Source organism: Eublepharis macularius, chromosome 4, assembly GCF_028583425.1.
Source record: "Eublepharis macularius isolate TG4126 chromosome 4, MPM_Emac_v1.0, whole genome shotgun sequence".
In the NCBI taxonomy this organism is placed as follows: Eukaryota; Metazoa; Chordata; class Lepidosauria; order Squamata; family Eublepharidae; genus Eublepharis; species Eublepharis macularius.
The window spans coordinates 51,812,284-51,884,372 of NC_072793.1; positions in this window are offsets into that span (position 1 = coordinate 51,812,284).

The following is a 72,089-nucleotide window of genomic DNA, read 5'->3' on the forward strand; positions in this document are numbered from 1 at the left end:
GGGAAGTTTCCCCTCCATGCACACAATGTCTCCCCCTTCCCTGTCCATGACACACCACATCCAGCAGGTGGGTCATGCCCATGGCCTCCACTCCTCTGCATGAGGGATGGCATGATGCTGCTGCACTAGTGCACTGCTTTTCCAGGTCCATCATTGCCCCAGCCCCTTATTTTGTGCCGCCTGTCTAGCCAGGGGAAGTTTCCCCTCTATGCACACGATGTCTCCCCCTTCCCTGACCATGACCCGTAGGGCCATATGGGTGGGCACAGGGGGGTGCTGCCAGGGGGTAGCCAGACCCCCTGCCCCAAGTTGGGAGGCAGCTGGATGCCTCCCTGCCCAAGCCTGCCCGTGAGGAGGGGGCAGCCACAGACATGACCCACAGCACCAGATGTCCGCTGGGTGCCATCACGTGGTGGCCAGACCCCCTGCCCTGAGTTAGGAGGTGGCTGTACACCTCCCCATCCAAGCCTACCTGCGAGGAGGGGGCAGCCAGTGACATGACCCATACGTCACACATCCGGTTGCCCCTAGGTCAATGTGGGTGGGCACGGGGGTGCTGCCAGGGGGCAGCCAAACCCCCTGCACTGAGTTGGGAGGCAGCCGGAAGCCTCCCCACCCAGGCCTGCCCATGATGAGGAGGAGGCCACCGACATTACCCACACAGCAGACATGCGTTTGCCCCTAGGGCTGTGCGGGCAGGCACAGGGGGGTGCCACCGGGTGGCAGCCAGACCCCACGCCTCGAGTTGAGAGGCGGCAGGACACCTCCCTGAACCCACCCATGAGGAGGGGGTGGCCACAGACATGACCCTCATCTGGGGGTCCGTCACCTCAAATGGAGGCATAAGGCAATTGCCATTGATGGCTCCATTTCTATGGGACTTTCCTGGGGGCACCAGCTTTGGGGCTCTATAACTCGGAGATCCGTATTGCAATCTTCATGAAACTTGGAGGGTAGTGGAGGAGAGCCTACTGAAAACTCCGTGCGAGTTTGGGCTCTCTGAGCATGAAGAGGGCCATCCTGCCCCCCCCCCCCCTAACCTCAAACCGGTTTGGAAATTGGGTGAATTCATTAAGTTTGTGTTCCATGGAAATTGAAGAACCATGAACTGAGTGGTTCTTTTTTTCATTCCTTGCCCATCTCTAATGGGCATATAATGTGCACAGGGCAGTTTAGCAGTGTAGCAAAAGGAAGAGAAAAGGATGCACAAAAACACTAGTGGATCAAAAAGAATGCAAAGGCCAAAAGAAAGTAAGAAGTACTGGTTAGAATCCATATGATAAGCTGGAAAAGAGGCCAAAAACATAATCCCCCCCAGTACAAAGCACAGGGTGAAAAGAATGCCAAAAAAGAGGTAAGAACACCTATTGTAATCATCTCTTTATACTCTGGGTCACCTATACACAATGCCAATGAAATTAATTAATATGAACACATGGAATGTGTCTATTCCAAGTGGGCAATCTGGATTAATTTGGTCTAGGATTAGAAGTTGGGGTACTTGACTGTGCAGCAGAAAAACAAGGGGTAAGTAAGACTGATTGATCATATGAGCTGAAAGTCAACAGAAGTCTGGATACCCAGGTGTTATTGCCAGCAGATTCCCTTAACGTGAACGTTTGATGGAAAATGGCAATGTTTTGTTCAAACACTGTGTTTGGTATGTAGTTCAGAGTGAATTCTAAGGAAAGAAGTACTGCCTTTGTGGCTTTGTTACACAAAATGGATCTAAGTACAAGGAACTTTAATCTTTATCAGATTTGCATTTCCACCCCCTACTCTAATCAAATTATTTCACATTGTACCTCCACACTCTATATTACTTCTTTGCAACATCCCTCCCACGTTCTGACTGGGATAAAAAGACTCAGATCTCCTTTCCTATTCATATCTGGCAAAGGGAGCTTGGCTCTCAAAAGCTTCAATCCTGGAAACTCTTGTTGGTCTTTAAGGTGCTGCTGGACTCAAACCTTGCTCATCCTATTTATGTGACTTAAAAGTTATTTGACTAATTATCAGAACAGCAAATATCTTGTGTTCATATATTGGGGAGGGAGAATACCAGAATCCCTCTAATTCCCTCTAATTCCCAAGCTTGGGTGCTTTTCCTTGCCTGGAGGACAGGAAACCCCAACCCATGGTTACACAGCACTGAATTTCTCTGTGGTCCAACAGTTCTGATGTCTTGGGTCCATGGACTCCAGGTGCTCTTAACCCTTGAGGTTAGGTGGCACAGTGGACTAGGTACCCCACTAAACCCATGGCATTAAGAGAAGAAGTTGCCATTAGGGTATCAGCTTCTCTGTGGCAAAATGTTTGTTCCAGGTGGTGATACTTTAATTCAAGGACTTGGTATATTTCATCAAGATAGATGCTGTGCCATCACATAATTAGATACCTATGCTGCAAACCTGAAATTTTACCTTTTCCTAGGTTCTTACCAGACATATCATGAAGCTATTTTTGAAGAAACTGCAGAGGTCTCTACTTCTGACAACTTCTGAGAAATTTTGAGGGAAGGGTTTTAACACGGAAATAGCTCAACTAATTCACACACTATCCCATCTAAAGGCTTTTAGTGCTTTTAAGTGAAGAACCTATCAAAGCTTTCTCTGTTTCCTCTCATTTTGTATAAAGTATGCAGAAGCCAGATGTTACGGGGCAGAATTCTTGTAGCGTGCTCTCCTCAAATACTTTTAATCCACCCCTCTTGACTGGCTCCTTGTGGCAAAGGGAGATATTCAGAGAAGACTTTTCATTTGCTTGAGTTTTCTTCAAAAGTCTTCATCTTGCTGCTTGGTTACAAAGATGTTGCCCCAGTGGAGTTCATATGGTATTCATGTCAATGCTGGATTTATCATTGCATTACAGGTACTTAACTTTAGGAAAACTGTCTCCTTTAAAAGTAGAATGACTAGCAAGCCCTATTATATTAAAATATCACCTATAAATCCAGCAACGCTATATGTTTTTCTAAGATAAGTGGAAATGATACAATGAATAGATAGAAGTGATGACGGGTTCTTTGGTTCAGCTTTCACAAATTATTTCAAAGAGTGTCACAAAGTAATGAAGAAAATGCTTAGAGACAGGTTTTGCAAAGTATTGTGCTTTGGCAACTGTGGGGTAGCTGACTTTACACACAAGGTGATTCAGAGATGCTGGATAAAAATGTATTCTAAAAAAGATACATGGTTCCTTGTCAGAATTGTCTTCATCTACAGCTTGCTTATCAGGAGCTAAATGGAGGAGGCGTATGACTCCCATTCTGCAGTCACTCCATTGGCTACCCATCAGCCACAGATACAATTCAAGGTTTTGGCTATCACATACAAAGCCCTTCAGGGCCTTGGTCCCACATAACTGCATGGCCGCCTCTTCCTCTATGCTTAGCCACATCAGCTTCCTCCATCTGACAAGGACCTTCTGCAGGTACCACCTTGCAAATGGGCAAAATCAACAACTACCGCCCTCCCACACATTCTCTGTTGTGGTCCTTACCTTGTAGAATGGTCTTCCTGGCTTTCAGCAAACTTTGCAAAATGAATTATTCAGGACAGTTTTTTTTCATGCGTGTAGGAGGGCTGTACCGTACCAAAGTGGTTTAGATCCAGAGGGGTTAGCTGTGTTAGTCTATAGTTGCAAAATAGTAAAGGGTCCAGTAGCACCTTTAAGACTAACCAACTTATTTGTAGCATAAGCTTTCGAGAACCCAGCTCTCTTCGTCAGATGCATGGAGCATTTTCAGAGTGGTTTAGAGAGATGCTTTGGAAAAGGGATAGGGACTGCAGACTATAATACTGCTAGAGATGGGCTTGAACCAAAATACGAACCAAAATTCAGCATGAACCAGGCCGGTTTGTGGCTTGCGAACCAGCAGTTCGTCAGAGCCCTTTTCTGACAAACCACCACGAACTTTAGGCTGGTTTGTTTGGTTCATTTTTTGGTTCATCACTGCAGACACCCTGGCGCTGATCAATCAGTTTCCTAGGCAACAGGGGATGGACTTCCTGCAGACCTTCTGCTGGCCCGGAAGTGACTGTCTGCTGACCTGGAAGTGATTTGCTGGTCTGGAAGTCACATTTTCATGAACCAAAATGAACCAATTCACGAACTGGGGCAGATTCATGAAAGTTCATGGTTCGTGAAATGTGACGAACCACAAACCGCACGCTTCAGGTTTTTTTCTGGTTTGTGCCCATCTCTAAATACTACATACTAGAGATGTGAACCAAAAAAGTTTCCATTTCATTTTCAGTTCCGAGGGGTTCCAGAATCATTCCATTCCATTGCTAGTTTGTTCCAAGTCAGCTGGTGCCAGCTTGGGAACTAATCCATTTGGAGTTTTTTTATTTCAGTCTGCTGAATGCATGTGGAATGCACATGCACAATCACATGCTATTCTTTTCAAGAGGTGGGTGGGGAAACAAGTCTCTGGGGCAGCTGTTTTTGTGCTTAGCCCAAAACAACATCAAACATTAGTCCCCTGCCTATCTACACCACTGATTTACTGAGCTTTTCCTCAAGCACAATAACACACACACATACACATACAACAATGGACCCTTAGAAAGCGAGTAGAAGAACAATATCTAGTGCAGTCCAGCAACATTAAAAACAAGCCTGCTCCATGTTAACTTTTTTCTTTTTCTGTGGTACCAATAACTTATTACCTTTGCATTTTTGCTGTTGTCTGTTGGTTTCATATTTTCTTGTGCTTTGCTCACTCAGTGAGGGGCAAATCCATATCCCTCCTTGTGATGCTCAGCATTTCACTGCAAAATGGGGCATTCTCCCAATTTTCTCCATCACCCAAGAGCAGGCAGGCAGAGTGATTGGTTGAATCCTCCCCCTGGCCCAGCTCAAACAGACCTTTTGCTGTGGGGGCAGGCAGGATTGTTTTTGGAAGGGAGGGTAGGTAGATGTTTTGCACTTGATTCAGAAAAAAAGAGAGCCCTGAAAGACTCTGGAAGCAATCCTAAACAGGTCTACTCAGATGTAAGTCCCTCCCAGGGAAGTGTCTTTCGAATTGCAGCCTATGATTGAAGTCTTCTATCCAAATATTTCCAAAATTGATAGGAGGGGGGTGGTCTCCCCTTGCAAGGACTGGATTGGCAGGGAGGCAGAAAATGCCATTTCCCAGGTAGCTACAGGATGGGGGATGGGGAGATGCACTCGCACTATGCACATTGTTCTCATTCCCCTTTCCTGCCAACAGAGTTAATAACATAAGGTCTCTCTACCCTTTGGAACTGATTGACACTGTTCAGGAAAGAAAGCTGCCTGCCTGCTGCTGGAAGGTACAAAACAAAACACACAGTTTTTGGCGAGAGGGACTTGTTACAATTTAGTGTTCTATAAATTATTCTGTGTTCTGAAAGCTGCTTTAATGAGCTGAACCAGTGAGTTCTGTGTGTAATTTTGGCTTGTTTTTTTCCATTATGCAAACCCCTACTGTGTATGACTGTTGCTGTAACCCATTGCGTTATTTATGGGATGTTCCAGGTGTAGCTCATATTAACTTACGCTATGTAATCTGCCTTGAGTCTTACTGAGAAAGGCCAATTATACATAATGTAATAATGTACACACACACACACACACACACCTCTTATCCTAGCAGTAAAGATTTATTTATTTATTTACTATATATTTACTATACTATATTTACTATATTTGTTTACTTGCTCTCTCTCTATATATACACACATATACACACACACTGGCAGTAAAGATTTATTTATTTATTTATTCTCTCTCTCTTTCTCTTTCTCTCTCCCTTCCCTAAATAAATAAATCTGTACTGCTAGGCTAAAACTTCAGTGGTTGCCATAGTAAATTGCTTTGATTTTGCATTAACTCCTTCTTAATAGAATTGATTTCCCTCCGGTAAAAAAAGAGGTAAAGGTAGTCCCCCTGTGCAAGCACCAAGTCATTACTGACCCATGGGGGGACGTCACATCACAACATTTTCTTGGCAGACTTTTTACAGGGTGGTTTGCCATTGCCTTCCCCAGTCATCTACACTTTATCCCCAGGAAACTGGGTAGTCATTTTACCAACCTCAGAATGGATTTCCCTCAGTGGAAAAGGATTTCCTTATTTTCCCCTCTTGTTGCAGCCCGAATGCCCCACCCCAATGGTACCCTCAGGAATGGGTTGGGGGGAGTTGGAGGTCTACAGTGGGAACAGGAAATTGGTAGAAATTACACCTCCCCCCCCTTCCCACACACATTCAAGGAAATCATCTCTGGGATTCAATCCAATGTGATGAAGAGGCACCTAAAAGGCTAAAAAAAAATTGCAAAAATAAATTCAGATCTATCAAAAATAAATTTATCTGTGAAAATAGTGGTTTTTTAAAAAAGTTTACAAGTTCATTTTAGGTCATTCTAGTTGTTATTCAAAATGTATTTAACCATGAAAGCCACACTGTATGTGTTGTTTTTTAGTTTTTTAAAAGTACTTTTCTTGTGTTTTTTTAAAGTATGCTGTTTTTCTTGATTTGTTTCTTTTTAAGTAGGGGTTCCTGTGGAAGTAAATATGATGATCAGTTTATTTACTGTACACATTTGTTTCTGTACTGTTTTACAAAATGATTAGGAGAATATCAAAGAAGAGGATGTATTAATTTAGGTTGGGTCTATTGCATGCAAATTTGTGCAATGATTGATATTATTTGGATTATGGTTTTAGATGTGATGTATTCATACGTACAAAAACACAAGCATACACAAACAAACATGCCAATTCAATGATGAAAGCATTCAGATACTGGAGGAAAACTGTTGTTTAGTCATTGAGAGTCTTTGGAACCAAACCATTGTTTCTGCAGTCTATAGAAGCCAAGAACTTACATTAAAATTAAGTCTGCTTTAGAGAGAATGCTGCTTTACAGAGCCCTGAGCTGACATTTAAAAGACTTGCTTGCACAAACGACACTGTTCATATTACTCAGAATTAATTACCCTGATCTCACACTCTTTTATGTATTATAATTCATGGATTACTGAAATTCATAATTGAATAATGTGTAGAAGTCACCTAGAGGTACTAAAGCAATTCTCTCTTGTAATTGCCTGACTAAATAAGAATGACACTAACTTTAGTGTTTTCTTTCTGATTAGGACTGCTATAGGCTTGTAGTCAACTCAATGTAATATAAATCAATAAAGAATAATTTTCCAGGTGGTAAATCAATTGTCAGTTCACAGACCCTAATACCTCTGTGCTGGATTTATTGAAAAAATGAATGGCAGCCTTGTTAGCAGAGGTACAGCATGCTTTATGGGGGCATAATGGTGTAAAACTCAAACAATTACATTCACTGCAGTATCTGTGATCAAATACATTAACCCTTCTTTTGTCATTTAAAAGCTTGATGCTATGAACCGCTGCACCAGCAGTACTGTGAAAGATCAATGCCTGATTTGCAGCTTGAGGTGCTGTTTGAGCCAGGAATGTGAGCTGACCCAGTTTCTTCTGCTGGAACAGCAGCAGGGGTCAATACTGCTGAACCAAATGCTGCTGTCACCAGTGCAGCAGGATGGAGGTGCTGAAAGCTGTTACATGAAGCAAAATGGGCAGAGATAAGCTTGTGTTTTTTAAAAAAGATTCACCTGTATACCATGTGACAGCAGTCCACCCTGCACAGCCATAAGTATGCCATTACAAATGAACTGCAGCTAACGGTAATATACTTGCACAGGCTTGCAGGCTATAGGAAGTTGCTGAAGTGGTATTGAATCCATAGCATAGGGATTCAAACCTCCACTCAGTCATGAAGTCGACTTGGTAACCTTGTGCTCCACTTGAATTTAAATGATCCCACGGGGTTTACTGTGAAAAGAAAATGGGGGAGAACCAAGTAAGGCCCCTGAAATCTTTGGAGGAGAGGTTGGATTTAAAAAAAAAAGATGATAAATACTGGACCAGTGTGAAGCTAACACTGTTCCAGAAGCAATGCTATTTCAGCAGTGACATCTGTGTCTAGGAACTCCCCTCACAAAAGGCTCAGCAGAGAGGCACAACTATGTCCCCTCTGGCGTACTCAAAGATGCATAGATATAGACCAGGCAGGCGGGGAGGTGGTGCTACTGTACTTTATTGGAATTCTGTCCCCCTGGCTTGATGCCCTGTCTAGGACTCTGCTGATTTTGAGAATGTGTCTCTAATGTTGGGAGTGTGAGACAGAATTGGGATACTGTTGGTGTACCTACTGCCATGTTGCCTAACTGTATCCCTGCCTGAGCTGTTGGAGGTGGTGTTGAAGACTCTTAGACTTCAACATCCATGCTGAGGTTAACTTGTTGGAAGCTGCTCAAGATTTCATGGTCTCAATGACAACAGTGGGCCTGCCTCAGGTAATTACAAGCTCCACACACTGTGAAGATGTGGCGGTGCTATTTGATCTGGTGTTTTGCTCTGGACAGGAAGAAAGTGATCTGAGGGAGGGGGGAATTAAAGATTGTCCCCTTGTCATGGACAGACCACTACTTGCCAGGATTTAAACTCCCAGGGATACAAAAGGCTCCGCAAGGGTGGGGATTGATTAAGATGATACTGATGTGGTGCTTGCAAAGGGGACTATCTTTACCTTACCTTTACGCCCAGAGCCCAATGGATCCAACTGGTTTTCAGATGGCGTTAGGGGACTTTGCTGTTGATATAGTCAGCTCTTCTGTTGATGCCCTGGTTGATAGCTGCAATGAGATAACAACCCAGACAATTGACCCCATCACACCTAGGTGCCCCCTCTCAGGTCTCAGAGCCTGATGAAAGGACAAGAAAGATAGCTAGAATAACAGTGGAGAACAACTTATGACAAATCCAACAAGGTACAAGCTAAAGCTTATTTTAAAGCTTACTCTGTGGCAGTGATGGTGGAAATAAACATTTCTCTATCACCATTGCATCTACACAGTGTAGACCTGTACTACTCTTCTGGGTAGTCAGGGGCCTTTTGGATTCCAGCCTAGAGGGGGCAGTGGACTGCTCTGTAGCCTACTATGATCATTTTTGCTAAGTTCTTTGCAGATGAGATATCTAGCATCCATTGTAATTTGGATTCTACATTAGCAGTGACAGGATCAGATGGTCCCAGGGTGATGATTTGTCCAGTTGTGTCACATTCCTTTCAGCTTGTCCAGTCTAAGAATATGAGCAAGATTCTTGGGAGTTTGGGACCTACCACCTGCTTGTATGATCCTTGCCTCTTCGGGCTGCCTAAATCTGCTGGGGTGGGGTGGGTACTGGTGGACTGGGTTCATGAAACACTAAATGCCTTCTCCCTGAGAAAAGACAGTAAATGCCTCCCTGAGACAAAGCAGTGGTGCATCCAGTCCTAAAGAAACCTAGTCTGGACCCAGGAGAGCTGAAAATCCTTCTATTGTTATCTTCTGCCAGTGGGTGAAATGTCTTAATGTTTGCCTATTTGGGTGCAAAGGTGGCATAGAAATATTTTTGAATGAATGAATGAATGAATGAATGAGTCAGTCAGTCAGTCATATTAGGTATCTGAATGCTGTGGTCAAGCAGATCAAGGTGAACAGACTACAATTGAATCCAGGCAAAGGAGGGAGGTGATAATGACTGGGAAAGCTGATGTTTTGGATGGTATTGATTGTCTGCTTTAGGTGAGAAATGGCTAGTTTTTAGCTAATCAGGTGAAGAGTTTTGGAGTGCTCTGGAACAGCCTTGCTGATGAGAAAGAGATTGGAGCTGTTTCCAGGAGTTCCCAGGAGTTCCCAGGAGCTGTTCCCAGGATTTTCTTTGACTTTAACCTTATTCATAAATTATCATCCCTTTGAGAATCAACTAACCACATTAATCCATGCTTCTGTAATCTCTAGACTGGATTACTGCCCTTGAAGACAACTCAGAAGCTTCAATTAGCTCACAATGTAGTGACCCACCTGTGGACAGGAATTAAAATTGCTATGTAGGATGTCCACATGTTTCTGGTCTCAATTCAAGGCACTTGTTCTCCTCATTAAAACCTGGGACACACAAACTTGAAAGTCTGCCTATCCTTGTATGAACTTGTGCACCAACTCCTCTCAGCACAATGGTTCCTTCTTGCAGTGCCCTTTTGGCAGCCTCATGGCTCCTCTGCCTCTCACTCAAGCAAGTTTTTTTCCCTATTGCTGCTTCCTCTAGAATAAACTTTCAGAGACTGTTGGAAAGCCAGACTTTTGGAATTTCTGACAGCTGAGATTATGAAACTGACTTGTTTTACTGAAAGCTCTATATGATACTTTGTGTTTCAGACGTTGTGGGTGGTAATGGAACAGCTACAGGTATACCTGGATGATGCCTCTATCATGAATTCATTCCAGTGGGCTGGTCGCAAACCAAGAGTTGGGTTCCGGACATTACATCAGCCCTCAGGTTTTGGTGGTCTGAATGTCCCAGACCTGTCTTTATATCATGCTGCCTCTTCTTTGGCTCCATTGATTCAGGCTTTAAGACTGAACCCAGCAGAAGCCTGGATCTCTATAGAAAGTTTCTTTTCTTCACCACTTTCCTTACCAGTAACCATCTGGTCCTCAGCGAAAAACAGGCCAGTTATGACTTCTTCCAACTCCCTATTAGATAACATGCTGAAAACTGGGATATAGGAAAATCTTAGCTCCAGGTATCTCTCCCCTAACATCTTTCATTAACCAAGAGTGGTTCCCTCCAGGAAAGGATTTAAGTGAGTTTAGGGAATGGAAAGATTCTGGGATATTGTTGATTACTAACTGGATTGAAAACGGGACAATTCTGGAAAAATCTATAGTAGAAGAAAGGTTCAGAATTGGGATATCTTGGTTTAGATATCTTCAGCTGAAACATCTGTTCACCAGGCTGATCAGGTCCAAGGATTTGCTTCGGCCCCTAACTCCTTTTGAGGAAATGATTTCGAACGGGGAAGATGGTAAACAGGGTAGGATTTCAACTTTTTACAAATTATTATTAAGGGTGTTACATAAAGACCGTCTGCCGTACCAAAAAAAATGGTCTGATTCTTTAAAACGGGTTATCTCGGAATCTGATTGGAAACATATATGGAATTCCCCTTCCAACAAATCTAGTTGTTGGAATATTAAACTCCAATTTTACAAGCTACTGTCCAATTGGTATTTAACACCACATAAATTGAATCAGATGAACAGGTTGTTGAGCCCTCTGTGTTGGAGATCTTGCAAGCAGGAAGGCACGACCCTACATATGTGGTGGGAATGCCACTATGTTCAGGAATTTTGGAGAGTGGTTCACAAAGAGATATTCAACATGATGGGTCTTTCATTGCCATACTCCCCAGAATTTCTTCTATTGGATTTTTGGCTCAACTCTGTGTTAGATACGAATACCAGAACTCTTGTCTCGATATTAGTTGCCTCTTCTCATCTGGTCATTGCTGGGAATTGGAAATCCCTCAAAGGCCCATTGCTAAAAAAATGGTATCAGAAAATTTGGGAGCAATATCTGATGGGTAGGATTATGCATAATCCATTTTTTGGGAACTTGCATATGGCAGTCCCTTTATTTGAATACGATGAGATCTGGAAACCAATTTTAGATGTTTTAAATGCCAAAGAAGTAATTCCTCCCATGCAACAAAGTTAAAATGCTCATTTATTGTAATTCTTGGGTTTTTAACAATTTGCCAAGAGTGGTTTTGATAATGTCTTTTATGGCTTAGTTTTAATCCCTTTCTTGTTTGTACAGTACAGTTTTATCATTTCTTGTATTAAATTTGGATAAATTTTTTTTAAAAAATGAATTCATTCCAGTCTGACTTCAGGTCCGACCATGGTGCAGAGATGGTGTTGGTCGCCCTCACGAATAATCTGAGGTGACACTTGGATTGGGGCAGGTTGGCACTGCTGATATTTTTAGATCTTACAGCAGTGTTAGACATGGTTGATCACAATCTTCTGACCCACCACCTTGCTGATGTGGGGATTTGTGGGACAGCCCTGCAATAGCTGAACTCCTTCCTTCATGATTGGGGACAGAGGATGGCATTCGGGGAACAGATGACTGCTCACCATTCTTTGGTATGCAGTGTCCCTCAGAGGGCAATTCTTTTCTCAATGCTATTTAACATCTATATGTGCCCACTGCCCAGGTAGTTGACAGCATTGGGCTGGGTTTTCACCAATACATGGATGACACACAACTCTATTTGCTGATGGATGGCCAGTCTGATCTTGATCCAGATTCCTGGGCCAAGGGTCTGACTCTTGAGGCCGTGACGGCATGGTTACATCAGCGTCACCTGAAATTGAATCCCCTGAAGACGGAGGTTCTGTGTCTGGGTGTGGGGCAATGGAGCTGGGGACCTAGCTCCTAACCCTCAATGGGGTACAACTGAAACCTTCATTGACGGTGAGGTGCCTGGGCATGACCTTGGATGCCATGCTTTCAATGGAGGCCCAGGTCACGATTGTTGCCAGGTCTGCCTTTTTTCACCTTCGACAGGCCAGGCAACTAGCACCCTATCTTTCGTCCCAGGACATGGCTACAGTAATCCATGCAATGGTCACCTCCAGGCTAGACTACTGCAACTGACTGTATGCTGGGCTGCCCACTTGACCCAGAAGTTACAGCTGGTCCAGAACACCTGCAGAGTGTTACGCTCTGCAGACAAGCAACTCTTGGTGGTCCCCGTCCCGAAGGACATCCGTCTGGCCACGACCTCGACCAGGGCCAGAGCTTTTTCTGCCATGGCCCCGGCCTGGTGGAACGCTCTCCCGTTCAAGATCCGGACCTTGCAGGACTTGTTACAGTTCTTCAGGTCTTGTAAAATGGAGATGTTCCACCGGGCCTTTGGCTGAGGACCAGCGGGTGTCCCCCCTCTTCCACCTAAGACTACCACTTTTTCTGGGACTGCCCTCGGCCATGTGCTATGCCCATATGTATGCCTATATATGGACTCCTGACTGTTTATTTAAGTAGCTTATGGATAAGGCGCATGGACTATTTTAATGACTGTTTTAAGATTGTTACTGATTTTATAGTTTTATGATTAATGTACTGTATGTTATGGATGTGTGAGCCGCCCTGAAACCATTCATGGGGAGGGCAGGGTATAAATCAAATCAAATCAAATCAAATCAAATCAAATCAAATCAAATCAAATCAAATCAAATCAAATCAAATCAAATCAAATCAAATCAAATCAAATCAAATCAAATCAAATCAAATCAAATCAATAAATAATGTTTTTCATCTCTTATGGTAGTGTTTCTTATTTGTTGATAAATAGAATTTTAGTGTGACATTTATTGTGTAATGTTGTAAATTCCCATGAGTTTTAATCAGGAATGCTTTATGGCATTCAGAAGGCATGCAAAGGTTTTATTTTGTGGAAGACATTTGGGAATTATGCTGATTCTTTGCATGTATTTTACTTAGCTAATATTTTTATATTTGTTATAATTGTTAAAGTTTCTTACATTGGTTCTTCTTATTGTTGTAAGTGGCCCTCACAACATATTTGGTATCAATTTAATGTATCTAATTGAATATTGATAGTAATAATTGATAATAGCTAGATAATAGTTTTGTAATAGCTAGAAAGTGGTTACTACTAGATATGAATAAGAGGAGTGTGGCTGATATGCCCTGTATCATCCTCATAATTTGGGATATTTAGACGTCTCCAGAAAAAATTCACTTGTCTTTTCAAAACTTTTTTTTTAATTATTATTTCTCAAAATTCCTTTGGAGTTAAATCCAAACAAGAATTTGGAAATTCTGATCTATGCAAAATTCTCTGGACACATTCATGAGAATATATGCAGTTTTTTGTCCTTTGAAGAATTCCATTTAAGAAAGAGAATATGCACAGTCCTCCCATTTCATTAGCATGATAATAGAGAAAGGGAACTAGAAAAGTTGTCAATCAACTGATCTCTTCTTTGCCATGTTACTCATAAACACCTCCTCCCCACCTCTCACACACTTATGGCTGTACTGTCATCCAGCATTGACATTAATATATATTGGAGCCACAGTCCTTAAGCTTACTCCTCAATCCCATAAATTGATTGCCTTCTTAAACACTTCATTGTTTAGACCACAAGGTCATTTTTTAAAAATTCAGCCTACAAAATAGAACAGCCAAGTAATAAAATGTTACCAGTTTGCTTTATATCCTGATTCAGTGGTCTGAGAAGTAAGTGTCACTACGTTAATAGGACTTACTTTCAGTCAAGTATGCAGTGATCAAAGAATGAGAGCATAATACTAAAGCTAGCAGAAACTGCTTAAGATGGCAACTAAGCATCAGGATCATGTAAAATGGAGATATGCAAACATTACTTAAAGACAGTTAAATGAGTTTTTTTGGGATCCAGAAAGGAAAGCAGGAGTAGTGCAGGATTTGTACCACTGCGCTTTCTAAGGGGGCTTCTTATCCTAAGTGACCTGTGGACATATCTAGGTGATATGGCTTGAGGGGTCATGCTTCAGTCCCCAGTTGTCTGCCTATCACAAGGGTGTGTATCTGCAAGAAGACAGAAGATCCCCCATCTGCAGATCTCCCCAGTGTTCTTACTGAGCATTCCACTGTATACGGTGTTCTTACTGAGCATTCCACTGTATCCACACTAGACATGGGCACGAACCACAAAAAAACCAAACCATGCAGTTCATGGGTTCCCACGAACCAAGAACCACGAATTGGGGCAAGTTCCCGAACCAGTTCATGGTTCATGGGGCTTAAATGCTACTTTCCGGCTGCTTAGAAGCAGGGAAAGGGGCATTTAATCATTTAAAGGGGCCTTTCTTGCCACTTGCAAGTGACAGCCATTTGAGGTGTGGGAAGGCCATTTTTGGTCTCTTTCGCCACCCTGCAGGCCCGCATGGTGGCAGAGGAGAATGAAAACGGCCTTCCCACCCCTCGTGGGAGGAGAGGGAGGAGGCCACGGCCATGGAGAAGGTAAGGTAAGTGTGGGGCTGGGGGTGGGGGATTGAGGCTGGGATTTGTGTGATTTGGGCATTTAAAGGGACCTGCCTCTTGCAAGTGGCAGGAAAAGTTTAAATGGCCATTTCCCTAGGAAAATGGCCATTTAAACTGACCTTTAATACGAACCAAATGAACCAGTAGACTAGTTCATGGAAGTTCATGGAAACGAGCTTCCACGAGCCACTGGTTTGTGAACCATGAACCGGGCTGGTTCGTGGATTTTTTTGGTTCGTATTCAGGTTCGTGCCCATCTCTAATCCACACAACAGATTATTCTGTGTTTCTTTTTTCCTTCTATTATTCCTTATGTGGGCTGGAGGGTGGGATGGAATCAGGGAGGTGTGCCATTTTTGCTGTACATTGGTTAACGTCTTCCATAACTAGCTGACATGGGTGGGGTCATCATTGGCATGCTGCTCCATGATTGGTGGATGTGGTCAATTTCACTATGGAAAGTATATTTTCTCTCACTTCCTTGGAGTAGCCCTTCTTTTGGCCTGTATCCGTACGTTCTCATATACATAACCTGTATCCAAAACATTCTCATATGTGTAAAGAAATGGCATAAAATCTTTACACATATGAGAACGTTTTGGATACTGGCTACATATGCTAGAATTTAGGGCTTAAGGCTGACCTGCCAAAGGGTTACGCACCAGAAATAAGTCCTTGGTTTACTAAAACGTATATACTTCAAAGGGTAGCATTGACCAAAGTTGCCTAGAGCTAAAGGGCTCTGCGTTTGACATGTTACTGAAGCATCTTAATTTTTATTGCCACTGCTCTTCCTCCTCTACCACATCTAATCACTATTGTTTAAACAGTAAGCTAGCTATTACATGTCTAGAGCTGACAAAACTGAAGAGAGGAGAGCATTCCGTCAAAACTTGCTGTCATGATGACTGCATGGGGTGTGAAATTGGGGTAATAACTGGAATATCCACAGCATCGATTCAAAGGTTTTGGACAATTTTGGCCAGCCAGAATCCTCCCCAGCTCCAGCTGAGTGACAGCATTTAATATCGGTCAAACATTTTTGTCTTTCATCTGCACATATGATATAGTGTCAAATGCCTGTACGTTGAAGGGAAAAAGCTTTCAAATTATGGGGGAGGATTTAAAGTTGACAGTTCAGTCAAAGAAGGGTTGTCAGAGATAATAGTAGCTGGATATGGGAGCAAACATGGTTGACAGGAAGCTTAACTTGGGTTGTTTGTTACACAAAAGGTGCCAGGAAGATAAAAGAGGGATTGTTTGAATGCAAAGAGGCTGATGAGCTCAGCAGCAAGTTACATGCTAATAAGAGTAGTCATATATCATCATTGTTAATTAACACACTGCTCACAGCAGTGGATATTGTTTGCTAGAAGCCTTGGGGTTGTATTCTGCTTGTGAGGTCATTGCCATGTGGTAGGCATCCTACAGAGGGAATGGTATTACTGATTTGAAGATGTAGAGATACAGAACAGAAAGAACAGATTGGATTGCCAAGGCTTTCCCAGAAGTACAAATGAATAAGCTTCCTCAGATATTCATCCTTCTTCTTGTTCCAGATACACACATATAGGTCATCAGTAATTGTTAATTCTTTGTCTGGTTAGGAAGCATTTGTAATTGATAGTGCCATCATGGTATAAATCACCTTGGGTTCTTGGATTTATTTTCAGTAGTTTCCCATTCATTTCCATAGTTAATGTTTTCCCCTATATGAATATATATCCAGACATTATCACTGAATGCCAGCATTTCTTCTTCTATTCAAGAATAATTCTATTGGGAAATCATCAGTAGTTTGGAAGCATATGTAACAAGACTTATAGCGCTGACATGTGTAAACTAGTATATACTAACACAGTTTCTGATTATTTCAACTTGTAGTACAAAAGTTGCTTTTAAAATTCTATTTTATGGATTGCCATGAGGAAAACTCAAACTCAAGACTGAGTCATTAACCATTTTAATAGATGTGATTAGAGATGGACACAAACAGAAAACAAACAAACATGATATTCATTGTTCGTTGCCATCCACTAACAGGGACTCACGAATAACCATGAACATGGCCCTGTTCGTGAACATGTTTGTGGTTGGCTGTTCGTGGGGCCAGCAGGCTCTCCTCCAGCTATCATCCAAGTTTAGTCAAGATCCCTACTGCACCACTCCCAGAAACCTGACCTGAGCAGGCAGCAGGAAAGGTACCAATAATAAATAATAGCTTGGCCTCAGAGACTGGCAGCAGCCCTGGAACTTGAAGGGGTATATCCCTATCCCACCACACACAAAGAAAATTCAAGCTCCAATGCACTCTCTCTATCAAAATGCCAACAGCAACTCTCTCTCTCCACTGTCTACAAAGTCAGAGCTGAGAGCCCCCCCTCCCCCCTGGTCTTTGCTCCATTGCTGTAACAAATTTGGAGCTCCACACTTGAAATGAAGACCTGCCTATCAAGCTAAATTGGGCTTAGATTGGGATTTCCAGGGCAACAGCAGGAGTTCAGACAGAGTTCAGACAATCCCTACCTAAGTTGCCAAGGGAATTGATTGCAGGTGCCAGACTCTCTGGCTTGATGAACAGCAATACGAACAGCAATGAACAAGGCTTGCAAACAACCACCTGTTCATTTAGAATGGGGCCTCACAAACAGCTTGTTCGCGAACAGCAGATTGGGCTGTTCATGGTTTTTTTTGTTCGTATTGCTGTTCGTTCCCATCTCTAGTTGTGATCCCTATAAACATTCTCACCCACGTTAAACTGTCCTTCACAGGTTTGGAGCTTCATAGGAAGTTAAGGGCAGTCACAACTGTGGCAGAATTCAGGAAATAATCCAATCTATGCTTTGGAATTTGCTTTGCAGCAGCCTGAGACTTCCTATTTAAATCTGCTGGCCACAGTCCTTTCCTTGCGCTTTGCGTAAAAGTGCACAGAAAGGGAGGGCTAGATGTTGGTTTTTCTTCCACAGGAAGAGGACTAAAACCATTATCCCAGAGTTGAATGAAAAGGAAAAAGGAGAAATCACAGGAGGATAATCAGGAATAAAAATCTGACCAGATTGGTCCTTCCATGAGGAATACTGATCTGGAAAGACTTGGGGAATCATGCGTGTGTAAGTATGCAGTACACACCTGCTACCTCCCTGTCATTTAATGCTGGGTTAACAGTTTTAATCAGAAAAGCCCCAAAAGCTTGCCAGAAGGCTTTCTGAGCAAGATTAAATTCCTCCTGCTGCCCCTTTATCCACTATCTTTGGAGGACTGGGGCACCATGGCAGCAAAGCAAAGGTCAACAGCAGCAGAAGGCCAGTGAATGGGCATGAACCAGCTCCACATGCCTGGATCCTCCCAGCTCTCCTTTAATAATTACTTTTTCTTTCTAATTTTCATGCCAATGTGCATAACACGAGCCATTGCAGCAGCCAGAGGCTCAGAGGAGACCCCTCCCTCCTCAAGCTCATGTGTGCATGTTTGCATAGTACTTGCTGGGCTGGCCTTTCCTTGCATTGTGCATAAAAGTGCATAGAAAGGGATGACGATGGCGATTCTGGCACTGATGGCCCCATGCTATCTGCTGCTCTCCTCCCTTTGATCCCTATGAGCCACTCAATGTTAATGCTATTGCGCAAGAAGTGCTGGAAAAAATGTACTCTTGCACTACGTGCACATCCCCTTCACTCCAACGGAGTTAATGCTAAGGTCACAGTCTCTTCCCTTTGGAGTCAATTGGTTGCATGTGGAGACAGACTTGCCATTAATTTAATTTAATTTATTAGATTTATACTCTGCCCTCCCTACATCAGCGGGCTCAGGAAAACAAGATGCTGCCCAACACCCATGACTGCCTGTCCTGCCTATGTAGCCTCTGAGTGGTAAGTACCAAAATAAAATGCACAAACTTTTCAATGGGGAGGGAGTCATTACAGACTTGTTTCCTGGATTTGGTTCAGCATTCTAGAAACTGCTCTAAGGAATTGAACCAGAGTTCAGTATGTCATTTCAGTTTGTTTTTTTCCGTTATGCACACCTCTAGTCAAAACATTCTACCTGCGTAATCAGGCAGCGAGCTCTGACCCAAATCCACACCAGGTCCCTTCTCTCCTCTTCCCAGAGTTCCATCAGCCAAGCAGCCAGCTCCCTATATTTACTTCCCCTCACCCAGCTACTGCCTAGGGCTATTGGGAAAAGGGAACTTTATTTTTTTTTATATGCAGCCACTGTAATGAAATTTGCCCCATTTGTTATGGCTAGAGTTTTTGAGGGTTTATGTGTGTGTTATTTTTCTTCAGCCAACAACTTCAAGACAGCCAGGGTTAACCAGGAACATTAACTTTTATTTACAACATGGAACACTGGATTGAATAATTTTAAAACAAATAGCAACATTGAGGTTCAACAATAGTTAAAATATATCAGAACAGATGTTACCATCTATCTCTGCTGCTGCTTCTCAGCAGATTCCCCCAAACTTTCTTTTCTCTCTCTCTTACTCCCTTAATGGATTCCAGCTGTCACCATCTCCATTATTCCATTAGTTTTCATTGGCTGGTCCCCCAGCTGGAACTAGCCCTGTCCATCACAACAGTGTACTTAGCTTGTTTGTTAGCTAAGTGACCATTTCTAGGTCCACATATGTTACTTTCCCCTGTTAGCAGTCAATACTGACTCTCATGCTAATAGCGGAGCTTATAAATATGGCCATACCTTAAGCCCCTCTCCTCATGTGTTTTAAACACAGAAACACTGTCTGGCAAGGGAGAAAATGGTTGCCAACTCCTGGCTGGGAGTTGGAAAATTACTGCCATGGGAGTCATAGGCAAGACTGGCTATCAGACCCACACCCCTGGAGATGTACAAAGATCTTAAGACAAAGGATCATCCAGGAGTTCCTGAATTAATCACATCCACACCCTGCCAATCTTCCCTTATCCACTGTCCCAATCTGGGCTATTCAGGAATCTGATAAGATCCACCTGTCCAGCCATCATGGGTTATCAATCACCTTTTTTTACCTTTAGTTCCCCCCAGGAAGGTTTAATCAAACCTTTCTCATTTTATTGTGTCACCTCCGGAGACAGCCATTAAGCTATTGTTTTTGGACAGAAGATGCCATCTTGCCTCAAGGTGCACTCCACAATATAATTGGGCTACCCTTCACCATAGTTGAGGGTGCATGTTCTTGGATCCGACACCCACCCTCAGACGCATATCTGAGCCTTTCTCTTCCTGCCACGAAGTGCTGGTCTCTCAAGCTGCTATCTGATAGATGCCCCCTATCTTCTCAACATGTAAATATCACCCGATCTTGCTCTCCTCTCCATTTTCCTCTCCGTTAGCTCTGTGTGTATGTTGTGTGCAATTTTCTGTGTTTGCTTTTGCTACTCTTTCAATGAAAACTATTCTTGTTTAACATTCACCTGTTTTTATTAAGAGTTCTCTAGAGGAACGATTATCATATACACTGGTGGAGATATCTTGCTTAGTTAGTTATCCCCTCTCACGGCTTCTCCTTGTATGCTCATTTCCCCAACTCACGAGACCACCTACGTGGGTAACACCCCTGTCCCAACTTAGTTTCCCTGCAGGGTTGTTTATTGGAGAATAAATCGTGTTTTTGTATGATTAGTTAAAATATATAAACCATGATGATAAAAAGAGAAAATAATAAACTAATCTAATATCTGTGTTATCATAAGAACCTTCTACACAGAATGCTTTCATAAGAACCTTCTATACAGGTGTAGAAGGTTCATAAGATGGTTCTAAGTCCTCTTTTTCAGCATTCTGTGTAGAAAGTTCTTATGACTTCAGTGGACACAGGGTGTGACTATATTGAGTTGTACCCTTGGTGTGCATCCACTATTGTTTAGTACATTTTTCCTTTGCTCTTGTTTGTTTTAGGGATCTGTGTGTTCCATCTGGCATCACAGACACAGCTGAACAATAATATCAGTTTATGGAATTCAAGTTAGTCTGATTTCATCTCCCACCTCTTGCTGCAAGAAATCCAAGGTCTCTTGGTTCAAAGGTTTTTTATTGAAAGATTATATTCAAAGTACAGGTGTTCACAAGTAATCCAAAGGCATGAAAGCTTCTGGCTGACAGCGAAGCTTTGTTGAGAATGACGTGTTAGTTACATAAAGCAATATATCAAAACCTCCCTCTATTCCCCCCCCCCATTGTCCGGCTACAGTCGATGCCTGGGAAGGTGAGGGATGCTCCTCCAAGGTCAATGTCTAGTCCTAGTAGATAAGGCCTTCCTGCCTCCCTGGGAACACAGCTGTGAACCTGTGAACAGAAAACACTGGAAAACTACAACATGAGAAAGCATCTGAAAACAATATGGAGTTACTGTGGATAGCAGGCCTGACAAATACTGGTTGTAGTGTGTTCAATTAGATGGCTTCCATTTTTGCTTCTTAATCCCAGCCTGTCAAGGGTACAACATAATGCAGCCTGTGCCCAACTGAAGTCACAAAGCATTCTACAAGCAGGCCTTAGACCACAGCCTGAGAGATCCCTCCCCCATTTCATCACCAGCCTGAAAGCTTGCTTACTATGACATGGCTTTGGGGAAGGGGGGGTGGATTTTGCTGTGATTAACATTGCTGCCTACTTTTTGTATATATAGGCTTTAAATTATTCTTCAGAAAAACAGCACACCTTACGCTCAAGGGAAATAGAACAAGACATTCTCCTGTTTTGTATGTGTGTGTGTTTTCTCCTTTTTCAAATAATTTGTCAGGGGTTTTTTTTCCCTGAGAAAACAAACTTTTTCATGTTGAAATGATTGCTTCTTGCCTCACAGCTATTTTGGGGTATCAGGAAGGGATCTAGCTGATTCGACTGACACCTTGCTGACAGACATATCAAAAAGCCTGGCAAGGATGTCATAATCTTTGGTTATGCAAATCTCTGGATCAAGATTGCTCCCAGGCAGACTGCAGAGCAGATGATAATGCAGCCCCCCAACCCACCCCGCAGTACATCAGCAATTGTTTTGACAGATGAATTGGAATATTTCAAGAATAACAAGACAGAGAGGGAAACAGAGGTGAATTTATATATTGCTGGATGTTCATGATCAAAATACATCTTAATATTAATAAAAAATGATTTGTCCCTGTTTCTGTTAATGATGAAAAGAGGAAGAAGTATAACTTGCTGGTCTACCATTTTCTCCTCTTTTGTTGTTCCCCAGAAGAACATAACCGATACAATACAAACATTTGGAGTGTGTATTTTTTTTGTGTGTTTCTTATTTTCAGTTATATGTTCTGATTCAACAAAAGGGTATGCAGAGGCAAACACAAGATTCTACATCTGGATACCACACTAGAGAAGTAATTGTACATGTAAGCACATGCTGTGCATGCAGAGCCTCCCTCAGTCCAGCTTCTGGAATTACATTTGCCAAGCCGTTTGGAACAGCAGTGATGGTGGCTGACATCAGTGGACTTTAACAGTGGAGTATAACTGTTTACATTGCAGAAATAAAACATATGACCTGTCCTGAAGACCTAAGGTCCACAATGGAAAGTTGCCAAAAATAGCTCCAAAATGGTAGACACATGGGATCATGTCTAGCTGCCCTCATAAGCCAAAAAGGTGCCTGGTGTATGGGCACTTACAATGCACAATGCAGTTTAGGACCATAGTAAAAAAATGTGTAAACAAGCACAGCTGGGTCAAAGTGAAAGAAAGAAAGAAAGAAAGAAAGAAAGAAAGAAAGAAAGAAAGAAAGAAAGAAAGAAAGAAAGAAAGAAAGAAAGAAAGAAAGAAAGAAAGAAAGAAAGAACCATTGGGATGCTTAAGGAAAGCTGGGGAAAGGTCCAAAAACACCAGCTAGGATGCTATTTTTTATACTCTGGGTAACCTATACACAATGAAAATGAGGTTAATTAATATGAACACTTGGTTCATGTCCAAGTCCTATTTGGGCAATTTGGATTAATTTGGGATAGGACTGGAAGTTGGGTTTTTTGAGTATGTAGCAGGAAAACAAGGGGTGAGTGGCTGATTGATTGTAAGGACTGAAAGGAGACAGAAATCTAGATGCCTGAGGGTCAGGGCTGGCAGATCCCCTTACAGTGACAGAGCAAGAAAAAAAAAACAGGCTTCCAATGCGGCTCATGATGACCCCCACATTTGGGGCTCAGGCTGTTCTACTTCCGCAAAGTGGAGAACTCACTATGGATAAATTATTTCAGTGACCTCCTTGTGATGAATGTAATAGATAGACTTGAATTGTTGAGTTTAGTCTTTTCCTGTTTTACCTGATTATCAGTCACTGGGACATAGTAGGGCAGGTATTCTGATATTGAAGAAATGGGCTGTGTCCTACTGGGGAAATAACCATTTTCCCGTGAGTCAAATTGTATGTGCTTAATATCTTCCAGTTTTTTTTTTTTTAAAAAAAAATAGCAATCTCCATTGAAGAGGAGAGAAATCATGCTTGGGGAAGGGTATTTAATCCCTTGCTGTTTCCCTGATCTAAATTGTCCCCTCTGGAGCTGCCATTAGCTCCATGGGAGAGAAAAATATCCAGATGTCTCTCTCCTTCCCACCTTTGTGGAACTAATTGCAGCTTTGGGGAGGTAATTTAGATTGGGGAAGCAACATGAGAGGAAAAGATTCTCTCCCAGTTCTACTTCCCTCATCTAAAGAATAGCTAGTAGCTTTAAATAAATAAATGGATAAATAAGAGAAAAGCTGGAGAAAGTTATCCATGGATTTCTCACATCATTTCTAGTTTGATCCTGAGGGCCAAATCAAAAATGAAACTTGGAGATCCATGAAAGGATCTTGCCAACGCTTTGAAGCTGTGCAGCCACTTTCAGATCAGAGCTATAGTAAAAGTGAAGTTTCAAGCCTCTTGCATATGTACTGCTTTGCTGATCAAAACTGATCGTACTCTAGAAAAAATGACTTATGTTTCCTCTTCTAGATGTACTAGCAGCATGTGTGTGTGGGGGGGGAGGGGATGCCAATTTGAATCCACTGCTCAGAGGAAGAATTAATTCTTTCAGAGGCACAGAAGGTTGCTATTTGCCTTTAAAATGCAATTCATGGATCTCCAAGTATGAGATCTTTGTTTGGTTAACTTTATCAGCAATCAGCTTAGAACAATTTTTTTTAAAAAAATTGGTGAGCTTTAAGCATTTCAGAAAGTGCCATAGATTGTGCTGGCTCATATTTGATTGTCTCCAGAGTTCATGGTGGAATGGTTAATCCATTCCTCTCATCCAAGTTACTAAAGAGCGCGTTTCTGGGGCGGGGTCACAAAGGTGCATGAACGATGACTGTAGAGAATAAAGCTCCAGGTGCTGAAAATGGCGATAGGATTCAGTGTAGTGATTCAGAGTCGTATCTTCACGATGTGTCATTTATCTGTCCCTGCTGCAAAGCAGCTTCCTTCTGAATGTGCCCCTGGGCTCTCTTCATATGTGTGCAGTCACCCCCCTCAACCCGAGTATTACTTTCCAAGTGAAATTTCATCAGTTGTGCTGCCACGGGGACTCTCTGTCATTGTGAGAGCACGGGAAACGTTAACCTTTAACTCAATTGCCCTTGTCACTTACAGAATGTCATTTGCAAGAGGCTCCAGGAATTTCTCTTGTCATGAACATCTGATGCAACCATTAGGCCGTGCTGAGAAAGACTGCAAATAGCCATTTGTTCTGGCACATTTCTGCCAGTAGCACTAATACCTCCTTTTAACATTCTTGCTGGTTGAAAACCCTAGAGCCAGTGAGCAAAGGGGAGACTCTGTGAGCAATAGAATCAGTTACTCTGGTAATGCTTTCCCGATGGAAAAAGAGGTGATGGCTCTTTACCCCTTAAAGCTGAAATCCTCTCAAATGCAAAATAAAAAACAAACAATTGCTGATTATTTTAAATGAAGTACTAAAAGGCCCAGCTTTGCTGAGAGGCAAAGAAAAAATAATAATAAAAAATAAAAAATAAAGTGTCTTCCTTGGAAATTTTATGTCTGCCATCACGATGCCCTGCTGTACAGATCCTGATAAATGACTGCCATTTACAAATGAATGAATGCTTACCTGTTTGTACGACAAGTCACCTTGGATGCCATCTGTCATTCTCACGGGGTGCCTGCTTTCTATTCCTTACAGCAATTGAACAATGTACCTGAGAGAACTCTTTAAAATCATATCAGTAAAGATGTTTTGTGGGAATCTATAACACATCTTGGAGGTTGCTTCCCTATTATTATTATCTCCTGCCATTTTAGCTCTCTTTGAGTCATCTTGAGAAACAACAAATATGCGTAGTCAAGCAAACACAGTACATCCCTTAACCAAGATTTTTTTCCTAGTTTTAATTATGCTTCACAATTTTATTAGCATGTTTGAGAGAGATTCCTGTATCAGATGAGGTGGACAATAAGCAGATTAATTGCATAGACAGTTCAACAATCTCAGTTGGTGTCTACAGGGATCAACCCAGCTAACTATAATATTGTAATTCTCTAATTGGGATATATGGATGTATTTTTTGGTAAACTGGTATTATTTATGGTGGAACTGCCAAGTCAGCCAAGAGAATGGAATACTGTATCGTGACAGTTTTCTCAGTGTGTTTCTAGAAAGCCATCAAGCTTAACATAGGGTTTTCTTTCAGAAAAGGTGCTAAAGTATACCAATGAGTGCCTGAAATGCAGAACTGAGAACAGTGTTAAGTGCATTCTCCCTCTGCCATAATGTTTGCTTACTTGTCAACCTGAGTAAACAACCAGAATCCTTTGCATGCCCAAGGATTCTGTGCCAGTTGTATGTGGGGAAAGATAAATCATTGTGGAAAAGGTTTATTGAAAGTTTACACAAGTATCCACATTTGGCTATCATCATGTAGACAGGTGGCCTCATTACTATTCTTTTAACATTAAATTTTAATTTTATTACCTTTTAATTTTATTTAAAAACACACAAGTATCTGAGGGCAAGAGATCAGTCAGATCTGGAGTATCGTATTCATTAATCTGTTTGACTTGTGGCTGGAGATCTCTGATGGGGTGTTTGAATTATGTTGGGGAGAATCTTTCCTTTCAACATGTGACATAGTTTGTGAGTAACAAATGTCTGATGAAGTAGAATGAAACTGCTCCCCTTTTTTCTGATGTTCTACATGCTAAGTGACTGAATATTTTCCAATAAGATCTGAAATTGCTTTTGTGCTATCTACACTATTTTTTCTTTGTTATTCTTTCTGATCTTCTGTGCCTTGCCAGTAAGTAGCTACCCAGGCAGAACCTATGCTGCAACTGCAGAGATGCTTATAGCTATGAATGTTCTGGATCACAACACAGATATTTTCACCGAGATGGAACTTTGACATGCTATATAAGGAAATGAAAGAGCCCAGTGAGAACAGGTCAGTGGTAGCAGCTTACTTTTTTGTCTTGTTCAAGTAACACGTTCTTTGTGGCTCAATCTGCCTGTGCATTTTCATTTGCTATTTCAAGAAACAGAATGGAGCATTCACTTCCCAGCAATGTGATAAGGCATGTGATGTCGCTGCTCATAAACAGCAGATGCTAATGACGGGGAAAGAATGTAGCAGTACTTGGAGAAATCAAAGGATTCCAACAGAGGCAGCAATGGAGATAATTCTTCCCATTTATCCCTTCTTAGATTTTATGCAGTAGTGGGTAGAAGCTAAGGGCAAAAGTAGATGATACAGGTATCCCCAGAGACATGCCCCCCTCAGCTCGGAACTCCTGTAAACTGCATTGCAGATGTCTGGTTCCAGTTGGGACCACCATGGTGTTGAGGAAAAAGGTTTCCTGCCTCCCCCCACCATCATTTTTTCTGACCAAAAATGGCACTGGGGGGGATTACTTCACTGTTTGCTCTCTCAGTGCCATTTTGGGTTGGAAAAAATGGCAGGGGGGAAGGCAGGGAATCGAGCTGTAGCTTGTGTCTCTGACCACTCCAGCTGCCTCTGCCCACTGTAAGGCATGTAGGATGGCTAGGCATGTACAGAAGGAGCAATAAAAGGATTGCATTTTTACACATTTCTTTTGGGATCCCCTGCCCAGTTTTTCATAAATGCTTTTTTAATTCTTAAATGCTGGTAGCTATTCTCTGTACCACATAGACTTCCATTGCTCAGTCATGTTATCTAAAACAGATGCCATGGAAGGCAATTTGTTGGCAATTTGCTGATCCCCCAATGGTGCAGAAGTCCAGCAAGCAGTCCCTGTGGCAACTAGGTACTGGGTGGTAGGAGACTGGGCACAAGGCAGAGCTCAGAGTGGCAAGCCTGCAAAGGGGAGGGGTGAGTCTTGGCTCTCCCCATGGACAATTCCCATAAAGGCCAAGTGGTGGCAGAGGGTACAAGAGAAAAGGAGTAAAAGGCCCTCAGGTAGGTGGCACATGCCAGGTGAAGGCTTGGACAGCCACTGATTCCCCCCAGAAGAGGGCCAGAAGGGGCAGTGCTCACAGGTCTTTGAGGCTGTTCTGCCACTATGATGATGGATGAATCCAAGAGAAAGTGCTTTTACAGGTGAGAGTGGAAGGAAAGGGGAAGTTTTGGGTGCTAAACTTCATAATCTAATACAAAAAATCTAAATCTTTTTGAGGCAGTAAGTATTTTTGAACTTTGAAGACAGAGAATGGGTGTCAGTCAGGTTCAAATCCTCACTCTGCTATGGAATGTTCCTGGGTGAGCTTGGGCCCGACACACATTCTCACAGGGTTGTTGTGAGTATAAAATGGAGGAGAGGATCTTCAAAATGCCAGAGACTGGCCGTTTTCTCCATTTTAATTGGTATGATCATATTGTGGTTTCCCCTGTTCTATAGTTACAGGATACTATGATCAAGATAATGTGGGCAAATGTACAATGTGTGTCTTAGTAAAGGAGACATTTTTTCATAATGATCATACAATTCTGCCTCTGTCATTTCATTATTTTTCATTAATTAGTCAATTTATTGTATCGTCCACACTCTTCACATCCCCAGTTGCCGGGAGTTTCCCCAAGTGTTCAAAACCTCATCTCAGTAAGGTTTACTTTTAATTTCATAGTGTCACTTGTAAAAGGAATAAAACCAGGATTCTAATTGACTTTGGAATGCACCCCTACTTAGCCTTTGTCAACATAATTTCTCACCTTTTCTGCCAACGACAGGATCTTTCTTTTTAAATCTCAGAGAGCTGCTGATTTTCTTTTTATTATGCCACAAAGCTGTAATTCGCAAAATGAGCAGAGATTGTACTTTCAGTTATTTGCCATTTGCATTAATGTTATTACTCCTGTGAAAGCCACTGATGATACAGTGCAGTTAGACATTAGCTGGAGCTTTTCTAAAGTTAAAGAGCATCATGTACCTGTAGAAAAAATGAGTGAGACTTATTTGAGAGGGCAATTTGCAGGCAAACACAATTAGATGACCCCAACCAAAACAGCTTTTTTGTATTTTTTGCTGTTCTTTAATGTGTACAATTTTTAGCAAGAGCAATAAAAGTAATCCTCACATTTCTTGAATGTTTTCATTTGGAGCTGTTTTCCATAGTACATTTACAGGTGTACACTTTCAAATATAAAGGAGAAATAAGCCAAACAGACATTTGGAAACCTGTGCAATGCACAGATACACTTGTCAGAGGTACTTTTTGCACTCAAATTTTAAAGCGTGTCTGTACATGTTCCACATCCCATGTTTGCAGGGATTTCACACTTGCAAGCTAGTCATGGGATGCAGTGCCACTTTTTCCCCCCCATTACCCCGATTTTTCTCCCTGCAGACTTAAGGTGATGTTAATTTTTAATCAGCTGCCCAGTTGGGGCTGACCCAATTAATGCCAGTGTGAACATTTTGCAATGTTCCCCCCCTCTCCTTTTCCATGGGAGCTGATTGGTTTGTGTGAAATTAACCGCACCCACCAAAGTCAGCTCTCTGAACTTTTTTTGCCATTTTTTGGCTGTTTTGCAGCCCTCCCATGCAAGCAGAGTGGACTTGCAGCAGCTCAGCTGGCGTGGCTGCTCTCCTCTACAGCCTTCCTGTCAACCACACACCCCACCTCACTTTTCCCAGTAGTAAGGCAGGACTTCAATTTGCACAGCATCTTTTTTTAAATTTGTGCATGTGTAGTAACATTTCTATGTTACTACATCTTCTGACTGACAAGATCCCCTATGCCCCCCCTTCACCCACTCACTCAACCCCACTGTTCCCAGGGGTGGGTATGAATCTGCTCCCCCCCATGCCTTACCCTTTGTGAGGGAAGTCCTGCCTTCTGGGAAGAGTGGGGTGGGGGATGGGGGGCCTTGTCAGTCAGAAGATGTAGTAATGTAGAAACGTTACTACGCATGCTCAAAGTTTTAAAAAGTTGCCATGCAAATTGAAGTCTTGCCTTACCCCTGGGAAGAGTGGGGTGGGGGTGGTTGGTTGAAGGGTGGGCATGGGGGTCCTTGTCAGTCAGAAGGTGTAGTAATGTAGAAACTTTACTACACATGCTCAAAGTTAAAAAAAAATGGTGACATGCACTGCAATGCCCCGAAAGCCCGAAACTGAACAGAGGCTTCGAGGCAGGTCTCAAAGGAATCACAAAAGGCCAAATCAAAACTGCTGGGAACAGTGTGAAAGGAATGGATGCCAAGCCGAAGCCACTGCAATCACCCTGACTGCTCAAAAATGGCGTAGAGAGTGAGGATTGGCTGTGGCACCTATATACAGCCCACAAAGCCAACAGTTTTCCTTAGAATCTCTTTCTTAATCAAGAGTATAAAACATGTTTGGATAGAGCATAATTGACTCTATCACATTATTTTATCCTAGCTTTCTACTAAACATCTCAAGGCAAAGTGTCCATGGTTCTTTCCTATGAGGTAAGTCAGACTGAAACAAAGCAAGTGGCCAGATGTCATCCAGTGAGTTTCACAGCAGGAGCTGGGTTTGATGTTAGACATCCTAGTCCTAAACTGCTCTGTCGCTAAAACTCACTTACAGAACTGCTATGTAACGCTGTGTAGATTCAGAGTAGACAAAAGGAAACAAGTCTTCATACAATGAGTGTTAAGATGTGGGGTTCACTGCTAATGGACATAGTGATGGCCATAGGCATAGATAGCTTTAAAAGGGGATTAGACAGAGTCAGTGTATAATCTTTTGTTGAGACTGGAAACAGAAGAGCAAGTGAAAGGATATATGATAAAATGGACAAAAATGGATATAATATATAACTTGAGTAATGAGAAAGCACATGGGTGAAGGGTTTTAAGATTACGTTAAACTCATGTTTGAAAGAAATTTTTTTACAAAATGATGTATAGATAATATATGTCACCAGAAAAACTGTCAAAATGTATAAGAATGTTCCAAATACATGCTGGAAATGTGAACATCAGAAGAGATTATTTTACATTTATGGTGGACATGTAATATTGCTGAAACATTTTGAAAAAAAAATTCATGTAATTATCCAGAAGATTTAAAAGACTAATATACAAATAAAACCAGAGGATTTCCTGCTGGGGCTAATCATGCTGGGACACAGGCATTCTCTGTGGTGGCCCCTACCCTATGGAATGGTCTGCCTGAGGTCAGGAGATCCCCCACCCTCCTGGCGTTCCACAACAATGCATAACCAAATTATTCAAAAAGATATTTTCCCTAGGTATGAGGGCTCCTATGTGCTGCCTGCGCTTCAAGTATGATCCTGTTGAGTACTTCTATGTTGTCTTAGGTCTGTCATAGAATTGCTTATGCTCTGTTTCAGTATTTCTTCAACTCTGTATTGAGTTGCAGCTAATGCTATGTCTTTGTAAACTTGTATTTATTTACCCCGTGGCTCTATTTATGGCACTGTCCTTAATGTTGACTGTACTAATCTCACACTATGTAATCTGCCTTGAGTCTCAGTGAGAAAGGCGAACTATAAATAAAATAAAGTAAATAAATAAATGGGGGATAGGTCTGTCAGTGGTTATTAGTCATGGTGACTAAAGAGAACATCCACATTCAGAGTCTGTAAACCTCTGAATACCACTGCCAGGAGGCAATTTCAGAGGAAGGCCTCAGCCTCTATGCCCTGTTGTTGGCCATCCATAGCAACTTGATGACCACTGTGTGAGACAGGATGCTTGACTAGATGGATCGCTGGCATGATCCAGCAGAGCTTTTCTTATGTACTTACGATTTTCCACACTTCTTCCTAATCCTTTCTCAAACTCTCCTTCTTAGTGAAGCCTTTTTGTTAATCCCTTAGGGCAGTATGGCATCAACAAGGAGGGGTTTGGGTTGGAGGGGAGGGGGAAGAGAGAGAGATGAGGGAGACTTCTGAGGTAACTGCCCTCTGGACTTACAGTTGTCTAAATCCCATACTCTGGCTTCTGCTTTTATTTGTTTAAACACTTCTAAGCTGCCCACAATCAATAAAAAGGGAAGACACAAACTTTATCTAACTGGTTGATTGGTAGTGTGTTGGCAGTGTGTAAGCTAGCTGCTCCCTACAGTAACAAATTTATGACCCTTAAAAAAATAAAATGGTACTTAATTGTGAAGTAATTATAATCTCTTTCACACAGCAGCTTTGACTTGACAGACAAGATGCAAATGGAACTGAGCAACAAGGTACCTTTTGCACTCACGGTTTAACGCACCATTTCTGAGCAGTTGCAGCGATCACTGTGGCTTTGGCTTGGCACCCATGCATTCCATACTTCAGCTGAAGCTCTGGTGTCCTACATTTTGTTTCATATTTGCTTTAAAGCTGAGACATGCTGAGCTGGGCTTGGCTGGGGAAGCCACTCTCCTGCTCCACAGCCCTCATGGGCTGTGGAGCAGGAGAGTGGGTGCCCCAGCTGAGCCACATCTCAGCTGAGCCGGGGCTGGGTAGGAGTCTTCTCCCCCCCACTGTGCCTTACTCCTGGGAAGGAAAGTCCTGCCTTACCCCTGGGAAGAGTGGGATAGGGGTGGATAATTGAAGAGGGGCATGGGGGGGGGCTTGTTGGTCAGAAGATGTAGTAACAGTGAAATGTTACTACACATGCTCAAAGTTTTAAAAAGGTGATGTGCAAATAGAACTCTTGGGAAAAGTAGGGGAGGTTTGACAGGAGGGCTGCAGAGGAGAGTGGCTGCCCCAGCTGAACTGCTGCGAGCCCACTCCACTTGCCTAGAAGGGCTGCAGAGTGACTAAAAAAATGGCAGAAAAGGCATTCAGTGAGCTGCCTTGGGTGGGTGTGGTTAATTCCACAAAAACCAATCAGCTCCCATGGAAAAGGAGAGGGGGAGAACCACTGCAAAATGTTCACATTGGCATTAATCGGGTCAGCCCTGACTGGGCAGCTGATTAAAAATTAACATCGCAGTATGTCTGCAGGGAGAAAAATTGGGGTAATGGGGGGGGGGGAAGAGTGGCACCGCATCCCATGACTAGCTTGCAAGTGTGGGACGCGGAACAGGTACAGACATGCTTTGAAATCTGAGTGCGAAAAGTACCTCTGACAAGTGTATCTGTGCATTGCACAGGTTTCCAAATGTCTGTTGGCTTATTTCTACTTTATATTCAAAAGTGTACACCTGTAAATATACTATGGAAAACAGCTCCAAATGAAAATATTCAAGAAATGTGAGGATTACTTTTATTGCTCTTGCTAAAAATTGTACACATTAAAGAACAGCAAAAAATATGAAAACCAAAAAATACGCAAAACAATCAGCTTCCAGAGAAAAGGAGGGGGGGGGGGAAGTGGAGCAAAAGTGTTCACAATGGCATTAATTGAGCCAGCCCCGACTGGGCAGCTGATTAAAAATGAACATCACAGTATGTCCACAGGGAGAAAAATTGGGATAATGGAGGAAAAGAGTGGCCCCGCATCCCATGACTAGCTTGCAAGTACGAAACCCCTGCAAACATGCGACCATGGAACAGGTACAAATGTGTTTTAAAATCCAAGTTTGAAAAGTACCCAACTTATTTAGTGTGGAATAATCTGTATGGAATGTACAATTGGTTCGCACCTTCACTCCCCAGACTCCCCAGAGAGAGAGTTTGGTGTAGTAATTAAGAGTGGAAGGACTCTAATCTGGAGAACCAGGTTTGATTCCCCACTCCTCTGCTTGAAGCCAGCTGAGTGACCTTGAGTCAGTCACAGCTTTTCAGAGCTCTCTCAGCCCCACCCACCTCTCAGGGTGATTGTTGTGAAGATAATAATAACACACTTTGTAAACCGCTCTGAGTGGGCATTAAGTTGTTCTGAAGGGCGGTATATAAATTGAATGTTATTATTATATGTTTTCCCCACTATGAATTAACACATTGAACCAAATGCAAACAGTGAGAGACAATTCAATTCCTTTTTTTACTGACAGGTTCCCTTAAACATAGTTTACAGGCTCACACTCAGGTTCCAGGGCTTTTATTTCACAGAGATCCTGGTCATAGAACCTATACACAGAAAGCTAGATCTGACGGGGTGTTTATTTACTTCGCTAAAATAAATTTTCTTCCTTGACTCCAAATCCTAACTAAGAGCCAAAATAAAAAGCCTACCTGAGATTATGCTGTTATCCATAGTTACTGAAATCCCTGTTTGAATGAAAAAGTATCTCTGTTCCCTCCTTAAACTGAGGCTGACTCACCCCTTCCCATCCAATGGAGTTCTAGGGGCTCTGACTGGCTGGCAATCTCTGGGGGATTTTCATGTGTCCTAAATCATTGGGATTGGTGTAGAGCCCTGGAGTGTAGGTAGGGCTTTTGGGATGGTAGTATTTGCATTACCTTAGCAGCATGTAAAACACAACAGTGCTACTCTTTCCCATATCTCTGTGGTAACAGGAAACTTGGGGCTCTGGCTCAGTAGAGGAGCATTGCCTTGTATACAGAAAGTCTTAGATTCAGTCCCAGCATCTTCAGTTAATAAGATCAGGTCATGTATTATAACTGTATCTAAAACCCTGGAGAGCCACTGCCAGTAAGAGGGGATAGCACTGACAGCACTGACCGTGAAGGAAAAAACGATCTGACTCAGTGTAAGGCAGTTTCATGTGATCTTATGTGACCATTCTGGAATCCGTCCACTTTCCCAAAGATATGCAGAGGAGCTGTGCATTGGCTCTCACATCGGGTCCTGGGCTTTTTATGTATCCTGCATCTCCCCCCTCCCAAATCACAAACCACAATAATATCAGACACCTAAAAAAAATAACTATGTGGCAGAACAGCTCAATCTCCCTTATAGGCCCTCTTAAGCAGCACACACTTTGTTAAATTTGGGGAGTGAGAGTTGTCCTGCCATCTTTCAGATGGTTGTTCTAACACAGTTGTCCTCTCCATTATCAACAGTAAAATGTGAAATTCCTTAGGACATTAACTTGTCAATTGTTTATGTTATCCCTTATAATACCATGTGCATTGATGTTGCTATATACATCCGGCTGGATTCAGAGATACCCTTTTGAAGCAGCAGGTATGTTCTACTTATAGAAGGACAGTCTTATACTCTGTGAGAGAATGTTGCACGAGAAAATGAAACTATGCGATTCTGCTTGCAGAAGATGTTTCAGAATCTGTGAACTCTTCTGCATGGCTTTGCAGAACTGCCCCAACATGGATTTTTCTTCAGTTGATGATTCTTTGGAGCCAAATCAATAATTCTTGGGAGAGCAGTACTAATATCATCATGAAGTTTCTCCATAACTTTGCAGAAAGTGTCTAATCTTGGTTGTAGTTTGTTAGATAAAGCTGACCAGTCACATAGCACAAAGGGGAGCAAATAAAAAGCCGATTTAAACCTCACAATGGCATTTCCCCCCTCCATTTGTCTTGTCACTGTTGACTCATGCACATGGTAAATCAAAGTTGTACATACTGAGATCTTATCCTCATTAACTGCAAGAAAGGTCAGTGTATGTACAACACAATAGCATATGTCAGATTAGCAAATCAGTTTTTTTAAAAAAGATTTCAAATCTTTGGGATATGTTTCATTAAGCTATTTTGTTTCAAATACAGATAGTAATCAAAAGCTGACCTTTACAACAAAAGAAATAGTCTTGCTGACATTCTCATGACAAGGATAAAAAGAAAGCTGGTTCCAGAGTGCTGCATTGTAGAATTTATCTGTGTAATTGGGATATCACACAAGTGAAAATATGACTTTCTCAACATCACAGCATCAATGGAATTTATCAGATGACTGTAGTAACAACTGAAAAAGCTGAAAGCACTCAAGTTACATAGTACTTTTCTTTAACCCTTTTAACAAGATGAATGCCAGCATATTTTATGGTCAGATCCTGACCCATTTTTAAAATAATTTTGCTTTTTAGCCAAATTGGTTGAACTGTAATTTGTTTTCAAAGCATAAAACATGCAAGATTTGATTTAGGGCTACAAGTCAGATATCTTGACAGATTTAATGAACTGCTAAAATCAGGAAACAGGATTATTAATTTATGTCCAGAGTCCCACTAAAGTTAATGACAATTAAAACAAATTAGCTATAATTAACTTAAGTCTAAGGACTAACAGTGCAATCATAGGGGGTGGTGTGGGGTGGCTGAAAGCACTTGGGGAACTGTCTAGCTGGAATGTCAATGTGTCTTCCATTTACATCAATGTAAGACCAAGTAACACTGACATAGCACCCTGGCAGCACCCCACCAGTCCTGGGCACTGGCACTGCCCTGCTGTGGCTACCTTCTAGCAGAACACTAGTACAAACCCCTGCACCAGCATGGAACTGTGCAGGCCAGGGGGCGTGTTGGGAGTCAGCTCCCTAAGCTGCTCTAGCCCAGGAACACCCACCAACAATAGTGGACAATTGGTGGTGGTTGAGAGTGCTGTCAAGTCATAGCTGACTTATGGCAACCCCTGGTGAGATTTTCATGGTAAGAGACTAACAGAGGAGGTTTGACATTGTCTGGATAGGCCTGCTATCCAATCACTAACCAAGGGTGGAAAGTTATGCCATTAAAAAAGAAAACATAGTTCATAGGTGCCCATACAAAAAGTCAACTACTATCCTACCTGTACAGCCCCACCCAAATGGTGTGATGGAGCGAAGGATGCCCATGGCCCAGGAGTCTGTCTCAGAGCTCCCTGCTGTGCAGACTTAGAGCACATGGCACTTCAGTGGCAGGAAAAGCAGAGAGTAGGCACTTAGCAATACTGGATGAGGTCTTAGTGCTGACCTGTCAGAATGGGGTAGCTGAGCCAGAGGGTCAAACTACACAAGACAAAAGATGCTTGAATTACGCCCGAATTACACTCAAATACACTCGAATTACAAAATGCACTCGAATTACCTGTGTAATTCAAGTGTATTTTGTCTCGTGTGTGGTGAGACCCTGAGAAACATGTTGTTATGACAAGTTAGCTTTAAGAACTGTCTCATGAGTAAAACTAGTCTCACATACTTGAGAAAGGTTTCAGCAGGCAAATTGCCTGCACCTGTGTGATCCTGGCAGGGCTCGTGTATCAGCATGTTTTATTTCCTTTCATAAGTTTTTTGGGGCAGTGGCAGCTAATTGGTGTTATACCCTGATTGGTTGAATCTCCTTTAAGACTGTTTTGGCTGTGGGTGTGGCTTATCTCTCACCTTCTGCTGCTGGACCGCTACTTTATTTTTGAACGCCTTTACCGGAGGGCTCTGCCAGCTATGTCAACCTCTTTTTTCCAGCATTGTAAGGCCAGCCTGGCATCTTATGGACTTTATTAGTGTGGTTCAGCTAAAGAGTTATTAGCCAGCCAATTTAAGGATTTTACTTAAGTTAGCCCTATCTAGTCTCAGTAAGGATTTGTTATTTTATGTATATACATGCTTGCAAAGCTTGACTGGCTAACACCAGCTTTTGTCTTAACCCTCCTAAGTTTCTAAAAATAAAACACCTTTTACTGTACCTGCTTTGGTTCTGTCTGTAGCACTGTATATTTTGTCATCTGGGCAAACTCACCCTCTCTTTCAGGCTGTTCCCTTGCATCTCCAGAGTCTCCTAGGAGTCTGAGCAGCCAGTTGCTGGCTCAGGATGGGAGAGGGACAAGGGGGCAACTCCCTGATATGACCCCCAGGGGGAGATGAAAGTCCATGCTGTGTAGCTGACATCTCTCACTGCAGACCCCAACAGGCACCATCTCTGAAGGCTCTGCTTGAAGGGGTGAGGATGCATTAATATGTAAGCAAAACCTGGGAATTTGACTGCCTCAGTCAGGCTATCCTTGTCCACCTGTCCCATTCCTTTTGCACGGAGTTGTGTTCTTCCTGCACAATACTGACTTACAAGTTACAAACAAGGTAAATGATGTGCTGGGGGGGGCATCTTGAGACTGGCCTTCCAGGCACAATGCCCCATGCCCCATGTCATGCAGTGAGGTTGGGGGTGGGGGTGGGGGTGGGGAAACAAGACTTTAGGTCAGTTGTTTTTATGCTTAACCACAAACTGCATCAACCATCATTCCCCCTCCTTATAAACCATTGATACACCAAGTTTTTCCTCAGGTACACTGCACACAAAAAAACAATGGACCCCAAAGAAGGTGAGTATCAGTGTGCATACATGGCAGGAAACTGCCTGGCAAAGCATTAACGAGATGGCAGCGGTAGGCTGGTGCCAAAGAAGACAGTGCTCTGCAGTGACATTGCCCTCCCCGCTGTTTTACGTATACTTTTTTTTCCTAAGTAATGATATAGTGCCAATAAATTTGTTTCCTGCGGTTGCCTATTGGAGCCATGTCTCCTTGTGCTTTGCAGTTTCGTTCCCGCTATGAAGGGTGAATGCTTCCTTTTGATGCTCAGCATTCCACTGCAGAACAAGGTGTATGTGAATGTGTTCTTGCATTAATCACCTCCATTCTCTATTGCCCAAGTGTAGGCAGGCATCATGATACCACCCCTCCCCCTGCCTGAACAGGCCTCTGTTTTTCTGTAAGTTTTCCTTTTTCTCTGGGCAGGCAGGATTGTTTTTGAAAGGACAGAGTAGGCAAATGACTCGCAAGATTGGGGGGGGGGAGCAAATCTAAACAGGTCTAACCAAATGAATGTCCCATGTTATTCAATAGTGCTTACTTCCAGGGAAGTGTCTTTAGAATTGTAGACTATGGGCCAAGCTACAAGTGACAAATGACAGTTGAACGGCAAGTGGATTGAGTGGAGGGCAAGTGAACAGGAAGAAATACACTTGCCGTTCAAGTGTCATTCGTCACTTGTAGCTTTGCCCCCAGACAGACAGGACTGGCTCCAGCTCCACCTCTTTTGAGAAACCCACCAATGAGAGGGGGCAGAATACTGGACCAACGAGAGTTAGAGTGCATTGGAGACAGTGGAGGGGGGGAAGCATTTGGAACTGCTTAGAGACGACTGCAGAGAGACAGCTGTCAGTTAACCTGTTCTGTTATGTTGAAAAATTCCTCAATATGTTTTTGAGTTTAAAACCATTCACTCCTATGTTCCATCTTTTAAATAAAGTTTTTGTTTTGTTTTAATCATGGTGGGCTTGGAGTCATTGGCTGAAGGAAAATATCACACATACAGACCTCAAATGTGCTGGTCATGTTAAAAAGGCCTAGTGAATTAAATAGTGATAGCGTATATAGGGAAAATAACCTCTAAATTCCCTTTCTGCCTGCCCCAATTGGAGGCAAGATAGATGGCGTGTGGTGACTAGAGATGGGCACAAACAGAAATACAAACTAAAAAAAGCCACGAACAGCCCAATCAGCTGTTCATTTGGCCCCATTCTAAACGAACAGGTGGACATTACAAGCCTCGTTCATTGCTGTTAGTTGCTGTTCGTCAAGCCAGACAACCTGGCACCTGCAATCAATTCCCTTGGCAACCGGAGGAAGGGACTGCCTGAACTCTGTCTGAAGTCCTGCTGTTGCCCTGGAAACCCCAATCTAAGCCCAATTTAGCTTGATAGGCAGGTCTTCCTTTCAAGTGTGGAGCTCCTAATTTGTTACAAGGAAGCAAAGAGCAGGGGGGAGGGGGGCTCCCAGCTCTGGTTTTGCAGACAGTGAGGGAGAGACAGTTGCTGTTGGCATTTTGAGAGAGAGACAGGGAGAGTGCATTGGAGCTTGAATTTTCTTTGTATGTGGTGCGGTAGGGATCTACCCCTTCAGGTTCCAGGGCTGCTGCCAGGCTCTGGGGCCAAGCTATTATATTTACTGGTACCTTTCCTGCTGCCTGCTCAAGTAGGTTTTCTGGGAGTGGTGTGGTAGGGATCTTTTTTAAATTTTTTTTTATTTTAATTACTAACATCAAAACTACAAACAGCAAAAGGAAAAAGGAAACAAGGGGAGAGGGAAAAAACAACATAAGAACACAGACTACAACTACAAGTATTGAATTCCCTTCATAATACAATTATTTAAAGTTAAACTTTCTAATATGCTATTAGATTGGTAGATCTTATAAAATACGAACTACAGTCAGGATCAGGTCTTCTCCCCCCCCCCCCCCTGCGTCTCGGTCTCAGTTCTCTTTGAACAGCTACAATAGCTGCGCTCACTCCCTCCTCCCCACTCCCCCCTTCAGATTCTGGATCTTCTTCTTGTTCGAACTCTTGATGATTAAGCAGAAAATCCCTCAGCTGTACTTCCGATATTATCTTGTAGGTTTGGTCTTTATATCTAAACCAGATGCCTTCCGGAAATAACCATTTGTATTTTATATCACGCTTTCTCAGAAGAGCTGCAAACCTTTTGTATTTGAATCTTCTTTTCCGAGCTAAAAATGGAACGTCCTTCAATATCTTAACCTTGTTGCCAAGAAAGTCCAAGTCCACGTTAGTCGAATTATATAAAATGGTGTCCCGAGTCTTCTTAGATGAAAAGTCAATAATAATCTCGTGAGGCAGCTGACGCTTCGTTGCATATTTTGAAGATGTCCGACGGACTTCCAGAATATCGCTTTTTAACTCTTCTTTAGTTGCCTTTGTGAATGACGCCAAAAGTTCCGACACCAGATCCTTTAAATTTTCACTTTCCTCCTCCTTCACATTCTGTAAACGCAATACTGTCTGAGCACGATCCACTTGTAGTCCTATCAATTGATTCTCCAAAAGCTTTACTTCTTTGTTTGTAGCTCTCATGAGTGTTGAATTTTCACGAGCAGATTCCTCTGCCTCAAGCGCTACATCTTTAATGGTTTTCACTTCGTTTTCAACTGAGCCAACCCTTTGTCCGATTCCATTTAGCCTATCAACAAAGGGCTTCATAGCTTCAATGACCGACCGTTTAACCACCTCTTCAAGAGTCTCTCCCTGCCCCTGCAACGCAGCCAAAACCGATTTGCCCACAACAGGGCTCTGCTTTTTCATCACCATCTTGGGGGGGGGGGGGGGGGAGTCCGCCAACTAAGTTCCAAAACTCAGTGAAGGGGAAGATATCCGAACCTTCTTAAGCTTCAGCTCCCACCAATCCTTCGCATACGCTTAAAGTAACAGAAGGGATCCGCTTACTTACAGGCTTTTCACCTTAAATCTGCTTGTTGCCCTTCTCCATGGCCCGGCAGCACGCAATGTGCTGCGCAAGTCTGCCTGCCTCCATAGGAGCAGATGGGCTATTTACCCCCAGGATCGACTTCAGGGGGCTCTTCGGACCCTGACCCCCTACCTGGGAGTCCTGGGGGTTAACCCTCGCAGGTCAACCACCCGGTCAGGCTGCTCGGCCGCTTCCTCCCGGACCTGCGGAGAGGAGCATCCGACATGGCCGGGAAAACGAAACCGAATCTGGTGTGGTAGGGATCTTGATGGCTGGAGGAGGGCCTGCTGGCCCCCACGGACAACCAACAATGAACATGTTCGTGAACAGGTCATGTTCATCAATGTTCGTTGTTCATTGTTCGTGGATGGCAATGAACAACGAACACCATGTTCATTTTTTTTTCTGTTCATGCCCATGTTTAGTGGTGACCAGCTTTTGCCTTCCTGGAAAGCCCCAAACCTGTGAAGGGAGGTTTAGGGTGGGTGGTAGGGTGTGAGAAAGTCTAGGCAAGGGTCTTCCATGTGGCCTATGATCGAAGTCTGCACATTCCTCCTTCCAAATGTTTCCAAAGCCAATAGGCAAAGAACGGTCTCCCTTTGTTTTTGTTTTTTTTGAAAATTTTTTATTGGGTTAGAATCCATTATTTCCACATTTACATTCAATTTTCCCCAATTTTTTCATCTCTAACCCCCTCCCTTTCCCCCCCCTTTTTGTTGACTTCCAACAGCTTTCCAACCCTTTGTCCCCTTTCCCTTACTTTTATTAGCTTCCTCTATCTAAAACAAATATATATTCTCCATTATTCTAAGCAGTACATCCTTAACTATTTTTAACATTATATGCCCAAACTGTAAGTCTTTGTTTCCATCTTAGATAAACAATTTATCCCAATTTTTCAATTTCAGATATTTCTATATATCATAAACCATATAGATCATACATTCGTTTATATCAAACAATTTGACTTATTCTCTCTATATATTACTCATTCTATCTTTTTATAATAGTTCTATATATCTCTCCTCACGTAGTCAATCAATTTGACCCATCTATATCTTCAGACATTCAGTTTGGTACAAAACTTATCAGAAAAAAAGAAAATATTGTTAGTTAATCACTCCTTATATTTAGTCCTTATAATTAATTATTTTCTCTATGTTCTGTTTGTTAACCTATATATATCTATATATATGTCAATCTATTAATCTGACTGCTTATTAATTCACATTTATCTCTTCTCCCCCCGGTAAAGTCTCCCCCCTCTACTTCAATACTTCAGTAGTTCTCAAACTGCCACAGTTTTCCTCCCACCTCCCATTTCTTCTCCAGGTATTGTTTCAGCTTCTCCCAGTCTGTGTTGAACTGCCCTGAGTCCAGATCTCTCAGTTTTCTTGTCATCTTGTCCATTTCAGCCATATACAGCAATTTGTAAGTCCAATCTTCAATAGTTGGCACTTCTTGTACTTTCCATTTTTGCGCATACAAAAGTCTAGCTGCTGCTGTCATATAAAATATCAACGTCCTGTGTTGGGCTGGAATTCCCTCCATTCCCAAGTTCAGTAGCAGGAGTTCTGGGTTCTTATTAATTTGAAATTGTAAAATTTCACTCATTTCTCTTATTATTTCCCCCCAGTACTGCCTGGCTACCTCACACGACCACCACATATGATAGAGGGAGCCCTCATGCTTCTTACATTTCCAGCATTTATTAGAAGTATTCAAATTCCCTAGCGCAATCTTCTTTGGTGTCATGTACCAACGATAGATCATTTTGTAAATGTTCTCTTTGATATTAATACATGTCGTTGTCTTCATTGTAGTTTTCCACAAGTATTCCCATGCCTCCATTGTTATTTCTTTATTAAAGTTTATAGCCCATTTCACCATTTGTGTTTTAACTATCTCATCCTCGGTATACCACTTCAACAGTACTTGGTATACCTTGGATATTCTTTTCTTATCTTCTTTAAGAAGGGTCTGCTCTAGTTCCGAATTCTCTATTCGTATACCTCCCTTTACAGAGTCCGAATTATATAAGTCTCTGATCTGTCTATACTGGAACCAATCGTAGTTAGGTGATAGTTCCTCTTGTGTCTTTATTCTAAGTTTGGATGCTTCAGTTTTAGTTATTTCTTTATACGTTAAACATTGTTGTTCATTATCAACAGCTCTCGGGTCTATCACCTCATATGGAACCACCCACAAAGGGGTTCCTTCTTGTAGATAAATTCTGTACTTCTTCCAGATTATGTATAGACTTCTCCGAACAAAGTGATGCAGGAACATCGAGTTGACCTTTACTTTGTCATGCCATAAATATGCGTGCCATCCAAATATTTTTTTATATCCCTCTAGGGCTAATAGTTTCTTGTTCTTTAATGTCATCCATTCTTTCAACCAAACTAGGCAGATTGCATCATGATAAAGTCTCAGATTGGGCAGTTGCATTCCGCCTCTTTCCTTTGCATCTTGTAAAACTTTCACTTTCACTCGAGGCTTCTTGCCTGCCCAAACAAAATCTGATATTTTCCTCTGCCATTTTTCAAATTGTTTGGAGTCTCTGATGATTGGTATTGTCTGTAGCAAAAACATTACTCTTGGTAACACATTCATCTTAACTGCTGCAATCCTGCCCAACCATGACAAATTCAATCTATTCCATTTAATCAAGTCTCTCTCTATCTGAGTCCATAGTTTTTCATAATTGTTTTTGAATAGATCTATGTTCTTTGCAGTTAATTCGACTCCCAAATATTTCACTTTACTTGTTACTTCACAATCCGTTGTTTCCATTAACAATTGTTGTTTCTGCTTAGTCATATTTTTGCATAATATCTTTGACTTCTTTTTGTTAATGAAGAAACCTGCCAAGTCTCCAAACTCCTTGATCTTATCTATCACTCTTGGCATGTTCTCCAATGGGTCCTCTACAATTAACATTATGTCATCCGCAAATGCTCTGACCTTGTATGAATAGTCCTTTATTTTTATTCCACGAATTTCATCATCTTGACGTATTTGTATCATCAGAATCTCCAATACTAAAATGAACAACAATGGGGATAACGGGCAACCTTGTCTTGTTCCTTTACTTATCGTCAATTTCTTGGTCAATTCATCATTCACCACGATTGCTGCAGTCTGGTCTCTATAAATTTCCTTAATTGCTCTGATGAATCTTTCTCCCAATTGTAGCTTTTCCATAGTGGCAAACATAAAGTCCCAGTTTAAATTGTCAAACGCTTTTTCAGCGTCTACAAAGAAGAAACCAACCTCTTTGTCACAACGCTTGTCATAATATTCAATAGCATTGATCACTGTCCTTAAGTTGTCTCTTATTTGTCTGTCTGGCAAAAAGCCTGCTTGTTCCTCCTCTATGACTTCCGAGAGCCACCCCTTCAATCTCTCCGCCAATATCTTCGCAAAAATTTTATAGTCATTGTTGAGTAGCGATATAGGTCTATAATTTTTCACATTAGTCAGGTCTTGGCCCTCTTTTGGGATCAATGATATATTCGCTTCACTCCAAGTTTCTGGAATCCTTTGATCCCTTAAAACCCCATTCATCACCTCTTTTAGGAATGGTGCCAGTTCATTAGCCATTGTCTTATAGAATTTAGCCGTAAGTCCATCTGGCCCTGGCGCCTTTCCTAGATTTGCAGATTGTATTGCCTTACTTATTTCCTCGTCAGTTACTTCACTATTCAACTTATTTCTCCAAGCTTCCGAGATTTCTGGAAGTTTGGTTTTCTCCAAATATGACGCTATTGATTCTTTGTTTACTTCTTTTTTATTATACAGCTTAGCGTAAAATTTATAAAAGGCTCTACTAATGGTAGCCTGCTCCAAATACGTTTTGTTATCTTCGCAAATTTTATTTATTATCTTCTTTTCCCTTTTCTTCTTCAATTGCCATGCCAGGTACTTCCCAGGTTTATTAGCACCCTCAAACGCTTTTTGATTCAGTCTTTTGAAATTCCACTCCAATTCTTTATTGCTCATTGCTGTTAGCTGTTCTTGAAGTATTTTAATTTCCTGGTATACCTTCTTTTTCCTTGGTCTCTTTTTTAGCTGTATTTCTTTGGCTTTTATTTTCTCCTCAATCTCTTGTCTTTTCTCCTCTTTCTTCTTTCTTGCTCTACCATTTAAGTCCATTAGTATGCCCCTTACAGCCGCCTTGTAAGCATCCCAAACTTTATTGGTTGGTACTTCTTTATTCACGTTGTATTGTATAAAAAACTTTGTCTCTCTTCTCAATATTTCCATATTCTCTCTTTCCTGTAACAAGTCCTCATTTATTCTCCATGCTTTCCTTTTTCTCTTTTTTCCAAATTTCCACATAATTGGGTTGTGATCTGAGCCTACCATAGGCATTATTTCTACCTCCTTAGTCCATAATGCTAAGTCTTTTGAGGCCCAGATCATATCAATTCTTGATAATGTAGAATGCCTTGCAGAATAAAAAGTAAACTGTCTGCTTTTAGGATATTCTCTCCTCCATACATCTTCAAGAGTCTCTTGTTGAATCAACTCAAAAAAAAGCTTTGGTAATAGTCCTCTTTTCTTTTGTGCCGTTGTAGTCTTTTTGTCTAGTTCCAAGTCTGTCACTCCATTGAAGTCTCCAGCAAGAATTATCTGGTCATATGCAAGATCGTCTAAATGCTTCCTTAAATCCTCAAAGAAGCTTTCTTTTGCACCGTTAGGTGCATAAAGTCCGACTACCAACACTCTCTTTAAATTCCAAATACATTCCACTGCTACAAATCTAGCTTCCACATCTCTCATAACAAATTTTGGCTGTAGCTCCTCTTTTATGTACAACACCACTCCTCTTTTTTTCTTGTTGGAGGCCGCTACAAATTCTTTGCCCAGTTTTCCAGATTTTAAATATTTTACATCCTGCTTTCTGATATGGGTCTCTTGCAAACAAACAATGTCACATTTTTGTTTTAGTAGCCAGTGAAAAGTATTTTTCCTCTTATTCGGTGAGTTTAGTCCATTTACATTCCAAGATAATACTTTACACTCCATACTCATGATCTTGTTGGTAAGTTTTTTTCATTGTCCTTAATAAATCGCTCCATCTCTCGCTCAGATCTGATGCGTTTTTTGGCCCCTCCAAACTCAAAGGACACTCCTTCCGGTAACTCCCATCTGTACCTGATTTTCATGTCCTTCAAAATCTGAATTAGCACTTTATATTTTTTCCGGTCCAGTAACACTGATCTGGGCAGTTCCTTCATTATAATAATCGTCTTGCCATCAATCTCCAATGGATCTTGAAACTGTTTTGTCACAATCCTCTCTTTCATATTTCGTGTTGTAAACTGCACAATCACATCTCTTGGTAGTTTCCTCTGGGTTGCTATTCTCGAATTCACACGGTATGCCACATCTAGGATAGCCACAACTTCCTCCTCCTCCTTCCCCAGGTACTCAGCCAACACCTCAGTCATCTGTTCTTGCGCTGACTTTCCTTCCACTTCTGGCAAACCACGAAAACGTAGCTGCTTCTCCATATGTTTAGTTTCTGCAACTGACATTCTCCCCTTCACCAATCTCATCTCTGTTTGTTGCGTGTCTGCTAAATTCTCCATCGCGTCTTCTACTGTTTTAACTCTCTGCTGCGTTCCTTGTAATTCACTTCGTATTGTTTCCATACCTTTTTTCACTTCTGACAGCTCCGATTTTACTGTCTGTGTAACCTCTTTAACCTCTTTTATCAGCTCCAATTTCGTGTCCTTAAGTTCTTTAATCATATCTAAAAGTTTTTTGTCCAGGTTTTTATCCAGGTTTTCTATTGCCGATTGCCACTCTTTTTTTGACATCGTGGGGCTTGCTTTAGCTCGCTCCCACGAATCCGCTCTCTTCCTTAACTCCGTGGCGTAAAATTTAACGTTTTTCTATTTTAAATGTCCCGGTCTTCTTATAGAAATTAAATTTTAAAGAGTCCAAAATGTCGGGCGTCTTTTCTCTATGGTTTCTCTATGATTTTGTAATCCAAGATGGCCTACTTCCTCTTCCGCTGAAGCCGCGACCCTTCCCCTTTCAAAAATGGCGATTCCCTACTTCCTGCCCTCCAGCAAGGGCCGCTTCTCTCCAGCCACTCTATTGTTATTACGCACTTCCTGTCTCCCGTCTTCCCACAGCAGATCTCGCGATGGTGTCTTTTTCTCACAGCTCCAAAGCCACAGGTATTCAAAACAATAGTCCCATTTCTTTAATAACTTCTTTAAACTTAGTCTCTTTTTAAATTCAATTCCTGCCGAGTCTTCCCCTCCTTTTCACTAGTCTGTTGCAGTTTAAAAATCTACTTTTTTTCCTCTCTGTTTTTATCAATCTGTCCCGTCTCAGAAGATAATGATCTTTACCTTCTCTTCACTTTTCTCGGGTTGTAATCGCTGTTTCAATTTTAAGTTCTCCTCTCAGCTTCTTCCCCCAATCGAAGCTTGGGTATGTAGGTCTTATGCCAGCCGAATTGGCCCCAAAACTGCCGCAGAGATTATAGCTGACCCGTCGCAAGGTGGGACCTCAAGGATCGGGAGGGGACCCGTTGTGTAGAGCCCCCCCTCGTCCGAGATCTAACTCACCCTAGGGTCTTGAGCGTTCTTTGCCTGCTCCCCGCCTGAGAGCAGTCGGCCGCGGGCTATTTTCACCCCGCCGGCCGGTTAAAACGGCAGTCCGGTCAGCTCTGCAAGTGGAGCTGCGTTAGACCTCCATGGATCCCAAACAGGAAGTCAGAACGGTCTCCCTTTGTGAGGACTTAATTGGCAGGAAGACAATGGCATTACCCAGATATTGGCAGGGGGGGGGGGGGAAAGATGCACTCATGCACATTGCAGACATTCCCCTTTCCTGCCAAAAAAGTTCATTAATAACATAAGGGCCATCTCCTCTTGGGATCCAACTGGTGAACAATGTTAAGGAAAACAAGATGGTGCTGTATGGGCCCAGTGCCTGCCTGCTGCTACTGCCACTGTGAGGTAAGAACCAAAACTAAATGAAACAAACTTTGCTGGGTGGATGTTGTTATAATTTGATTTCTTCGATTTGGTTCTTAAAACTGCTTTAAAGAAATGAAACAGCAATTTCCGTGTGTATTTCCAACTTGTTTATTTTGTTCTGTACATCCCTAATGGTTATTTCCAGTCAGACTGTGATTCCAGCCCAGATCCTGCAGCCCAACTCCCTCAGGCAGCTGTTTGACCTGGGAATCCACTTTTTTCTAAGAGCATGCTGCATTAACGATGGCTTAGCCTGTTTCCTCATGGACCATGGGAGTTGCTCACACAGGGAGCTGCTCGCACAGGCATAGGTGCTATACTAGACAGAAGAAATTGTCAACTTCAGTCCTTTGACTCCTTTATGATTTACAGTTTAATATGTCTAGGTTCCACAACTGTCTCCCTTCTTGTTTATAAGTGGATGACACTATCTCCATGCTCCTCTCCCTCAATCTGTGACTTCCCTTTAGGGCTGCCCCTTCACATGGCCAAGAGGGTGAGCTCTGACTCAGAGATGCCCCTGCTGAGGTGGCTGGGGTTGGTTTTCCAGTTGCCATTGGACCTCTGTTTTGTTCTGCAGCAAAACAGGGAAAGGGTCCAGTGGCACCTTAGAGGCTGACCCCACAATTAGGTCCACATCTCCTCCTTCTCTCAGTCCTTTGGTAGCTGTGGGCACCTTACAAGGGAAATAAACAGTTGGGTAGTGCAAGGCTGTATGTGGGCATTCTGGGAGGGTGGGGGTATCTCTGGATCCCACACTTTTCTACAGCATTGTTATCATCTGATAAACCCATGAATTGTTAGTGCAGGGGGGGAAGACAAGGCAAGCACATATGCTCTGCTGTCATGGGTATTGTGGAGGGGGCATTGTGGGGCACCATCCTGGCCAAAATGATGAAGCTCTGTGGCCAAAATGATGGCTCTCTGTGTTGACTATTGGTTAGGCAGTCCAATTCCCCTTTTAACCATTTGCAGGGGGCAAAAAATCAGCTCCGGGGCTTTTGTCCACCTCTCCCTTCTCCCCATTTGAGGATTGAACCAGAAGCCTGAGCAATGCTATCTCAGTGCTTTTATACTGAGCCATGCCTATCTATGTGATGTTCTCTGGTGGGCCTCATGTGGCCGATGGTGATAGCTAGGTTGCAGTAGGGTGTTTAATGCCTGCTGGTATGGCCTTTAATAACCTCCTCTCCTGGCTCCGAGGTTACAGAGCTGGTTCCAAATGTGGGTCCAAGCTGTGGGTTCGAGTCTGGTCTTGGTCTTTTTTTCTTTGCCTTCCTATTTTTACTTTTCTAGGGGAAGAAGATGTGTGGATTAGATTGGGGGTGATTGTGAGTGGGCAGCACATTTGCTGCCAGTCTGGCTCTTGCCCGGGAAGGGATGGGGAGGGGGCCTCTTGGGCCATGTGCCTCTCTTGAGGTGGCGCTGTTGCAGGATCTTTCCTCCTTGTCTGCTGGCTCTCCATAGGGGGAGGAGTGGCATTGAGAGTCAGTGGCCTCATTGGTAGGTGGTGATTGTCTGCACCTGTGAATGCCACAAAGCTCAGGGTGAATAACTTGTTCACCACATACACATTCAGACTGGATTGATTGGGACAGGAGAAATCATTCTTGTTTAACATCAAATCCCAGCATAAACCATGTGAATCCATCCTTTAAAAATAAATAGTGGTGACCTTTGGGAGTTTTGTGCAACTTATCCAACAGGAGGGGATTAGAAAATGCCAATTTAAGGCTTGCCCTATCTTCTCTGCCAGGCTTTCTTATGGTGTTTCTCTCCCTCTGGCCCTTAATTGGCAGAAACAGACTAGCTAGTCACCTTGCAGCTGAGCAGGAATGTTTTGATGGCATGTAAAATGGACTTTTATGGGTTCCCTTCCCACTTGTGGGTGGGATTTATGACCTGGATTCAACCACTTAGGCCCTAACTAGGTTACAGGGATATGTAGGTTAAGTAAGATAGGTAAGCAAAACTTGGCAAGCATCTTGAGGCATCTAAGACTGAAAGTTCTCCCCTCAAGCCAGCCACTTATAAGCTGTATGGAAGATGACATGAGTGGGGGTTTCCTAGTTGCTGGACAGCATAATTCAGAACTAGGATTGCTTGCTGTAGCTGGCAACTCACTGGGAAATCTTGTGGGACTACCAGGAAATCCTGGGGGGCAGGGACACATTGGCATTTGTGCAATGTGCCATGACATTTCTGGAATAAAATTGGAAGTGATGTGATTACATCACACCGAGGCAATGCAATTGGATTCACATCTCACCAATGCTCTGTCAGTGCAATGTGATGATGTCACTTCTGATTTCATGCCAGAAGTGGCATGTTGTGTTGTGCTAACACTGGTGAATCCCCAATATTTCCCTTCCTTATCTGATAAGCGGTGGTGGGGAACAGGGGCCAATTCCAGGAGGGCTCTCACTATAGTGGCATAGCTGTCCCTCATTCTGAATCCTAGCTGCTATATGGCACGTGGGGGGGGATTTGAGGCTTAGTACCTCTTGGCATGGAATCATGGGTAGGTTATGAAAAGCAAGACATGGCAGCAATGGCAAAGCTGGGTTTTTAGCCATGATTGAGTTAGTCTTACATTAGTAGCCTTCACGGGGCTGCCTAGTTTGCCAACAAGATGAAGGATGAGTTATTTATTTATTTATTTGTCATTTATAGTCTGCCTTTCTCACTGAGACTCAAAGCAGATTACACAGTATGAGATTAGTACAATCAGTAACAAGTACATTTCAATACAGTATCAAGGACATTTCCATAAACAATGCCATAGAGTAAATAGATACAAGTTTCAAAGACATAGTATTATCAAGAATCCAATACAGAGTAGAAAAACTACTGAAGCAGAACATAATCAATTCTAGGACTGACTTTAGATAACATGTAGGAGTACATATTTAAAGCAGTAGATAATTCCTAAGACAATATTGTGATGAAGTCTATGGTCTCTAACGCAATAGCAAAGCATCTGAGACTGAGACCTCATCCCTACAATACAGCCCTCCCATTTGAGTTAAAAGCCTTTTTGAATAGTTCAGTTTTGCATCATTTATGAAAAGCCAGGAAAGTGGGGGCTCTTCTGACTTCCTCAGGCAGGTCATTCCACAGGATAGGGGCCACCACAGAGAAAGCCCGTGTACGGACTGCTGCTGACTTCACCCATGTGCAGTCTGGCACCTGCAGGAGACCCTGTTTAGATGACCAAAGCCATGTAGAACTTTGTATGTAATAACTAATACCTTGAACTGAGCACGGTAACTGATGGATACCCAGTGGAGTGACTGTAGGATGATAGTGATGTTTGTACTCCTGCTCACTCCTGATAATAATTGAGCTGCAGCATTTTGCACTAATTGGAGCCTCCTAGTTAACTTAGATGGGAGACCAATGTACAGAGCACTACAATAGTCGAGCCTTGATGTTACCATAGCATGGATCCAAGTGGCCAGGTCAGCCATGTCAAGATAAGAAGCCATTTTCCAGGCTAGTGAGGTTGTAGAAAGCATTTTTTGCTGCTGCCTTAATGTGTTTTTCTAGTAGTAACGCTGGATCCAGTACAACCCCTAGGCTCTTAACCAAGTCTGGAAGGTCAGACGAACTCCATCGAAAGTGGAGAGTACTATGTATGTATGTAATTATGTTGAGTTTATAGAATAGCTTGGTTTAATAAATCTAGTTTAACCCACTCAAATGTCTTCATTTTGGGATGTTGGGGCAATAGAATCTATCATATCTATAGCTGTGTTTTCTTTTAAACCATTTTACAGTATTTTACCGAAGTGCCCCAACAATTTATAATAGAGGCATAAGTTATGATGCTGTTGTAACATTAACAAAGAGTATGTGGTATTCTAATGATTGAGAAAATTACTGTGGAATAAACTTACATGGGGCAGAGATGACCTTGTCAGGTGGTTGAAGTGGTAATACTGGCTACCTTTTATGACTCCATGAAAGCTTTTGCCACAAAACCCTTCCTCATTTCTAAGATACCACAGGACTCTTTGTTGTTTTGCTGTACATTGCTTGGTGATACTTAACTGGTAACATGTATTATTTTCATTTTCCTCATTAGCAAATTTATTTGTGTCTTGGATAAGAGAATGCCTGACAGAAAAATCTCCCATGCTTTTGGAAGCAATTTATATCACATAGCATAAGTAAACCATCTTAAGAAGGGACAGGGGGAGAAAGACCCCGACTGTTAATTTCTGAGTGCTCCAGTCCTTGGAATGATTCCCAGGAAACTTTTAGAAAAGTGTTTACCTTGACTTTTCCTTTAAAAAAAAGACACTTTGAATATGTAAAGACATGAACAATGCAACCTCCTTTGGCTTTTGATAGGCTGAGATAAATGATAAGACAATCGTGGCTGTTATAATAACCTTGTGCTCTGTCCTTTTAAGCCATTCAAAGATTTCTTTGCTGAGCCTATACACCTTGCTCTCACTTATCCTCTTTGCAAGGCTGCTGCTTTTGTTTTTCTGGGAGCTGCCTGATTTGATCTAATCTTCTCTGTCTTCTTATATTGAAATTAACAAGCCATATACCCTGAGGCATAGGCTATATCTATGCCAGTGAAGCACAAATGAACTTGAACATGAGGTCAATCAACTGCACAAAATACATCACACAGTTATTCCAAGACTCATGCTGTGTCTATAATTGCCCCTTGTTCTGTCATTAGAGCTCCCCTACAAGTCATTATTTTGAGTCAGCAAAGCTGCAGGGAGTATTCAGTGCAACGGTTAGTGGAAAGCTGGATAGATAATACAAATATCTCCCTCTACTCACATATGAGAAGCAGGTATTTAGATTAGCTCTTATAAAGAGCGCAGCTGTTTAGTCCCTTTATGAATGCAAAGCAAAGCTATAATCATGAAACTTTCAATATGGGTTCTCCTTTAAGTATTCCCCAGAACGGAAGCAGGGACTCCATAAACTGACTATTTCAAAGGAAAGGAGCAGAAAATGGACTTCATGTCCTCCATTATTACTCTAAAACTGGCTTTAAGGATTGTCACTGGTGAAATGTTAAAAATCACAAAGGCATCACAAAAGTTTGGCCTTGAAAGTTGTCTTGTATTATTGTTTAAGTGAACTGAGTGCTCATGAAAGAGGACCTGTTATGAGCGAACAAGCTCTTAAAAATAAGGAAACCAGGAGGATGGGGACCAGCAGTGTGTACATTTCTATCTTTTTGTCACAATTAGAGATGGGCACGAATAGCAATACAAACAAGAAAAAGCCATGAACAGCCCAATCTGCTGTTCATGAACAAGCTGTTTGTGAGGCCCCATTCTAAACAAACAGGTGGTCATTGCAAGCCTTGTTCATTGCTGTTCGTCAAACCAGACAGTCTGGCACCTGCAATCAATTCCCTTGGCAACTTAGGCAGGGATTGTCTGAACTCCTGCTGTTGCCCTGGAAACCCCAATCTAAGCCCAGGTGGGGGTTGAACCTCATGCCACACAATTCATGTGCAAGGCTTAATTTATTTTAGCTTCTCGAGGAATCATCTCTCAAACGAATGAGGTTATAATAAGTCCAGTGACTTTTGCCAAGCATGTTCCTGTTGTCATTCATGGATATAAGAGGAGGTGAAAAAAAGTTGGAGATTAGGTTCATGGCTGTTACAAAAAGAGGAAGTACAAAATTTTATTAAGAGTTTAATTGAAGAAAATTTTCATTTTAAACTCCCTTCTCCGATTTAGTGATCTTATGTTTGGGATGAATGCAAGGACTCTTTAAGAGCATATTTCCTGAAGAAGCAATATGAAATTAATAGATATATTTGTAGATCTGATCATTTGATTGCTCTAGCTTGTCTTGAGTTTGCTCTAAGACATGAAGATGCTGTATAAGAGTTTTCAAATGGAAGAAATATGGCAGAGATTAGATCATCTTAAGTATTAACTTGATATTCTAAGATCTATGAAAACAGAAAATGAGTTTTCTTAGGCAATTTTTTTTAAATAGGTAATAAGCCTGCAACGTTGGCCAAACTATTAAAACATGAACAGAAGAAAAAATCTATATCTATGATCTCTGTTAAGATTTAACTTGTATAGAACAAATTCTTAATCAGTTTACAAAATATAGCAAATTGTATATATTGGATATTCCTATGTCAACTATTGATCAATTTCTTTACAAAATTAATATGCCTAAATTAATGCAGATGACATAGCTGTATTAGGAACTCCCTTTACAGAAACTGAAATAGTTGCATTAGTTGAGAATCTTAAAAATAATAAAACCTGGGGACCTGATGAATTTATCCTGGAATTTTATAAACTGTTTGATGATTCAGTTAAAACTCTGTTCACTGTCTCATTAAATGGTATTAATAAACCTTAACACTGACACCTGGAAAATGTTCTTTGGATATGAACTCGTATCAACTTACCTTTCTCTTAAATTAGGATTTTAAGATTTGGTCCATTTTTTATTGCTCAGAACCTTAGCAGATTTATCTCTAAAATTGTAGATCACCTTCTGACTGGATTAATTGAAAGGGAACTTATGGAAAAGGATTTAGAAAGCTTACTTATGGCCATGAATTATGTTAAAAAACAAAACAGTATTCATGTTTTTTAACACCAATAAAAAAAAAGGATTTGATTGTGTAGAATGGAGTTTTTGGAAGCAGCGTTGTCTCAGTGCGATTTTTGGTTATTTACTATTTGGATATCACTGATGTATAGGAATCTAAGAATTATGGCTAATGGTGAATTATCAGAAGAAATAAATCTCTATAGGGGTAAGGGCAAGGTTGTTCTTTATCCCCATTGTTATCTGTTGTTATGATAGAATCAATAGCACTTGCAATTAGGAATATCTCCAAAATTAAGGGTGTACAGTTAGGGAAAGAAAATTATACTGTCTCTATTCGCTGATAATTTAGGACGCTTTGTGGCTCAGCCCTTTATTTCAGTGCTTGCTTTTAAAAGATATTTAGGATCAATTCTCAGACATTTCTGGTTACAGGATTAATTTTTTAAAAATATCTTCTGGGATAGCGATTAATATGTCTCCACTTGAAAAGAATGACTTAGCAAAAATTCTGATAAACCTTGGAGTTCTGATACTATTTGGTATTTCAGTCCAAGAAGATTCATATAAAATAGTAGAATTTATTAATAAAAGTGTATTTTAGAAATGGAGACATATTTGAAGTTCTGGACGAGGCTTCCTCTATCTTAGGTAGAATTGCAACTATACAAAGAATTTTGTTCTTTTTATGAATGTACCCTTGATAATAAAGACTCAAATAATATAGCAAAAGAAGATTCTTTGGGTTGCAGCAAAAATTTTGTATCAAATGGAGGGTTGGGCATTCCCAACATAAACTATGATTATCAAACATGCAATTTAAAATGTATGGTTAGATGGTCTTTACTCTTACACGAATTTGAAAGCTATTGAACTTTATATCGGTAATAAATTATCTTCTCTGGTTTCAGCAATATAGAGGGAAGAAGTTAAAACTATTGTTGAGTCTTGGTTTCTCCCCTTTAACATCATTTTTTTATAATGAAGAAATGGGCAATTCTAAATTTCGAGGGAGACATAATTATGGAAAAAGGCTAACCTGACAACATCTGCGAGCTTTGTAAATATAGAAAGTAATCTTTTGAACAGGTAATGGGCAAGATGCAAGGAATAAGACCAAAATTGTATCAGTTTCTTCAGATAAGACAAGTTGTAATGGCACTTCATAATAAATATCAGCAACAGCATTTAAAAATTCCTTATGAAAAAATCATATCAAGGCTGATACCTGGAAATATTTCTGGTTTGCATTCATTCATTTTGAGTCAGATATTGCTATTGAATAATTATTTGCTAAAACAGGAAAGGATATTGGGAGAATAAATTTTTATTGATAAGTGGTACTGGTTTGAAGAACTGGACCCCCCAAAATTAAATTTGGTAGATTGTAATCCCCCCCCCAAATATTATTTATGTGGTATATAACTCCAAATAAACAGGCTAGTATTTATGATATACCAATTGATATATGCTGAAGGTATAAATCTGTTTGTGCAGATTTATATTTAATTTTTTGGGATTGTGTTGAGATTCAGAAGTTCTGGGGTCCAGTACTGAATTTGAAATATGAAAGTGCTAGATATACTCTCTCCTGAAATCAGAAAATGGTTTTACTATGTCTTCTTTAAAAATACAGTTCATGATATTGATTCTGAAATAATTTTGAATATGCTAATATAAGTGTATAGCATCTTATTGGAAATGTATAAATACACCCACAATATCAGAATAACTGTTTAAATTTGTAATGTTGCATATTTGACCAAAATTACTTAATATAATCACTAAGGAATAAGAGTTTAGTATCCGACATGATTCTTGAAAAATGGACTTTTTCCATTATGTTTTTGAAGAATAAACATGAAGAGAGTGCTCAACCATCTGTTCAGTTTGAGCTAATATAGATGCTTATGTTTGAATGTTTTTGATAAATTCTTTTTAGGAATATAGGTACTTACTTTAAAAGGTGGCAATTAGATATTTGTGGACAATTTAGATAATTTTTCATTGAACCTTCCTCTTTTTTTGATAAAAATTTAGACACTATTTTAAGTCTATAGAAGATAACATTATATTTTATAGGCTGTTGATTCCCTGATTTTTCAGGTATTTGTTATTTATAGTCCACTTGACTTACTGATTTTTGAGGTATTTGTTATCTGTAATTCACTTGACACACTGATTATGGTGAAGTAATCATTTATTTAAAGTTTGAGTCTCTCTCCACTCAATGGTGTATTGCTTGTTAATAGCTCATATTCCTTTTTAGTTAATGTTTAATTATCTGTATAATCTATATGGAAAATTATACACACACAATGTAGTGTCTTGGGAAGCTTTTATGCATTCTAGGCATGATTTAATAGCCATAATTTCTTGTTTGTCTCAAACATCCAGCTGAGAAACAGGTAATATCCATTGTTGAAAATATCTTTATTGCTTCAGCACAGCCATAGCAAACGTAGGGTAGTCAAGTTGAAAATATGTTCTATGTAGTTTATTTTCATAAACTTGAGAGCCAGTTTGGTGTAGTGGTTAAGACCGTGGGACTCTAATCTGGAGAGCCAGGTTTAATCCCCCACTCCTCCACTTGAAGCCAGCTGGGTGACCTTGGATTAGTCACAGCTCTCTGGAGTAGAGATGGACACAAAACAAAACATGGTGTCAGGTCTGTTGCCCACAGTCCTTCCATATTGTTATCCCATGTATGATATGTTGCAATAGCCTCCTGCACCTGCTCCCTGTTGCTTTCCGGATTCCAAGACGAGCGAACCCTTATCTTGGATGGCTCACCACAGCGGCCTTGGGACAGCTCCTTCCGCCCCGCTACTGATAATATGTGGCCGGGGAAGCTGGAGGGATGGGGGGAACATGTGAAAGGGTTGATATACTGTAACCTGTGCTCACTGCATCATTCTTAACAAGAGACCTGTGTACAGCCAGATGCCTTTAATTGCTTCTGTGTAACCTATGGACATATGTACCGAGAAGCCTGTGATATCTCAATAAATACCTATTTACTCAAGAGAGCTTGGATTTCTTGCTGCAAGGATCGGGAGTCACCTTCAATGTATCCTGTCTTCCATAGACTGACACATGGAATAAAATTCCGAATGGAATGGCTGGTTCATTTGCAAAGAAATGCATTCCATGTCTCCATGTTTTTACAGAACAAACGAATTTACCTACTGTTCCATTGCTGCTTTGGGAAGCTAGACACTTTGGAGCCATTCACTCCATCGCCCAGGCAATGGTTGCAGTCTTTAGGTTGCCCCCCAATCTGAAGCCTCCACGCTTGATTGGCAGCTGTCCTTGCCAAGTAGAGAGCTCCCATTTCTGGCCAATCCAGCCAGGAAAAGGGTGTGTGTGTGTGTGAGAATTTCTTGCATGCCTCTCCAGTGCAGTTCGCTTGTGCTTTGCTCAGAACATCAGCGCCCACACTGTTCTTTTTTATTTTGACCACCTGTGTATCCAGGTCCAATGACTGGGTGGAGGTGGGTTTGTGGGCTGCCTGCTGACTTACAACCGCACGGGTTGCTCTACTGTCTGCAGCCTCCTTACTTGCACGCTTCTGTAGTGCTTGCATGCTTTGTGCACACCATCAGCACCCACACTTTTTTTTTATTTTGAGCACCTGTAGCTGGGGCCAGTGACTGGGTGGAGGGGGTTTGGGGGGTTGCCCACTGACTCACAACTGCATGGGTTGCTCTACTGGTTGCAGGCTCCCCACTTGCATGTTTTTCTAGTGCAGCTCGCTTTTGCTTTGTGCACACACCTTCAGTGCCCACACTGTTTTTGTTTTGTTTTGTTTTGTTTTGAGCACCTGTGTAGCTGGGGCCAGTGACTGGGTGGAGGCTGGTTTTGGGGCCGGACGCCTCCTTGAGCCCGCCCGCAAGGAGAGGGCAGCCACGGACATGACCCATGTCTGGGGGGTCCATCACTTCAAATGGAGGCATAAGGCAATTGCCATTGATGGCTCCAATTCTATCAAATGGGACTTTCCTGGGGGCACCAGCTTTGGGACTCTATAACTCGAACCATATTGCAATCTTCACGAAACTTGGCGAGTGTCTGGAGGAGAGCCTGTTGAAAACTCCTTGTGAGGTTGGGCTCTCTGAGCATGAAGTGGGCCGTCCTGTACTCAGATGAACCCTGAACCTTGAACTGGTTTAGGTTCCGTGAAAATGAATGAACCACAAACCAAGCGGTTCAGTTTTTTTCCGTCTTGTGCCCCTCTCTACTCTGGAGCTCTCTCAGCCCCACCCACATCACAGGGTGTTTTGTTGTGGGGATAATAATGACATACTTTCTAAACTGCTCTGAGTGGGCATTAACTTGTCCTGATGGGTGGTATATAAATCGAATGTTGTTGTTATTGAAAGCATGAGAAATGTCTGTTTGGGCTCATAATGGATTTTTTTGAATCAATGTGTGTTATTTAAATAATGATCAGAATCAGCATAAGAACATAAGAACATAAGCAAAGCCATGTTGGATCAGGCCAGTGGCCCATCCAGTCCAACATTCTGTCACACACAGTGGCTAGAAATCCAGTGCCATCTAAAGGACTGTCAGTGAGGCCAGGACACCAGAAGCCCTCCCACTGCCTTCCTTCCAGCACCAAGACAACAGAGCACCACCTCCCCACAAAGAGAATACCATCTATCTCCTGTGGCTAATAGCCACTGATGGACCTCTGCTCCATATATTTGTCCAGTCCCCTCTTGAAGCTGGCAATGCTTGTAGCTGCCACCACCTCCTGTGGCAACGAATTCCATGTGTTTATCACCCTTTGTGTAAAGTAGTATTTTCTTCTATCTGTTCTAACCCGACTGCTCAATAATTTCATAGAGTGCCCACGAGTTCTTGTATTGTGAGAAAGGGAGAAAAACACATCTTTCTCTGCCTTCTCTAACCCGTGCATTATCTTGTAAACCTCTATCATGTCTCCCCTCAGTCGTCTTTTCTCCAGGCTAAAGAGCCCCAAGCGCCTCAATCTTTCCTCATAGGGAAAGTGTTCCAACCCTTTAATCATTTTAGTTGCCCTTCTCTGTACTTTTTCCAGTGCTATGATATCTTTTTTAAGGTGTGGCGACCAGAACTGTACACAGTACTCCAAATGAGGCCTCACCATCGATTTATACAGAGGCATTATGATACCGGCTGATTTGTTTTCAATCCCTTTCCTAATAACCCCTAGCATAGCATTAGCTTTTTTTATGGCAGTCGCACACTGTGCTGACGTTTTTAGTGAGTTATCTATCATGACTCCAAGATCTCTCTCTTGGTCAGTCTCCGCCAGTTCAGACCCCATCAACTTGTATTTATATTTTGGATTTTTGGTTCCAATGTGCATTACTTTGCACTTGGCTACATTGAACCTCATTTGCCACATGGATGCCCACTCTTCTAGCCTCGACAGATCCCTTTGGAGTGCCTCACAATCCTCTCTGGCTTTCACCACCCTGAACAATTTCGTGTCATCTGCAAATTTAGCCACTTCACTGCTTAATCCCAATTCCAAATCTTTAATAAACAAGTTAAAAAGCATTGGACCCAATACTGACCCCTGTGGCACCCCACTGCTCACCACCCTCCACTGTGAGAAGTGCCCGTTTATACTCACTCTCTGTTTCCTATTAATTAGCCAGTTTTCGATCCACAAGAGGACTTGGCCCTTTATCCCATAGCTACTGAGCTTACTTAGGAGCCTTTGATGAGGAACTTTGTCAAAAGCTTTCTGGAAGTCAAGATAAACAATATCTATCGGGTCTCCCTTGTCCACTTGTTTGTTCACTCCCTCAAAGAACTCTAACAGATTGGTGAGACAAGATCTTCCCTTACAGAACCCATGCTGAGTTTTCCTCATCAGCTTTTGGTCATCAATGTGCCCACTAATTTTATTTTTGATAATAGTTTCCACCAACTTACCCGGTATTGACGTCAGGCTGACTGGCCTGTAATTTCCCGGATCTCCCCTGGAACCTTTTTTAAAGATGGGGACAACATTAGCTACCTTCCAGTCCTCAGGAACAGATGCAGAGTTTAATGACAGATTACATATTTTTGTGAGGAGATCTACAAGTTCACACTTGAGTTCTTTCAGAACTCTTGGATGTATGCCATCTGGGCCCGGTGATTTATCAGTTTTAAATTATCTAGCAGTCGCATAACCTCCTCTCTCGTCACCTCAATGTGACTCAGGTCTTTCAAAACCCCTCCCAAAGTCAGTGCTTCCGGAGTGGGCATGCACTTCTTATCTTCCACAGTGAAGACAGAAGCAAAGAACGCATTCAGCTTCTCGGCCATTTCCCTATCACCCTTTAGTAATCCTTTTACGCCTTGGTCATCCAAGGGCCCCACTGCCTCCCTAGCTGGTTTCCTACTTCTAATATATTTAAAGAATTGTTTATTGTTTTTCTTTATGTTCTTTGCAATATGCTCCTCATATTCCCTTTTTGCCTGTCTGATCACAGACTTGCACTTTTTTTGCCACAGCTTATGCTCCTTTTTATCAACCTCACTCCGACTAGTTTTCCACTGCCTAAAAGAATCCTTTTTACCTTTTACAGCTTCTATTACATTGCTTGTTAACCATGCTGGCCTTTTCCTAAACCTATTTGTGCCTTTCCTAACCAGCGGTATATATTGGGAGCATCTCCCAAGAGCATCTCCCAAGAGCATCTCCCAAGAATAAGACTTGCTAGCCATTAGATTCCTGTGGGTGCAAGGTGGGCAATTTTTACTGATTTCCCCCTCCTGTGACATCCCAAAATGCTGCCAAAATGCTGTCCTGGAGGATGGACAACCTACAGCAATGGTTTTGGGGGGAATTGGAAGTCTCCAGAAGGAGGGAGAATTGCTGAAAATTGCCCCCTGTGATCTGCAAAAATATAGTTAAGGATCCAAAACATAATTCCTTGAGCTTCCATCCAGCCATACAGTTTTTGAAACCAAGGCAGAGTGGTTTTGACAGTAACACTCTCAAGGTTATACTTAGACATGGTGGAGAACAATAAACTTAAGATGCTGTTCCCTGGCATGGAGGAAGACGGGACTCAGCTGAAGGAGAATACAGTAACTAGGCCTCCATGGAATGCCAACAGATTTAATTTGCTGCCATTTGCATAGAACTTTTGCAAATGGTAATTACAATTTGCAATGAGTTTATTGAATGATATAATGGGCTGATTGGACACTGAGCCAGAAATATCCACTGGCAGCCACACAAACCACTGAGCAAAGCATCTTGGGCTTAGCTGCTGGTGATGACAAGCATAAATTCACCTGTTGCAACCTCCCATGCTGCTGCAAGACAGGTTGAAGCTGAGTATACCTGTTGCCCTACAAGCACCATTAGGAACCTCCAGGGTAGTAACTAACTGAGAACATAAAGGGCCAATCCATCCCTGAAAGCAAATATGGCTGTTTCTCAGATCAGCAATATAATTGAGCTGTTGTCAGTTACAGTAACCAAAAAAACTCATATCTACAATACAGTACAACTATAATGATGTACGGCTGTGTTAAAATTTATAAACGAGTAATAAAAGTCACAGCCAAAAGGAAATGCTTTCCAAAAGGCTTACATATTTTTTATTACCAAAACAGTGAAGGAAGACCACCAACATTCTCCTTCAACAATTGCAGCAGTACAGAAACATAAGGCCTCTACATGGTGGTAGAGAGTGCCATCAAGTCACAGCTGACTCATGGTGACCCCCTAATGAGATTGTCAAGGAAAGAGACTAATAGATGTGGTTATCCATTGCCTGCCTCTACAATCCTAGTCTTCACTGAAGGTCTCCCATCCAATTACTAAACAAGGTCAATCCTGCTCAGCTTCTGAGATCTGACAAGATCAGGCTTGCCTGGGCCATCCAGGGGACGGCACAAGCAAAGGACACCAATGGATTGTTGAAATGAGATGCAGCAGGACACAGCTCGCAACAAAGCAAGCCTCAGAAATGAATTATGGAAGCATTTTATATGCCCTGTGAGCATATTTCCCCTACCTAATAAGTACAATTCTTCATTGTCCCACATATAAAAATAAGTTGATGAAACTCCAGACAAAATAAACAAAAACCCAAAATGTTTTTAAAGCTATTATTTTTCTATTTAATTTCTTGAAAACACATGACATCTTGATGTGATGGATGACAGAAGTTATCCTCTACAAAAAATATCCACTGGCAGCAGAGAATCATGTACCTATATATAAAGTTAAAAATAAAACATGGGGGAATTCACTAACTCATTCCTTGTTGGCTCAGGTCATTATTTTCACTGTCTCTTCTTGACCAGCTGATGAGGCAGATTAAAAAAAACCCTAGCATACACATACGTTTGATCTCCATTATAGATGACACTAGGAGGGCAAATCAGGCTCATAAACCATGTGTATACTCACAAAATTTTAACAAGCTCAAATATTTTTGTATAAAATAATGATAAAATGTCAACTGGTTCACTAGTTATGTTACCCAAATAGGAGGACTCCTTAATTAGTTGGGGGAATTAGCGTTAAAGGAGACAGTGAGAGGGGGTAACAAGGAGTCTCCTCCTATATGTATCAGGATTTTTCCTTTAGAGGACTATCAAATAAATCAGGCAGATGTTCAACAGGAAAGCTTTTTTATTAAAAGAAAAATAAAAGGCAATCAAACAAACAAAAACACACACAGCACACATACAAGATTAGCTAAGAAAACATAGAGGAAAATTGGAGACAGTAATTTGGGATAGGGTGATAATTACCAGTCCTGAAGAAGGAGGAGTCTGTGGGAGCAACAGCAAAATGACTAGCATTACATGAGGAGAAGGAGAGAGGACTCAGATGTATTTGAGAGTGCATGTATGGGTCTAGAACACACACACACAGCATATGGCTGGGGAGTCCAGTTATAGAGCAAAACTTATCCTGGGGTAAGGCTGACATCTTGTTCCCAAAGCAATACCTTAATGGCTTGTCCTGAGGTAGGACAATAAATTGGGAAAGGTGTGATATGACTATGGGTTGTCAAGCAGAAACTGAACCTTAAAATCATCAGAAAACTCTGAAAGTTGGGTTAATATAGGAAGTAGAAGATCCCGGCGTGGCGCCAGATCAAAAGAGCACTGGAGAAGAACATGGGAGACAGTTTCAACACAGCCATCGATTGTACTGATTTGTTTTATGTAATCTGCCTTAAGAAAGATGAACCATAAATAATGTAAATAAATAATAAAGAGTGTCTTCAAGTTGTTAAAAGTCCTTTTCAGCAGCAAGTTCCTGACCCAGGGAAGAATCCAAAGCCTTTAAAAAAAAAACACATGCGATATCATCTCAAAAACCTTTCTATGACTGTAAATGAGGCTGAAAAAAAGGCCATCTCCCAACTCAGAGCAGAACCACAAGTGACAAAAGGCACAGATTGGACACTTGTCTGCTTCCCTCAAGTTTTGATGGGAAATGTAGGCATCCTGGTCTTGCAGCTTCGCTCTCTGACTGCTGACCAATGGACTTTTCAACTGTCATTTGTCCAACATTCCGCCAAGCTGCCTACATTTCCCATCAAAACTTGAGGGAAGCAGACAAGTGTCCAATCTGTGCCTTTTGTCACTTGTGGTTCTGCTCTCAGACTACCCTGGAAGATGGCCACTTACATTGACATGGCCAATCTGGCCACCTGGATTCATGAGCTGAGGTACTTATATCAGCAGCTGGCATTGGCCTTGAGGATGGAAGCAAGGGGTTGTCTAGAGGCCAATGGATGTGGGCCATACCATCCATTGACCTCCTGTGGGCCTTGGTGCCCTGGTGGCATGGTGGTTGCTTTTTCAGAGTACAGTGGGTACCTATGGGATAGGCTGTGTTTTTCTTTGCTGTAGCATCTCAGTTCTGCTGAAGCAAACTGCACCACTAGGCCAGTTTAGAGAACCATGTTGTCAACTCTATGCCCCCAGCAACACCCCTTCCCACACTTGTATGACAAGTGCAGTGGTGGGTTGTGGTTAAACATGGGCACAAATAGGAAAAAAACCGAACAAGCTGTTCGTTCTCCGTTGCCATCCACGAACAATGATCAATTGACAGTAATGAACATGACCCTGTTCACAAACATGTTTGTCGTTCATTGTTCATGGCCCTTAAAGATCCATTTAAACTATCAGCTGGCAGGTGGCAGGGGGAATTCCCCCTGCTGCCTACCAGCTGATAGTTTAAAGAGCCCTTTCCTGCCATATGCAAGGGGCAGGGCCCTTTAAACACCCCACAAACTGACCTTCCCAATGTCCAATACCCACCAAATTTGCAGGGGACATAGTCCTCACTGTCCTCTGAAGACCACCCAAGTTTCAGAGAGATTGTACCCCAGGAAAGGCATGATGCATGGGTCTCCCCCTTTGTTGTCATTTTCCCTTCACAGTGGCAAAAACGGGACTCTCTGCTGGAAGTACTTTGAAGGGTTAAAGCCAGAAGGAAAGCCAGAAGAATTTTAGACAGAGTTCAGTCCCTGCCGTTGCCAGGGGAATTGATTGAAAGGCCCCAGACTGTCTGGCTTGTCGAAGGGCTGATGAAGGCAATGGACAATGCTCGCAATGACCCCTTGTTCATTTAGAATGGAGCCTCTCTAATGGCTTTTTCTAAAAAATTTCCAAGCAATATGGTTTCCTATTGTGCAATTTTTGCAGGAAAAAGAAATTGTTTCTTCTACCATTCATTGTTAAGAACTATTGAATTTCTAGATGTATGGAACTCCTTAGGAATTGTTATATTTTGCGTTTTGTATGGTTATGTTTTAAGTTAATGTGTAATAAATTTATTATTAATAATTTTTTTTAAAAAAAACTAATGGCTTTTTCGCAAACAGATGGATGGGCTGTTTGTGGTTTTTTTTCTGTTTGTAATGCTGTTCGTGCCCATGTCTAGTTGTGGTGCAGTACTGCCACTGCCAAGCCCAAGTGGCAGCTCTCCAGAGGTCTATGCCATGGTATCCCCTTGATATACCATACGTCCAAGATCCAGTGGCAGCATACGTCCAAGATCCACTGGCTGGTTAGCGCTATGTGCACTTTCAGCCCTCAACCCCCAGGACTATGCTGTAAATGAAGTGTCACTGTTTATGTATCTTGAACCTTAATTTAGGGTGGGTAGCTGTATATTACAGATCTAATAAAAAGTTTGGGTTTTTTCCCATTCAGATCTAGTCAGCAATATTTAAAACAGCAAAAGGCTTTTTGATCATTTCCCATCTCTGATAATTTTCATTTAATAATCAGAAAAATCCAGAATCGTCAGGATACATATTCTCAGTTCTCTGCTTGCAGTTTGTTTTTGTTTCCTGCGAAACAGGAAGGTGGGGAGTGAAGAACATGAGCCAGTTTGATCCCAAGGAGGGATTAACAGAACTGCCCTGGGCAATCAGGCTTTCCTGTGCAGCAGTTCTCCCCTTATTGCTTCTCATGTTACTTTGGAGGCTCCTGGTGGGCCTTTTTTTGGAATACACGGACCCAGGACTGGACCTTTGGCTCTAGACCCTCACCTGTACTACAGACTGGTTTGATTTAATTATTAGAAGAAGCTAGCTTTTCCCTTACCCTGGGAGGGGGTGGGTTAGTTTTGAAGAGGGCACACTTGTGTTTTCTAGGATTTAGGGGACGGGGACATTATTTTGTTGGTAACCACATACTATTTTAATTTTAATTGTTGTTCCTGTGTTTTGTTTTGAGGGGACAATTAGTTTAAAAGCAGCCACTCCCCAGCATTCTCCTTCATAGGAAACAAAGGGGAACTGAGGAGCTTGGAGAACCTTCTTCTAGACCCCTTTGCCCAATTCACTTGAACCTTGGGGAAGGGATCTTCAGTAGAAAGAGGGGTCTAGATTTGCTGGAATTGTGATGCCAGCTGTTGGAAAAACTATCCTTGAAATCCCATGATTTTCCCTCCCTGGAAAATAATGAGCAGACATACAATCCAACATTAATGATAATGGAAATTCTCCCCTATACAACTTTGCAAGACAATAAAAACACTCCAGACATTTAATGAAAAGAATAATCCTGCCATTTCTGAAATTATAATATGGAATTAAAATGATAATTTCCAAGTGCACACACTTATCCCAGTTCATCTGGTTTGCTCTGCAGATCTAAGCCAGTACCTTCCTGTATATAAGCGAACCTTCTGTGACTTGAATAGAGATTGAATAGAGCACATGTCAAGAACTGAGATGCCTCTGCATTTTCTTTCAAGCTTTTGTGTACATGATGAGCTAAAATAACCTCTCTGAACTGAATTATCCCTCTGTACTATGGTTCAGTGAACATCATTATATTCCAGCACAGCTTGAGTGATTTTTAATGCCAAAAAACCAGCAAGAAAAACAAATGTTACAAAAATATTGAAACAATACAATACATTTTTTCTTTTAAAAACTCCCCACAGGATCATAAATACTTTATTTTGCAATGTCTCCAAGGTCATCAGTAGATTGTGAAAAATTAAAATGCTTTCCATGTGGTTGCCTTTGGAAAAGAGACAGTCACAATTTTCTCCAAAAAGTCAGAATTCCAGCTCTGGAACAGCTGATTACCAATAAGAGGACATTTTCTCCTCATTTTTAGCACTGCTAAAGTTAATCAAGTGAGTTTTTCATTCATATTTCCTGTATGGTAGTGATGTGTAGAGTTGCCAGGTGTCCGGTTTTCACCTGGACAGTCTGGTATTTGGGGGGACTGTCTGGGAAAAACGTTCTCAAAATATCAAACACCTGGTCTGGCCCCTCTGCTCCCCTGTCACCCAGCCCAGCCAACTGGCCTTGGGCAGCTACACTGTGCTGCTGCTAGCTCAGGAAAGCGGCCAGCCATTCCAAGTGGCCTCCTGTAGCTGGGCTGGCTACCTGGAGCTGGAAGGCAGCCAGAAGTGGGTGATCACAATAATGTCACATCCGGTAGTGCCAGTTTGGTGTAGTGGAGCAGTGGAAGACTAATCTGGAGAAACAAGTTTGATTCCTCACTCCTCCACTTGAAGCCAGCTGGGTGACTTTGAGTCAGTCACAGCTCTCTGGAGGTCTATCAACCCCGCACACCTCACAGTGTGATTATTGTGGGGATAATAATGATATACTTTGTAAGCTGCTCTAAATGGGCATTGTTGTCCTGAAGGGCAGTATATAAATCAAATGTTATTATTATGTTATTATAGGGACATCATCATGCTGACCAGGAGCTATGCACATACGCAATTGTTTTTTTAAAAAAATAGTCTACCCACGCCCCTCCAGGATCTGGTATTATTCCAGACCCCATCTGGCAACCCTAGTGATGTGCATTTGGTTATATTGGATCTGAATATATATATACTGGTAAGGGATTTGGCGGTATAATCGGGAATTTCGTTCATATTTCAGATTCTCAGGAATATTGATATGTGGTACTTGAATATTTTCAGAACTATTTGGAAATATTCAGGAATATATGTGCCAATCCCAGGCCTAGTTTCTTCCCCCATTTAACAAGTTTCCAGTTAACAAGATGGAGACATCTTTTCCAGGTAAAAGGGACCACGTGTTAGAGGAAGCATTAAATATCTGCCTAATCCTGACAATTTTCTCATAACCTGTAGCTTTCTGACTATAGACAAAGAGGATATGAAGTAGGCAGCTTGACTCTATTTCAATGTGAGATGTTTTTTGGAGTGGTGTGCCTCTGGATGCTCTGCTCTGTCTATCCCTTGGATTAATTCTGCTGCCTGCTACTGCATGCTTGGGAAGACCCTTTTCTTGTTTTGTGCCAGGACTGGCTTGTAGTGAGTTTCAAAATTTTATTTAAAATATTATTTCAAGTTTTTCTACATTTTTCTTTTTACATGGTGGGTTGGACTTGGGGGAGGGGGAGGGGCAGCCTTTTTTTTCTTCTTTCAGAAATAAATGTCTTTTGTTTTGTTTTGTCCTGTTTTTGATCTAAAAGGCTTGTGCCTTTTGTTGGTGTCTCTTCTCTTGGCTTGTTTTAGAATTTTTAACTGCTTTGTATTTTAATTTTTAAAAAGTTTGTGCTGGGGGGCTTTCCAGGTTATTGCTCTTTTTAATTTTTTTTTAATCTTCAGGCTTCTTTCTGGTTCTGGTTTTACACTTGTTCTTTTATAGTTGTTTTAAAGGTATTTCTATGTTGTTTTTGGAGGGGAGCGCTCTTGCGGAGTTCTGGGTAAGGGAGCCAACTCCTGGTCCACAAGAGCTCTTTGCAAGTTGAGGGAGACTGAGCCCAGCCTGCCTGAGTCTGTGTGAGGCTAGGGAGACGTTTCCTGGCCCATCCAAACCAATTGCTTAGGCATATTGCCTCTTCTTTTTTCCCTTTCTCACCTCCCCCCTTTGGGAGTGTCAGGCAGAGTAAAGCAGACTGTCTCCTCATCTCTCCCTTCCTCCTTTGAGAGTCAGGGCCAGGGTGGGCTGGGGAAGAGACTTTTCCTAGGCCTTTAACTCCTAGTCTGTCCTGGCTCACAGGGTTGTTCTGAAGATGAAACAGAGGAGAGGATAATGAAGTAAGCTGCTTTGGGTCCCCGTTGTGAAGAAAGGTGAGAGTTAGGGGTGTGCAAGCCAAAAATTTTCGGCTATAGCCGAAAGTAGAAAGCCGAAAGAAGATTCTCTATCGTTAAAGCCGAAAGCCGAAACAAGAATCTCTTTCGGCTTTCGGCTTTCGGGATTCTTTCGGCATTATTTCGGCACTCTTTCGGCTTTTTTCTATGGGAAAATGCCTCCGTCTTCCAGGACGCCTGGAGGAGGCATTTTCCCACCGAATAAGCCCAAAATTGGTGGGGACCTTCCTCTAACCCTTCTCTAACAACCACCCAAGTTTCAGACAGATTGAACTTTGGGGGGCCATGTTATGGCCCCCCAAAGCAGGTCCCCCCATCCTCCCATAAGAAAGCGAAGGAGCAGCATATTGTTAGCATGCTGCTGCTCATCTTTCTTCATTATTTCCTATGGGGAAAAAATGAAGAGGCAGGCTTCCTTTGCCAGGGGTGGCATTTTGCATGCAAAATGCCCCCTCACCCTCAGGGGCCCTTCTCCCACCCCTCCTCCCACCCCCCACCAAGGTTCAGCCTGCTCCCACTTGGGGGGGGCCATTTCATGGCCTCCCCAAGTAGGTGCTCTAATCTCTACCACTGACAGCTGGGGGAGGCTTGTGTTGCCAGGGGTGGCATTTTGCATGCAAAATGCCCCCAACCCTCTGGGGCCCTTCTCCCACCCCTCCTCCCACCCCCCACCAAGGCTCAGCCTGCTCCCACTTGGGGGGGGCATTTCATGGCCTCCCCAAGTAGGTGCTCTGCTCTCATCTCTACCACTGACAGCTGGGGGAGGCTTGTGTTGCCAGGGGTGGCATTTTGCATGCAAAATGCCCCCCAGCCCTCTGGGGCCCTTCTCCCACCCTTCCTCCCACCCCCCACCAAGGCTCAGACTGCTCCCACTTGGGGCCTCCCCAAGTAGGTCCTCTCAGCCCCTAAAGTCCACCCCTTACAGCCCCACACAAACCCAATTCCCCCCCAGCTGCCACACACAGACCCAAATCCCCACATTAGCCCCTCACAGACCCAAATCCACCCCCACCTGCCCCACACCCATAACCCCGGGAACAGGCTGGCAAAGGCCAGCCCTCTCCCTTTGTTCCCTATGCTGGGAACTTCTAAACTCTCTTTCCCTGGGCAATTCTGCACAGCCCAGGGGTGCCACAATGGTGGGCACACTTCTGAGTGCCAGCTGGTCCCTGTGAAAGAGCACCTGAACCACAGACATCCTCCCTCAAATTCCCCCACCACCTACAGAGATGGCTGGCCAGCCAGCCCCATTGTTCCCTATGATGGGAACCAACTGCACAACAAAGAATAAAACAAGAACAACACAAAATAAAGTTTTTTAAAAATTATTTTCTCCCTTCCAAAGTACAAGTAGGCAAAGCATTATGACACATTACACCAGCAGTCCTCCACACAGAAAAATTAAAACAAAACTCACTTAACATCAGAGAATCACAAAACACGATTCCTGTCAAAAACACTTTATTTCTTGAACAGCTTTAGGCTACACAGCAGGGGGGGAACACCAAAGGGCATGGAAGCAGTATCTTACACAAAAATAACACAACTCTCTTCACATTAAAGAATCACCCCAAAAAATTGCTGTCAAAAGCACTTTATTTCTGTAACTGCTTTAGGTTACACAGTAGGAAGGCACCACAGAGCAGGAAAGCAGTGTACTACACAAAAATAACACAACTCACTTCACATCAGAGAATCACACAAACACAATTGCTGTCAAAAACGGTGAAGTGGGTTGTATTATTTTTTGTAGTACATTGCTATCATGCCCTGTTGTGCCCTCCTACTGTGTAACCTAAAGCTGTTCAAGAAATAAAGTGTTTTTGCCAGGAATTGTGCTTTTGTGATTCTCTGATGTTAAGTGAGTTGTGTTATTTTTGTGTAAGATAGTGCTGCCATGCCCTTTGGTGTTCCCCCCTGCTGTGTAACCTAAAGCTGTTCAAGAAATAAAGTGTTTTTGACAGGAATCATGCTTTGTGATTCTCTGATATTAAGTGAGTTGTGTTATTTTTCTGTGTGGGGGACTGCTGGTGTAATGTGTCATAATGCTTTGCCTACTTGTACTTTGGAAGGGAGAAAAAAAAATTTAAAACTTTATTTTGTGTTGTTCTTGTTTTATTCTTTGTTGTGCAGTTGGTTCCCATCATAGGGAACAATGGGGCTGGCTGGCCAGCCATCTCTGTAGGTGGTGGGGGAATTTGAGGGAGGGTGTCTGTGGTTCAGGTGCTCTTTCACAGGGACCAGCTGGCACTCAGAAGTGTGCCCACCATTGTGGCACCCCTGGGCTGTGCAGAATTGCTCAGGGAAAGAGAGTTTAGAAGTTCCCAGCATAGGGAACAAAGGGAGAGGGCTGGCCTTTGCCAGCCTGTTCCTGGGGTTATGGGTGTGGGGCAGGTGGGGGTGGATTTGGGTCTGTGAGGGGCTAATGTGGGGATTTGGGTCTGTCTGTGGCAGCTGGGGGGGGGAATTGGGTTTGTGTGGGGCTGTAAGGGGTGGACTTTAGGGGCTGAGAGGACCTACTTGGGGAGGCCATGAAATGGCCCCCCCCAAGTGGGAGCAGTCTGAGCCTGGGTGGGGGGTGGGGGGAAGGGTGGGAGAAGGGCCCCTGAGGGCTGGGGGGCATTTTGCATGCAAAATGCCACCCCTGGCAACACAAGCCTCCCCCAGCTGTCAGTGGTAGAGATTAGAGCACCTACTTGGGGAGGCCATGAAATGGCCCCCCCAAGTGGGAGCAGGCTGAGCCTTGGTGGGGGGTGGGAGGAGGGGTGGGAGAAGGGCCCCTGAGGGTGAGGGGGCATTTTGCATGCAAAATGCCACCCCTGGCAAAGGAAGCCTGCTTCTTCATTTTTTCCCCATAGGAAATAATGAAGAAGATGAGTAGCAGCATGCTAACAATATGCTGCTCCTTCGCTTTCTTATGGGAGGATGGGGGGACCTGCTTTGGGGGGCCATAACATGGCCCCCCAAAGTCCAATCTGTCTGAAACTTGGGTGGTTGTTAGAGAAGGGTTAGAGGAGGGTCCCCACCAATTTTGGGCTTATTCAGTGGGAAAATGCCTCCTCCAGACGTCCGGGAAGACAGAGGCATTTTCCCATTGAAAAGCCGAAAGAAAGCCGAAAGAATCCCGAAACGTTTCGGCTTTTTTCTTTCGGCTACCCGAAACGTTTCGGCATTCCCCGAAACGTTTCGGCATTCCCCGAAAGAAGCCAAAACACTTTTGTTTCGGCATTCTTTCGGCATTCTGAATGCCGAAACGCACATCCCTAGTGAGAGTATAAATGAATTAAAGAATAAAGCTGAAATTGAGATGCCTCCTGCAAGTCCTTGAGGGTACCCCATTAGTATACAATCATTAACTCATTTCTCAATTTTATGTAGACTTCCAGCCCCTCTGCAAGAAATCATATTATATTAAAGAGTGAAAATAAGGTATTTGTATCAACTCCTGATGATGATAATAATAATTTCATTTATATACAGCTCTTCTAGTGTCTCACTCAGAGTGGTGAACAAAGTCAGTGTTGTTATTATCCCACGATACAGCTGTG